This window comes from Leptodactylus fuscus, chromosome 1 (assembly GCF_031893055.1).
Source record: "Leptodactylus fuscus isolate aLepFus1 chromosome 1, aLepFus1.hap2, whole genome shotgun sequence".
Classification (NCBI taxonomy): Eukaryota; Metazoa; Chordata; class Amphibia; order Anura; family Leptodactylidae; genus Leptodactylus; species Leptodactylus fuscus.
In genome coordinates, this window is record NC_134265.1 from 91,085,122 (window position 1) to 91,153,509 (window position 68,388).

The following is a 68,388-nucleotide window of genomic DNA, read 5'->3' on the forward strand; positions in this document are numbered from 1 at the left end:
GTCTCCTGATCATAACTGCAGAGCTGATCTGGCTCTAGGACCATTCTAACAGTCTCTGGTCCCCAGAGGACCACATCACCCCCAGGTCAGAGGAGAGCCACGTTATGGCGGCTCCCAATGCTGTATATATATAGCGCTCATTGAGCACTTTGTACACAGCAATTTAGAAGACAGGGATGATAAGAAACCGTCCCTGCCTCTGTATAGGAGCTCCGGGTGTAGCAATGTATATGTAGGTCCTTCCAGAGTTAAGAGTGGACCGCCCGCATATATATAGTCTATGGGTGGTCCAGAATTGGATAAAGTGGGTTTTCCATGAAAATACACATATCTATATTTGTAGATAATTAAAAGTTAAACATTTTTGCAAATATAAATAATAAAAAATTTCTGCAGAGTTTCAAAGATTTACTGTAAAAAAAAGTTTCCAATGGATACGTCCATGAATGCAGGAGCTTTCAATGGTCTCAGAACTGTCAGAAACGCAACCACAATCATTTTTTTGTGCATGCATGCCCCTGCCTGACAGCCTGCCCACAGTAAGGAGATCATGACTGGGTTACTGACAAGTGCCCTTTCCTGTCTTCATGGACATATCCATTGTCAACAGATCAAGACAAAAAGATGGTTACCACTTAGGCTTTGGTCACACTTACAGTGTGCTCTCCTTCGTTTGGATCTGCCACAGGACCCGAATGATGGAGAGCTGCACCGCTAAAACATTGGTTTAAAATGGGGTCTGCCAGGTGTCCGCCATTATTATACTGAAACCAGCAGAGAGAATAGTCCTCTGTGCAGGACTTTTCTCTCTGCCGATTTGCAGCGATTTCTGCAGCGGTGTCTCCAACGAAGACTCAGGCGCAGATGTGACTTAGCCTTAACACTTATTATTTGTATCAGTGAACAGTGTGCTTTCCAAGAACTAAGAAACTGAGTATTAGCTCTTGAAGATCAAAACTTACATTAGGTACATTAGACGAAGTTCACATCTGCATTGTAGGCTCAGTCAGGAGATACCAATGCAGTTCCCTCATATTTAATGAAAATATTTGTGCAGCATGCAAAGCTATTTCTACCTTCAAAATGACAGACACCGGGAAGACCCTGAAAGATACCATTATTAGTCATTGGAGTCCAGCACTGCCAATATTTTCAGTTTTGCGCTCCTCTGATGGAACATAAGTGGAACAATGCAGATGTGAACGCATCTGGACATTTAGTTTCATTTATGCACTCCTTTGCCTGGTTCCTCTTGTTCTAGCAATACATTTATATGATGTAGACTTTTCATTAGTGTTGAAGTTGCACAATAGAGCACATTTATTAAACAAAAAATGCAAATAAAAAGGTGAAATTTTGTGGACATGGCATGGGTGGGAACTCAGTAGGACTGTGTGAGGTCTGAAATTACCATCATATTTATCATTAGTAATGCCAGTAAAGTCATGTAATTAATATTTGAAATCTAATCTAGCTTCTTGCTAAGACCATACTACTGTTCAGTCCCATTCAAATGGGTATAATGTCACTTGACTAGAAGATGAAGTGGAGCTTTTTCGGAAAAAAAATCAGCCTTACTTTTTAGTCCCCTTTTAGTTTCTATTAATAAAAAGTGTAAAGCGTAATTGTTTGTCTATGCCTTTCATTTCCTGCACAGTACACACAGCGCCCCTGACCTATGTGGCTTTAGCATTAAGGAATAGTAAATCAGGAGCTAGGCTTGTACACCAGTGTCACAAATTATGCTAGTATTCCTAGGTATTTTGTTAGTAAAATCCCCCATTTTGTTTAAGTCTCATTCACACAGATTAGAAAATCCTTCCCAGTGTTACACTTGGAACTTGACAGATACAAGAATGATATCATATCACTTATGGCTCTGCCTTTATATTACTCCACTAGCATTTAGTACATCTGCATTGTTGTTACTGCCCCTCTTTTGCCAGCTGGCCATTGCTTAGGAAATTAAAATTCCTATGTCAGGACTTGGAAAGTTAAAATATCTTTTCTTTCCTGGCCCTATGTACAGAGTGGTCAGGTAAGCCAAACATGCATTCTATTGCACTATACGGAAACATGTGACAGGGGTGTAGATATGTTCTTATACCGTTATTATTGTTATGGCACTTCACTCCTAAGTATCCATTGAGCTGTCCATAGCTGGGAATCTGTTCCTTTTGGAATAGAAATACTAATTTGGCAATTAAATCTGCATCATGCTAGTAGGCTTATTAACTCAGTCATGCATGATGTTAAGGAGGCTGCCCTCTAGAGGGCAGCATACAGAGGCATTGTTCTCCTAATTACATCCTGGAGAATAGATTTGCATATTTTTTTTCCAAAAGGAACAGATTCCCAGCTATGGACAGTGCTGTTTCGGTCTTTTGGACCTCCTCAGCATAGTGCAGGGATACTGATTTGGCAGGGGGCAGGGGATAATTATACACATTAGGGAGAGTGTGTGCCTACATAGGCGTACGGAGACTTACAAGTCATTCCTGTTCCCCAAGGGATTCTGGGTAAAAAATATGCAAATCTATTTTTATCACGCTACAAAAAAAATCATTGTAATATCTATATACTACAATTAAGATAAATATCTTCAAATGGTTGTAGTTCAGACCTTTCTGGAGCAATTTCATTGCAGAGAGGCTGTGAAAATGTTATTTCATGTTATTAAAGGGAATTTCAATAAGGGACTTACTAAATCCACTTCCTAAATTGTCCCCTCTATAAATTATCCTGAATGTGGCAAGCAGGCTCACCTTTCAGTCCACTATACTGAAGCCACCAGTCTGTGCTAGTCACTGCATTGGTTGCCCATTCACTTTAGAATATAAGTTAAACTAATGACCCTCATCTGGAATTAACTGGAAGCTCCTGGGCCCCAATGCCAAATCTTTAATGGGGCCCAAACCTACCTTGTGCCCTTTGGAATACTGGTAGATTTTATGTGTTTAGGTACTTTTGGGGTCCTCTCAGAATCCAGGGCCCAGTGGCAACTGCAACTGCTACTACTATATCTACACCCCTGTTCTCATCCACAAAGCTCTTAATAGCACTGCATTATTTTATATATCCTTCACATATCGATATACCACCCTACTTGTGCTATTCATTCTGCCAGCTCCCAAACAATTAAAGAGGACCTTTCACGTCCTTAGTAGAGATGAGCAAACAGTGAAATATTCGAGATTTGATATTCGTTTCGAGTAAAGCCTCAATATTCGACTACTCGATCGAATATCGAATCCCATTATAGTCTATGGGAAAAAATACTCGTTTCAGGGTAAACCACTATTCGACTAAAGGAGAGTCACCAAGTCCATGAATAGCAGGAGGAGAGTGTTTAGGAGGAGTGCTGTTCAGTTAAAGCGCACGGACCCCATTATAGTCTGTGGGGTGCGTGTGCTTTGACTGCACAGCGCTTGCAGTTGTGCTGATAAAAAGTCAGCTCCCTCGTAACAGCAAGCTGCCAGCTCTCCTGACTAGCAAGGACGAGCCTGCTGCAGAACCAGCGTTGATTTGCCTCAGGCTCATCCTTGCTAGTCAGAAGAGCAGGCAGCTTGCTGTTACGAGGGAGCTTACTTTTTCTGATAGGAATGAATTGATTGGCCAATGTACAGCATTCGGCCAATCAACGCTGGTTCTGCCGGAGGCTCATCTGTCAGGAGGAAGAATCTAAGATCGGACCACAATGGAGACTGCTGTGGTCCGATCTTAGACTCCGCCTCCTCACAGACGAGCCTCCAGCAGAACCAGCGTTGAATGGCCGAATGCTGTACACTGGCCAACCAACGCTGGGCAATGCATTCCTATGAGAAAAAGTAAGCTCCCTCGTAACAGCAAGCTGCCAGCTCTTCTGACTAGCAAGGACGAGCCTGCTGCAGAACCAGCATTGATTTAACCGTCCATTCTACATTTACAGTAATCCTGCACATTAACACGCTTTGTATCTGTACATACACAGATACCAGCTGATGACAAACACATATAGCTTTGTTTGTCTTATTTAAATGACTGGATCGTTGTATAATGCTTTGTAAAAAATTAGGCATGCATGGGAAAAAATGCTGCAAAGCAAGAATGTGTTCACAAATGGAGGTATTAATAGTTATTTTTGTCATTTTGTTATTTTACTTTGCAGCATTTTTTACACACCTGCCTAAAATGTTTGCACAATAGTGTACAAGCATTTTTACCTATAGTGTTCCCCTTCTTATCCATAGGTTGTAAGCTATCTGTAATACATGTAAGGCATGATTAATTTACCCGATAATGTCTACGATTTGTAAGGTGCTACAGAAAATGCCAGTGCTATATAAATAAGACATTATTATTATATTTTATATATAATTTCGTGGCCAACCTGTTGTATTGTATCCCATCATGTTATTAAGAAGTTATCAATACTGCAGACTCAAACAATGAGTTTATGCTACATGTATACATTCCATCCAAAACTCACCTAAATAGCTATAAATAACAGCTAAAATAAGCTAAAACTACTACAAAATTGTGCAAAAGTTAAAGTACTGTGCACTATTCTCAATCCTTTGTTTTTACAGAGTTGACAGCAGAACAAAAGCTAGTATATAAGCCATCAGAAACAATTAGTACTAATGAATGCAATGTTCTGTGAATGTGAAATCTGACCATAACATCTTGTGACAAATCTAATGAGCTGAAAAAACTGGGTCAACATTTGGGCAACTGTCACGCATATTGTTTCTTGTAGGGATATCTTTGGCAGTGGACAGTTTGTTGTACTGTATGTATAATGGTGAACCTCATTTGGGATATAATTTCAACAAAAGATACTTAGAACAGCACTGTTACTTTTTAATAGAAAGATGAAAGACTGACTGCAAATCCATCCCTTCAGTGGTGGCCAACCATGATCAGCAGCAGTAGATACTGTAGGATAGGCAAACAATGAAGAAGCAATTGTGGCAGTCACCATCTCCATCACTAGCCTTTAGTATAAGTATAAAACCGCAGGTAGATGTGGGATTACATTAGATGGTGGGTCATTCTTTCATTGTCTATAGATCATTTGGGATCAGTATATGTCGACCTATTTTTTAGGTTGCGGTTTGGTTGGTTATTATATGATTGGGTTCTCCCACAGCTGTTCCATTATTTATGGCAAACAAAGGATATAAGTTTGCAAAACATTTTTCCCCCTTCCTTTGATCCCCATTTTCTATTCTTTGGTTGAACTTGATGGTCACATTTACGAAACCCTACTATGTAACCAATAGCTGATAACTGATATACAAATGTTCGATATTGTCCATGTCATGAACTAGGTCAGAGAAGCCACTTGGTGCAGCCATGTAATACAGTTAACAATATAAATGCTATAACTATTGAATAGTACAGTAACCAAACCTTATATAATCCTCACCTTCTATGGACTATTCTAGAAGTGACTATGCAGATAAGTAAAAAAATGGCTCAAGTGGGGCAAAGATATTTTTAATGTGTCCATGTGCAAAAGTCATGAGTTGTGCCGAGCGGGGCTTTCCGTGTAATTGATCTTTCACTTTATAAATATAAACCTGGTTTAACGAGTTTTTACTGTTTTTAGTTGGAGTCACATGCATCACCTGTCTTACATCTCCGTCTTGTAAAAAAGCCATTCATGGATCAAACACTCACAGTATCAAGCTGTGTGTCTTTGAGTTAGAAAATGAGTATTGTACTGCCTTTGCTACTGGTCAGTGACATGAGTCACATTACAAAACAATATGGATCCCATGGGCAACAAGGCCAGTCTATCTGTTAGTCTGTTTTTGATGGGCTTTACATGTATAGAGGGAATTGTTGCAAAGGCATTTATCACCCCTGTAGAATAAAAGGGGGTAAACAGGTAAAAAGAACCTTTAGAAAACACAATGGGGATGAATGAGCAGCGCAGGTATAGTGCAGAAATCATAGGGTAGGATGGGAGGGAGATCCTGCTGAGGAAGGGGTATGAGCAACACTTAAAGGAGTTGTCTGGGATAAACTGATCTTTCTAATCTAAGCTACCCACCCCTCTTGCCCCCACCACCTACCTACTAAATTACTGAATGTACCAAAAAGCTATATTTACCTAGATCACCGGGTTGGTGTGACCGCCGCAGGCACATTTTCTGATTTTCTGTGATGTTCTGTTTCCTCGTTTACGGAAATGGAACATCACCAATACTAACTCATCCCCCTACCCCATCATACTTACCTGTATTCCTGTAAGGAGATTCTGGGCACGAGACATCACTTGTTCTGGGCTCACGCCTGCGCAATAGAGCTGGAAAGTCCAGAACAACAAGTAAAATCCTGTGACCAGTAGGTCTTGCCCCAAAGAAAGATAAATATGATGGAGGGTCGAGTTAGTTAGGAAGGGCTAGTAATGGGCGAGCTAGCTAGGGAAACAGGGAGGGGGTGTAAGAGAGGGAGGGGGCGAGAGTCAGCTCTGAGTGAAGCACAAGACCTCATGGTAGTTGTAGGAAAACAGAACAAAAAGCTACCCATGTAAACAAATGTATTTGGTTGCACTTATTAACTTATTAATAGCACTCAGGGCTCATTCACATGTGCACCCAGGTGTCCGTTCTGCAGGTTTCTGTTTCCTGCATAAAACAGAGGCAGGAGACGTAAACCTGCAGGAGTCTTTCTCACCCTTTCATTTGAATGGGTGGGGAAGCTGTCCAGCCGTGAGCGTCAGTGAGCGTTTTGCGCTCTCCGCCACGAAACCGGGTTTTTTAATCTGGACACAGAGTCAGACATGCAGTACTCTGTGTCCGGATTAACAAATCCGGTTTTGCGGCGGAGAGCATAAAACACTCACCGCCGGACCCGGTCTGTGCTTTCCGTCTTCTGGCATGCAGAAGACGGAAAGCACAGAACGGAGACCAGAACGCAGGTGTGAACCTAGCGTAACTGACCTTTAATCCTATTAGCTGATAGCTCAGTATGGCAGGCCTGGGATGTTGGACAGGGCATCCAAACCCTGACAAAGAGTGGGCTTTTGTCAGAGATGGTAGCGTTACTCTTTTCACAGAGAATTATTGTTTCAAATCGCCAAATGACATCAATCAACGAAATCATCTTTTTGAAAAGACACATTTCTTACATCTCCAGTAATAAAGATGTAGTGAATGGTGTATAAATATATAAAGTCACCACATTTTGGTATAAAGTCACAAATCCCTATATTGTAATTTTTTAGTGCAAACATTTTGGCATTTGAGGCTTAATTCATTGCAGTATACAGAGGACAAACTGCACCAGAACTAGTGTGGTGTGAGTGAGCACCATACAATTCATTAGGCCCTGAACAACAGAATTTAGATCAGTGTTAGATCTGTTATGTGACTGACCAATGGTGTCCATCAGATGTATTGACACCTAGCGAGTCGGTCAGGGTTTCATAATGGTGTCTGTCCTTTCAGTGGAAAAAAATGCACACATATTGCACTATTTTTTATGCCATTTATAATGGAATTTGCCATGGAGACTTCTAATGGATCCCCCTATACAGATAAGCTTTTTAAGAACTGTTTTTTAGTTGCAACAATTTCTTCCATTCCATATGTGAAAGCACCCATACAAATGCATGACTTTCAATTACATTGTGATCAATCACGTCATACATTATATAACATAATAAAAACAATTCACTTGATAGCATGAAACTGCGCAATGATGACATTGTAGTTCATCCAATGAATTGCCAAGCCTACAAATATGTAATAAATACTGCTGCGGTGTACTCGAAAGTTTTACAGCTACTAAGGAATTGTGCAATTTATTACACAGTGACTATGCTGTAGAAAGTCACCAGGCTTAGTCACATGTGAAACTTCTAAGGTATATAGTGTTGCTATAGGTAAGGCGCTGAGAATGGTCACACTGTCAGCATAGAAGGTTTATGGGCGAAAATAAGTAAACAGAGAAAATTCCAATGTTATGCAACTGCTAATTCTCAGAGCTTGATATAGCTTAGAAACCTTATACTGTACTGTACACCTTCCCTTGTAGCATGCATAGTTTTGTATTATCATGTAATATATCATTAATGAAATACATATAATAGTTAGACATTTTATAACATGCTGGTCTTTGATGTGAAAAAAATGTTTTATTGGTGATAATTCGCAAGAATTTTAATTTATTCAGTATGGCTCTACTGTTCCATACTATATATATATATATATATATATATATATATATATATATATATATATATATATATATATAGTACTGGACGGTGGAGCCACAAAGAGACAAGGACACCTTACATCATAAATCACCATGACATGCAAAGAATGGATGACTGGTCGGTACTTTCCAGCCTTGTATTTACATGTGTGCAGCAGGACTGTGCACACAGAGTTTTTTGACGCTGAATCCGCCTCCACCCAGAATCTGCCTCCCATTCCTTTCAACAATTTTAATGGAATACTGTGAGAGGAGTCATATAGTCCCAGATTTTAGCCACGCCATGGCCATGTCTTGAGAAAAACAAAAAGAGAAAGCACCGCGCTACACCTAGTGCATTATCACTTGGTAACAGAAGATTCTAATAACAAGTGTAGGGATAATCACCTTATTCAGCTGTGATATGTCACAGCCCAAATATAGCTAGAAAAATAACACAAGGTAATCTCAGCAGCAGATCCAGCCGTATAGAAACGTAACAGACCAGAAAAGTAGGACCAACTTCATATAAACTCTATTTGTCACAATATGAGTTAAGAAGTGAAAGATCCGCGCTTACCCTCAGGATAGTTGAATAATCGCCTTTATTTAAAAATCACAAACAGGGATCTTCATCACTTACCAGAGAAATGGAGTCCCCAATTGTTATTATTCAGATATCTGACAAACTCTTCAAACAGATCTTCTGACCCTTCCCATACAAACCCTTTGTATGGGAAGGGTCAGAAGATCTGTTTGAAGAGTTTGTCAGATATCTGAATAATAACAATTGGGGACTCCATTTCTCTGGTAAGTGATGAAGATCCCTGTTTGTGATTTTTAAATAAAGGCGATTATTCAACTATCCTGAGGGTAAGCGCGGATCTTTTACTTCTTAACTCATATTGTGGCAAATAGAGTTTATATGAAGTTGGTCCTACTTTTATGGCCATGTCTTGGTCATGTTACGACTGTACATATGAAGCACTGTATGGAGTCTGAGGAAAATTCCGGCCTGTACAATAAAGTGGGAAAGCCTCGCCCATGAATTGTACACCTCTGCACTGTGTGAACAGCCATCTTATCCATGCAGGGTATTTGTATTGACCTTATTAGTTATACAAAGTATATATAATATTCCACGTCTTTGGTTCTGAATTTTAGCATTACACAGAACAACCACCCTTTTATATGATATATCTCACTCCTTAGTCAGGCAGCCTCAGGTGAAATATGACTGTTTGGAAATGTGGGTTTTCCATTTTGTATTGTCATTATTTAGATAAAATACAACAGAAAAGTCCAAGACAAATAATTATATGTGAAACCATTTCCTTCTTCAGGTGCCAGATTTCTACAAAGCATACAGGACTCATATCAGTTTCTAATAGCAAATATTACTTCCTCATATGTAAACTTGTCTTGACAACTAATGCCCACAAGTTAAACATTTTTCTTAGCTTTCTTCCTCAGATTAGAGCTATGAACTCTGACTCCAGCTCAGCTGCATTGCCTAGCAGTCTGAGTAGTCAGCCTCTTCCATCATAAAAGGTTTAGGCTAAGGTGGCATTCACACAGAGTAACGCAGCACTGATTCTGACATGATAACTCACGTAAGAATCAGCGCTGATAAAAAGACTCCCATTGACTTCAATGGGTTTCGTTTTCCGCATTGGGCCTCAATGGGGGGCCTTTTTTAACCCATTGCTTTCAATGTGTTCCGCGCGGAAAACGAAACCCATTGAAGTCAATGGGAGTCTTTTTATCAGCGCTGATTCTTACGTCAGTTATCGTACCAGAATCAGCGCTGCGTTACTTTGTGTGACTTCTCCCTAAGGGCTAAGGCTAAGCTATGTTGCGAAAATGCAGCTTTATTTTGTTACAGTTTTTTTGAGCCAAAGCCAAGAATGGCTGCACAAGGATTGGGAAATATATAGAAAGCTCTTATAATTATCCCATTTGTTTAATCCACTCTTGGCTTTGGTTAAACAAAAAATAAAAAACGCCGCAAAATCTGCAACAAAAACAGTTGCTTTTCAGCAATGTAGGGCAAAAACGAATTGCTTTTTTCAGTGTTTTTTTATTTCATTTTTTACAGAGTTTTGGTCTGCAGACTTTCTGCTCTTATTATATCTATACGTAAAACGCCAGTGTTTCCGAAGGTATCATTGACATGCGAATGCCAAGTGGATGGGATTAGCCAGAATCCTATTCACTTTACAGGTAATGTAAAATACAGGGTTTTCACAACTTCGGGCTTGAAATCTGGCACTCCTATCGATGAGCTATTATTTACAACTGATACGCTGAGAATGGAGCAGATACAGTTCTGTTCTTTGTGTAGTGGAATAAGAGCTAAGCTGCAGTGACTTGCTTCAGCCACTAAACAGAGAAGGGAGCTGTCTGATACCTGCTCCATTCTCTGTGTAACAATTGATTATGGAAGAGCCAGGTTACTCCCATCGATCTGACCTAGCTGATGTCCACCTGATCCTGTCCACACTACGTTTTATAGAAAGTGGGGTTAGTGGTGGAAATATTATTGTAAAGGCACAAAATTTGAACAGAAATTGGTAGGTGCTAAAAAAGTTTTTTCATGAATATACCCCAATAAGCTAAGAAACATGGTCAAGGTGTTTGTAGGAAATGGTAAATGATATGTTTCTACACCATACTGCTTTTCGATGTGTGTGAAGGTATAAAAGGTGACTACAGTTTTTCAAACAATTATTGCCAAAACAGGAGCTCATCAGTTTAAATTCCTTAATATTATTAATCTATGAAGAAACAGAAGGACTTGAAGTGCAAACAGAAATATTCCTGGTCAAAAGATCAATTTTAACAAAATGTGTCAGATAATATCCATTTATAACATGATGTTTGTGGATATACCCTATAGGGGGTACAGTGTGTTTTAATAGGGGTCCAACCAGCGGGAGTCCTACATTTAGGATTTCCCGGCAGGATGTTTTTCACGTAAAGATACATGTTCTGAACAATGATGGTTCCAGGGTGCAGAGCCTAAGGATGGGCCATCTTTGCGTACTGCTGGGAAACCTCTTTCATGAGAGCACTGGATGGTGCCCTATTTTGTCTAGTGAAATGCTGCGCCTCACTTCACTGGGGTCTGTTGCATGTCGCTGGTGTCCAATGTGCTTCTTCGGATCCTGTCTGTATGACTGATTTGCATTTGCAATAGTAGTCATATGTGTATTCATGGTTTGAGCACCGCAGTCTTTTCAACTAAGTAATACTTTGCATAAAACCCTTTTACGATGGCATGCAGAAGCACTCCAGAGAAAGTATTCTACTAATACTTTTTAAGTGCGTCTACTTGAAAGTTTTATGTGTTCAAAGGTAAAACAGCCAAGTCATAGCTGAATGTAGGAGCAGAAAGGAACTCAGCACCACCATCCACTACACAACATCTGACCATATTAACAGGAGAGAAAAAATTTAGGGGAAAGTAAAGGGTCTATCCATCTAATGCTGGGTTCACATGTGCATTTGCTCACCATTCAGGGATTCCATCCCCCATTCCACTTGAAAACTGCAGAGAGAATTTTCTTTCTGTGTTTTTAAGGCGGAAACCGGACAGAAACCCAACAGACCCCATTATAGCCTATAGCGTCCACGGATTTCCACGAATAACTACTTTTTAAGTGGATTGAGTTTCCATTTCTGGTTGTTATGAGAAGCTCGGCTCCCTCCTGACTGTCCTTTTTTCCCTGGACTGGTTGAATATTTATCTATCAGGGGAAGTTCAGATGTAGTATTTTGGATTGGAACCTGAGGCAGAGGCTGCCTCAGGTTCCAGTCCAAAATATGGGTAGCCACGACTGAATGCTGGTACACTGCACCAGCATCCAGTCGCGCACTCCGGTCCGGATTAGGCTCAATGAATGGACCTAATCGGGAGGAGGGAGTGTCTTCAGGCAGATATCGCGAGGCGACTTGGCCTGAAGAATGAGAATCTTGCTTCTTTTTCCGGGAGTCGGAACAAACCGGCTCCCGGAAAAAACAACTAACCGGCTCCCATTGATTTCAATGGGAGCTGTCTTTTTGGTCAGGATTTTGAGGCGTATACGGCCTCAAAATCCTGACCAAAAAACTCCGTGTGAACTTACCCTCAGTCTGTATACTGGAGTGTTCCCCAGTGTGCGTATACTGGGTGGTTCCCTGTTGTGTTACATGAAACCACTTTTTTCTCTTCTTTATTAGCTATATTTTCATTAATCATTAAAATTAAATATATATATTTTCTTTTCAGTGGCTCAATCTTTATAAATATCCCCCAATGTCACTCTCAGTTTAATATATATCTCACACGCTGTTGAATAGGAGGCATCTCACAATCCCCCCACACCACGACTTTTTTTAGGTTTGTCTAAAAATCTTTGTTTTCAATCTTTTTTTCCCTTCCCTCATGACACAGATTGTAGCTAGGTGATGAAAAATTTGATAATTTGCAGATATAACGCTAGATTTGCACTTATGTTCACATGGCAGAAACCTTTCCCGCCGTGTGACTTCTCCGTGCGGCTAGCCACAACGGGATGCTGATGCAGAATATCAGCATCCCATTGCGCCATCCTGCTCCTTATTGATGAATGAAGGGGCCTAATCAGAAGGGAGTCTCGAGCCGCGGACGCCGCGTGAGGATAGGGCATGCTGCTTTTTTTTCCCGCTAGCTGAAAAAAATTGCTAGCGGGAAAAAAACGAGTGAACTCTCATTGGAACGAATAGGAGATGTTTTTGCAGGCGAATTTTGAGGTGAATTCCGCGTCATAATCCACCTAACATGTCTAGATGAAAAAAACGCATGTGCAGGTTTTTTTTTCTGCCGATGCCAAGTGGATATTGGGATGGAGTCTTGTATGGAGACTCTGACACAGATGTTGAAGTGTCTATCTATCTATCTATCTATCTATCTATCTATATATCTATCTATCTTTATAGCTCTACATACATAAACAAATATATATATATATGTGTGTGTGTGTGTGTGTATATATATATATATATATATATATATATATATATATATATATATATGTGTGTGTGTGTGTGTGTGTGTATACACCCCCACACCCCCACACATCTTTAGGACTACCTGGTATTGGTGAGCACTCATAGTTGAGGTGACTGGCACAATAATAGTACAGTATGTGTCAGCCCAAATCTCGTCAGTCATTCTTGTGTCCTTGTGCCTGAGTGAGCTGACGTCCTGACCACGCCCCCAGCAGTTACAGGCGCGCCTTCCCTGTGATCCCCGCACTGTGCTGTGCTGTCCTAGGATGGGCAGGCTGGTCCTCACTACTGGATATAGAACTGCTTTATTCCTCAAGTGACCCCCAGGGCGGATAAAGGACTTCATGGGTGCAGCAGTGGATTATAATTTTACGGGGAGCAATGTTACAGAAGCTGATGAACTTCTAGCGGTAAGCACTGCTTTATCTAGGATACATCCACTATGATGAGTCTCCTGCACTATATCACAATCACTGCTGTCAGGTCAAGGTGGTTTTACAGGTTCAGGCTTTGCACATTTATCTTTAACCCTTACTAGAATGCAAGTCTTTCTTACAGCAGATTTCATTATGGGACATGTTCAGTGTAATAATCCTAGTGTGTCAATAGACAAAAGTTACATATTCATCAGATCTACAAATAACCTCATGTCCATTCTCCACTACCTTAGTGATCAGACCAGGAAATTCTCTGCTTATGAAATCCTAGTTATTGTCACACAGTGCCAGCTTATTCCTGTACTGATACTGTAGCTCTCACTAGGGATACATGCATTGTCAGGATGGGTCAGGCAACTCCAAGTCAATCAGTTTACACAATATGTAATGTGCTATATAAATAAACAATAATAATAATAATGATGTGCGTACTGACTCCATTGCATAACTGACTCCATTGCAAAAATAAGACATCACTTGAGTTATTGAAAGAAACTTTGATCATTACAGAATCCTATGTTTATTAATGACCAATCCTGTCCAGTACAGTCTGAGATCTGGGTATTACAGTTAAAGTGATCTTGTCCTGTAATTTGTGAATTGATATAGCAAGTGTATTTGTTTTGGTAAAAAATAATAAAAGAAAATACAAACTGCTTCTGGTATAAAATTCAGCATAAGGCTAGCTTCACATCTGCATTTGGATAGGAGGGTCACTTTGGGACCTCCCCCCGAACAGAAACCTAATCTATACAAAAAAGCGGTTACCTAAGGAAACCCACAGTCCCCATAGACTATAATAGGTCTGTACGGTTTCTGCTCGGATTCCATGCTAAAAAAAATTCATGCAGAGAGGAGAATGGAATCCCCGAACACAGATGTGAACCGAGCCTGAAAAGAATAGTGTGTGTAGTTCTGAGAAAATGTATCCATGGATAATTTCATGGACAAATGTTTAAAAATCTTAAAAATAGAAAAAGTTGGAAAGATACACAGATAAATAGACATTAGATAGATGAATTATAAATAGATTATATAGGATATAGATAGATAAATAGATAGACATGAGGTAGATTAGATAGATATGAGATGCATATGTGATACATATGAAAATGATAGATATTAAATAAATTAGCTATAAGATAGATATTACATAAACAGTACTTAGATTTATTTGTGATCGATATCACACAGAATAGAGAGATAGATAGATAGATAGCTGATAGATTGATAGATAACTAGAAAGACTGATACATATGAATTACTTATGAGATAGATAATAAACATAAGCTAAATAGACACAATATCGATTGATATAATAGATACATTAGGAGATAGACATGGAATGGATAAATGTTAGATGACACAGATTTGAGATGGATGGTTAGCTAGAAAGATAAAAAGATTTGAGATATATATAAGAAAGAAAATAGGTAGGTAGATATGAGAGATGAATGTGACACAGATAGATATGAGATGGATGTATAGATATGAGATATATATGAAAAACAAAATAGATATGAAAAAGATTGATAGATATTGCAGATAAATAGATAAGATAAGATAAGATAAGATAATCCTTTAATAGTCCCACAATGGGGAAATTTCAGTGATACAGTAGTATATAACAAGAGAGAAACACATACAAGCTCATGGCAGATAGAGAAATCCTAGGAATCAGAGCAACTAAAAAGGAAAGAAACACAGACACACTGCAGGATCATTTAGTTCTCTGTGTGGAGTGTTGTTAATAATAATAATACAGCCCGACCGTGGTTGGAGGACATGAGGAGGGGTCACAGCATGTGGATATAACAAACAGAAAACATTTTTGCAGAGGTGGGGGGCATATGCAGCTATCATGATAACATGTGGCAGTTCCTTTGGTAGGTGGTGAGATCTCCTGCTCACAGCTGATAGTTTGGTATCTTGTATCAGCACTATTGTCCATTAACCACAAAAAATGCCCCAAATGTCCTTCATCACAAGCCCTCCTCCTCCTCCTTCCTCCTTACCACTGTGTTCTACTTCCCCAGAGAAGTCTGAAGCAATCCAGGTAGACAGGGTGCTGCTCTCTTGCCAAGCTTCCATAACTCCTGGGGGTAGGTGGGTGATGGTTCCCAGGCTGTAACAGAGTCCCACGTGTACACAGTAATAGAAAGAAATTCCAGTCAGCTGTAGCATCTTCACACACCAGCAATACACTCCAAAAAACATCTCCTTGAAGGAAGAAGTCCGCATTTCCATGTAGGTTTCTCCTCCTTGCCGCATGGTGAGCCATGCTGTCCTAGCTCTGGGGGGATGGTAACAGGCACATGTGGAAACCAGCTGAACCAGGTCTTGTCATTGTCCATGCTTTACAATAGAAACAAAATACTCCACAGGGTCTTCCATTCGATTTATAGTTGCTAATTCATAGTGCTAGATTGCTTAGTTACACGATTCTTGAAGATACAGAGGAAAAGAGTGAGAAAGGAAAGATAGAGATTGCTCCCAGCTTGGAGCCCTGTATCGAGGCAGCCACTAAGGGCGCCAGGAAGTAGGAAGATAGAAGATAGATAGATATCAGGCAGATATATGGATTGATTGTTTTAAGAAAAAAACATAATGAGATAGACAGATATTGGATAGACAAGTAGACCAGAAAGCTTCTCTGCTGTTTCATCAGGACATTCCTCTGTGTGTATTTAGACAATTCCACAATATATTACTCAGATTCCCGTACACTGGCCAAATACTTTTTCCTATTGTACTGTAGAGAATATATTCATATCACTCACTTTTCTCATGCAGTCACATCTATTTCACCTTAAATGATCCAGTAGTGTATTTTTACTTTATTTCACACCCAGTGCCCAGATTAAGGTTTTTTTTTTTTGTTTTTTTTTTATACTTAAATTCTACTTCTAAAACAACAGGCACATGTATCAAGACTATCAAGAGTATTGTAGGAAAGCCATATATTTTAATCAGCAAAAATAGCAGAAATGGTGCCAAAGTCATGAAAATAAAGCCAAACTGACTAATTTCTGACATACTTGAATTGTATTCAGTTAATGAATGCCAGCAGCTAGTTGATATGTGCTAGGCTGTGTTCACACCTACATCAGAGGCTCTGTTAGGACGCAGTGTTAGGCTGGGTTCAGAGCGGGTTTTTTTGGACCAGATTTTGACTTGGGAAGGCATTCCAACAGTCGCGGCATACCGCTCCAGATTAGGTCCAAATGAATGGGCCTAGTCGGGAGGGAGTGTCACGCTGGGGATTCTGCAGCAGAATCAGTCGGAGAATCCACGTGAAGAGAGGACAGATAGCTTCTTTTTTCCTGCAAACCCATTGAACCCATTGAGGTCAATGAGAGGGTTTTTTCTGAGCTGGATTTTGACACGGATTCAGCGTCTAAATTCACACCCTAAAACCCCGTGTGAACCCAGCCTTACAATAGCCACAATGAAAATCTGATGTACCCATTAGGCATAAATGCCATCACGGTGATTTATGGTCCCTGCAAAGTTCTAGTGAATTCCATCCACATATTGCACAAAATACCTGCAGCGGAAATGCTGTGATTTCCAAAAATGTTAGGAAATTGCAATATGTCAATTATACCTACGGAAATGTTGGTGGTTTCCGTATACGTATAGAGTTTTTCTCTGCGGACTTTCTGTGAAAAGTGATATGGGGAAAATCGTGATGCGTTTCCAAGGCATAAAAATAGTACTGATGTGAACAAAGTTTAACCAATTAGTAAACAAAAGCTGTATAGATAAGCACATGGATCATTATATTATAGCAGAACATTAAAATATGATATGATATGATATGAAACATACATTCAGTCTCCAACAATCTTGACAAAGAAGTTTCCATATATTTGGAACAGTTCTGGAAAAAAATTGTTATGCCCTGTAGATAGAAATCATTGTTTATAGACCTGCGCCCAACATGACTCATTGTTGTCTGGATGACATCTGTTGCTTCTGTTAACTTCTTTCTTACTGGATTAGAACAGGCAGCTGCTACAATAGAGTTTCAGTCTCTATAACAGGGGCCAGCAACCCTTTTTATATGCTTTACCAATTTTTTGTTGCCATACATGAAAGTCATAACCACAACCAATTACTTGTGCATCTCAATAAATTAGAATATCATCAAAAAGTTCTGGACTGTTGCTCAGTGGTCAAAGGTGTTTTTATTTGAAAGTAAATTTAGCATTTGATTTGGAAATCAATGTCCCAGAGTCTGGAGGAAGATTGGAGAGGCCGCTGTACACAATCTAAGCTGCTTGAGGTCTAGTGTGAAGTTCCCACAATCAGTGATGGTTTGGGGAGCCATGTCATCTGCTGGTGTAGGTCCACTGTGTTTTATCAAGACCAAAGTCAGCGAAGCCGTCTAGCAGGAAATTCTAGAGCACTTCATGCTTCCCTCTGCCCACAAGCTTATTGGAGATGGAATTTTCATTTTCCAACAGGACTTGGCACCTGTCCACACTGCCAAAAGTACCAAGACCTGGCTTATTAACCTCAGTATCACTGTGCTTGAGTGGCCAGGAAACTTGCCTGACCTTAACCCCATAGAGGATCTATGGGATATTGGCAAGAGGAAGATGGGAGACACCAGACCCAACAATGCAGACGAGCTGAAAGCTGTTATCATACAACCTGGCCTTGCATAATACCTCTGCTGTGCCACAGGCTGATCCCTTCCATGCCGCATTGCTGTAGCCATTCATGCAAAAGGAGCTCTGACCAAGTATTAAGGGCATTTACTGGACAGACATTTCATTTGACCAACCTTTCTGCGTTAAATAATTTTTTTATGGTTGATCTTATATAATATTCTAATTTTCTGAGATAATGACTTTTGGGTTTTCCTTGGCTGTAAGCTGTAATCCAACATTAACAGAAATAAACACTTGAAAAAGTTCACTCTGTTTGTAATGACTAATATAATAGATTGGTTTCACTTTTGCAATTGAATTACTTAAAATAAATAAATAACTTTTTTTTTTGATGATATATTGAAATTTATTGAGATGCAATAGTAACTGGTTCATTAAACTTCCATTTCAACAAAAGGTTTTTTTTTTGTAAAAGTGACCCTTCTATGGAGAATGAATGGTTATGTAGATAACCTGTTTTCCCTAAGTCCCAACAGCGGCATAATATAGGGTATTTTCTGCCCCTGTGTGCTGGTAGGACAGGCGGAATTTTTAATTAGCCAAGTTTTAATCACCTGGCTGGTCCCTATAAGAGGGCACCACACCCCTCCCCCTGCGTGTTAATACAAAGTAACCAACATAGGTCCTATACATAGCATCTAGTACATTGTTGTGATGTTTATACGTCCTTATATACACAACACCCCTCAGTTTTACATAAAAATGCATGTAACAATCAGTACATGTTTTGTATTGCTCTCCTCCAGTGATTTCTAGGGAGGGAGACTTGTGCCGCTGTTGGGACTTAGGGAAAACAGATTATCTACATAACCATTCATTCCCTTGCATCCCACCAGCGGCACAATATGGGGAGATAACAAGTAATTCTCCACTTAGGGTGGGTTTTGGCGCTCAACTCAGCTCAACACCGTCCAGCCAAATGCCGAGGCCTCAGCAGTATGGCTGGCTAGCCTATAGTGTTTCACAAATGTGGAGTCTGAGCTCCACGACTCTGCTGCACAAATCTGCTCCAGTGGCAAAGCGCATCTCTCTGACCAGGAGGTGGCTACTGCCCTCGTGGAGTGCGCTGTCAGCAAGGAAGGTGGAGGTAAACCTTGGGACGTAAATGATATTTTAATGACCTCCTTCACCCACCTAGATATGGTGGGTTTAGAAGTCGCCAGCCCTTTCAATTTCCCAAGTTTCCCAGGTTTTCTGCTCTCCTGAAAGAGCGATTGCGCTCTATGTATATCCTTAGACATCTGGATAGATCCAATGAGTGCAGCTTGACTTCCTCCGCTGTAGAGGGAGCTGGATGGAATACAGGAAGCGTGACCAACTGACTTCTGTTGGAAGCGGAGGGTATCTTGGGTGTAAAACCCAGGAGGAATCTCAATTGGACCCGGTCCTCAAAGAAACTGGTATAAGGCTCCTTACAGGAAAAAGCCTGCAACTCACCCACCCTCTTGGCCGATGTTACTGCCAAGAGGAATGCCACCTTAAAGGTGAGAAACTTTGGTTCAACAGCCTCCAGAGGGTCAAATGGCTTTTCGCATAGTGCCGTCAAGACCGTGCTGAGGTCCCTACTTGTGGACAGGCGCAGATACTGTGGGTCTCAATCTCCCTGCACCTTTTAGGAAGGTGCTTACTAGAGAGTTTTGAGAAAAACGCCTCCCCAGACAGGCGGACAGGGCAGCCACGTGCACCTTCAGGGTTGCGACAGCGAGCCCCCTGTCTAGGCCGTCCTGAAGGAAGTCCAGGATCACCCCCACTGGGGGATCCATGGAGTCCACTTCGTGCTCCCGGCACCAGTCATTAAATATGTTACCGATCCTCTGGTAACTTTTGTTTGTTGATACTGCGCGGGCACATGACATCGTCTTCAGGACGGCACTTGAAAGTCCTCTATTCCTTAATAGGGACTGGTCAACTTCCAGGCTGTCAAGTTGAATCTCCTTAGATCCTGGCAGATCAGCTCTCCTTGAGTTACCAGGTCTGGGAGGGGGGGAAGCCTCCAGTATATGTCTTGACTCATCCTCATGAGCTGGGCAAACCAAGTCCTTTTTGACCAGAACAGGATTATGGCGATACCCAAGACTTGGTCCTGTCTTATCTTCATCAATACCCTGGGTATGATGGGAACTGGAGGGAAGATGTAAATCAGCCTGAACCTCCATGGGATGGACAGGGCATCCACTGCCAAGGGATTGTCCTCCTGATACAGGGAACAGAAGGTTTCCACCTTGGCGTTGAGTCGGGTCGCCATAAGATCGACCTCTGGGACCCCATCTGGGACCCCATCTTTGGACGATCTGTTGGAACACTCCTGGATGAAGCGACCATTCTCTCGATACGGTGAAACCCGAATCAACTGATCCGCTACTATGTTTCGGGAGGCCTTGATGTGAACAGCGGATAGATGGGACAGGTTCTTCTCTGCCCATGTGAAGATTAAGTTCGTGGTTCTTTGAAGGGCCGGGGATCTGGTGCCGCCTTGCTTGTTTATATATATATATATATATATATATATAACCGTTGTCCTGTTGTCCGACCGGACCTTGATCGCCCTCCCTTTGAGGAGGGGGGCGAAATGACACAAGGCAAGGTATACTGCCTGAAGCTCCTTCAGGTTGGGTGACCCCTCTTCCGGATGCGCCCAAACGCCGTATATAGTCCTGTTGTGTAGGTGGGCTCCCCATCCCCCATAGGATGCATCTGTAGTCAGCAGGATCCATTTTGTTGGAACCGTGGACCTTCCGTCCTTCAGGTGTATCCACCATCTGAGGGAAAGACGGGTACTGGGAGAAAGGCAGATCTTCTCCTGCAGTCCCCGTGGAGACCTGTTCCAGGCGCTCAACACTTCCTTCTGGAGGGGACGCAAATGCCATAAAGACCCAAGGGACCGCCCTGGCCGAGGATGACATCAGGCCTAAAACCTTCATGGCGGTCTGGATGGTCACCCACCGAGTTCTGAGGAGGAATCGGGCTGCCGCCTCTATCTTTAGTTTCCTTGGGCTGGAAAGATAGATCTGCATGTTCTGGGAATCCAGAATGAACCCGAGAAATTTCTTTAGGGTGGCTGGCACTATCTCGGACTTCTCCCAGTTGATCACCCATCCTAACTTCTGCAGGAAGGATACGGCGATCTGAAAATGCTGAAGAAGCACTGAAGTAGACTGAGCTTTTATGAGCCAGTCATCCAAGTAAGGAACCACGAAAAGGCCTTCTAATCTCAGAGCAGCGGCAACGGGGGCGACTGTCTTGGTAAAGACGTATGGGGCTGATGATATACCGAAAGTGAGGGCGGTGAACTGAAAGTGCTCTCTGTGGCCAGATCTCCGGCTGGCAATTCTCAGATATCTTCTGTGTGGAAGGAAGATAGGCATGTATAGGTAAGGGTCCTTGGGATCCAGGGTTGCCATCATCTCGTCTTGTTACATGAAGGATGTCACGGAGTCTATAGTTTCCATCCGGAAGGGTTTTCTTTATAGGAACCGGTTGAGAAATCTCAAGTCTATTATCATCCTCCAGTCCCCGGATGGTTTGGGGACTAGGAAAACAGGGGAATAGACTCCGTTCCCTACTTCTTGAGGAGGGACCTTCTCCACCGCTTTTTGACCTGTCTTCCAGGACCGCTGCCTCTAGGATGCTCTGCTGGGCAGCAGGAAGGACCCTTGATGAAATAATTCCACACGGTGGCAAAGTGGGCCAGACGGCCACCCACGATGTTCGGCCACAAAGAGCGGCGTACTCTTAAAAGGTCGGCTTCCTTTTTGGCTCCTCCCTGGCGCGCCCCCAGCCTGAACCTCTGGACCGGAACCTGGACCGCCTTTGAGGTTGGGCTCTGGGAGAGGCCCCGCGACCCCTCACTGGAGGAGGACTTCTACTCCTGGAGGCTTGCGGCAGAGATCTGCCTTTATCCTCAGCTAGACCCTCCATAAGGTCATCCAACCCGCCCCCGAAAACCTTACCAGGTTGGAAGGGTAAGCCGCAGAGTGCCTGTTTGGACGACAAATCCGCTCTCCAAGGGCACAGCCACAATGGTCTTGCGGCCGTAGTCTGAGCCATTGTTTTGGCAGATAACCGTAACTGCTGTCTTGAGGATTCCCCCAGGAAGTCAGCTGCCAGATGAACAGGAGCCATCGACGCCAGGATCTCATCTCTACCGATGCCAGCATCTATGTCATGTTCCAGCTGCGCCAGACGAGGACAGAGTAAATCCGAACCTCAGTGGAGGATATTGCTACCGCCGACTGCGCAGATGCGGTGGAGTACGCCTTTTAAAGGTGGAATCTATTCTCCTGTCCAGGAGATCTTGCAGATTGGACCCATCCCCAGGGGAACTATGGTCCGGCGGGATAACTTCACCACCGCGAGGTCCACCTTAGGAGGAGGACCCCCGCGGTCAAGCTGGGCCGAGTCCACAGGGTACAGATCTTTGAACACTCTGGAGGCAACATGAGCCTTTTCCGGGACTTCAACTCTTGCTCCATAACACCAGATAGGGCTGCGTCTACATGGAAGGCCCTCTGCCCCCCAGAGGTAGACGCGGAGGCTACCCCCATACCATCCTGGTCCCTTGACCGGATGGCCTTCAGCAATGTTGACGTTTTGTCCCATTGAAAAATGGGTTTGCTGGCAATACTCGACTGCACCTCAGAGGGGCAGGAGTCATCCTCGACCTGCAGTCTTTCCAGGGAGGGAAGGGAAGCAGAGCGCCACTCAGTGCACTGCTTCTTAGAGAGCTGGGTAATGGAGGTACGAATGTCCTTTAACGACTCATCCTAAAAGAAAGGAGGAGGAGCTTACCAGAAGTGAGGAAACCACTTTTCCACTGTATTCTGTGCCGTACTCACCATATACTCCTTTACCCACACCACTATGTCTCTAGGGGAGTGTTCCTCAGTAGGGGGGGCCTCTGCCAGGGAGGACCATACCACCTACACCCCTGTACACGCTTACCAACAGGTAAAGGGATGTCACAGTCCCGACAGGAAAAATGTGTCCTCTTAGCGGAGGATTTCCTTCTCTTCTGGGACCCAGGGGGGTGGTGGAGGAAGACATGGTGGAAAAAGGGTAGCAACTGCTACACTCACCTAAGCCAAATTACTGGGTAAGAGGAGTACAACCATAAGATAATAAGAGATTTTTCACCAGGCGTAGGTGATAATGCCCCAACTGCCCACCGGCGGCACAATACACGACGTTGCAAGTTGTACTCTGCTGGACCGTAGTCAAAGACTAGGAGCCCCACTAGGGGATCTAGGAATGCAGGGATACAAAGCACTGCACTACCTTTTAATGTGCCGCCTTTTTTTTTTTTTTTTTTTAAACCTCATACAGCCATCCAAAAGAGGGGGGGGGAGGGGAGAGGGGAGAGGAGGCCCCTGCCTCCCTATATTCTCCCAAAACCCCTTTGCCAAGGGGACCATAATTTGATTCAAATGGTCGCCGCCGCGACCGGAAGTGCGGTCGCACCGGAAGTGTGCGGCCAGGAAATCTGTCCTCCCAACACAGAGGACCCTGACTAGGGTTCCGCCTCGCAGCCGTCCACACGCCGAAGCCAGATACCCGCTGGGGAAGCGCCGGACCGCGCGCTCCCCGGCCGAAGATGCCGGCATGCTGCAGGAGGTAAATGAAGGGAGGGGGGAGGACGGGAGGGAGGGTAGAAAGCTTTGCTAATCCCCTCTGCTTCCTGTAAGACCATGGAAGCAGGAGGAGACAAGAACAGGACCCAGGACTAGGTAGACTTACCTTAGCCCTGAGCCCTATAGGAGGACACCAAGTCCTCCCCACCTGTCCACACACAGGACAGAAAAAAACACGCAGGGGGAGGGGTGTGGTGCCCTCTTATAGGGACCAGCCAGGTGATTAAAACTTGGCTAATTAAAAATTCCGCCTGTCCTACCAGCACACAGGGGCAGAAAATACCCCATATTGTGCCGCTGGTGGGATGCAAGGGAATACGGCTTTTGCTTGAACACAGGACTTAGGTTGGTCTAGGGTAAGCCTGCTTATGCTAGGGTCCATTCACACAGAGTAAAGTGGCGCTGTTTATGGCACCAAATTCTCTGTGCTGAAAAAAAAGCCTCCCAAGGAAATTCAGCGCGTAGAAAAGAAAAGCTAGCGGCATTGAAATCAGTGGGAGGCTTTTTTTTTTCAGTGTGGAGAATTCAGTGCCATAAACAGCGGCAGTTTACTCCGTGTGAACAAACCCTAAGGGACAGAGATAGTTCCTCACACAAACCTTTCTAACCTTGTTAAAATGAATAAACGTCCACGTTCACTTTCAATTTTCCACTTTCTTCAAGATACAAAAAGAAATTGCACAGGCTATGGCTAGGCTAGCTCACAACCCAGACATTAGGGCATAATCATACCTCCCAACTTATGAAGAGCAGAAAGAGGGACAAAATGTGCAAATCTAACCGGACGCTGATGAGTTGAAACCGGAAAATACCGACCGGGACCGTGGGACAGGACACCGAATTCGTGAAAGTCCCGCGGAATTCGGGACGGTTGGGAGGTATGCATAATTCCTCATGCTTTCCAGTCTAGTGCCACCAGTAGTGTCACAGCAGTGTTTTAAGCATTAGCGAGAGCCCTGTCCTGGGTAAACATGCCTGAAGTTCTGGAGGTTGTTGACTCCTGCACTGTAACATGATTTAATTAATGTACAACAGGGCTGGCCTAGAAATTTTCCACTGGCACCTGACTTTATAGACTGTGTCCTGTTGCCAAGTTCTCATTTCCTTAAAGGGAGTCTGTCAACAATAAATTCATTATAAACCTAATATGCCTTGTAGAGAGGATTATACAGTTTCCACATGTGCCTCTGTTGTCAGGTTTGAAGTTCCATTTTCATGTAAATTGTAGTTTTACTTATATGCAGTTGAAGGGAAAGTGTTAGCCTAGGGGTTGGTTCACACTAGCATATGTATTCTGTACAGGGAGAGTCCGCATGGAGACCCCCCGAACAGAATACAATCGCAATTGCAAGCGCTGTGCTGTCAAAGCACATGGATCCATAGATTCTAATGGGGTCCATGTGCTTGCCACGCACGAATCATTCGTGCGGGCAGTGCGCGGCAAGCACAGCGACCCCATTATAGTCTATGGGTTCCGTGTGCTTCAACTGCACAGCGCTTGCAATTGCGATTGTATTCTGTCCGGGGGGTCTCCATGCGGGCTCCAGCCGAACAGAATACATACGCTAGTGTGGACCAGGGGTAAGGATTAGAACCTTAGACAAAATCCTAGACAAGCTAAGGAATATCCCTAAATCTCTTTCCCCTTATTGACTTATGAATAATAGCGATTTACATGAAAATAGCTGCCCAAAGCTGCGGGCAGTACATGGAGCTCTGTGCGTTCTAGCGTTGGTGCCCGGACCTGCAGTAATGCTTCCTTTTACTTAAAGTGTACCTCTAGTAATAAACAACTTTTCATGACTGAATAGTACAGATGAAAATAAAAAACTTTGTAATATATCTTATTAAGGAGATCTGTTTTTTTCTCTCCACTTATTAAGCTGTTCCCCTGCTCCTTATTTTTCAATGACTGCTTGTTTACATTATATCCATCACCATATTCATCTTCACACATAGACCTTTATGGGAGTGGGTGAGGAAGTGAGATTCTCCTTCCTACTTATTTATTGTTTTATTGACTCATTTTGTGCTTTCACAGCCCCAGCTTAGCAGTGTTAGAAAGCAAGGAATAGTATAACAACAACAATTACACTAGGTTTCCATGTTCGGGTTTGGGTTTTCGTTTGTGAGTTCCGCTTGAGGACAGAGATGGATTTTTTTTTTTACATTGATGTCTATGTAAACGTATGACTATCAGTTTGCATCTGTTTTTTTTTTTGCATCTGTTAAACAGATGTAAAAGATGTGAACTGAATGGAGCCTTCATATAAAGTACAGCAAATACATTTGACTGATATGTAAAGTCTGACTAATAGACTAAGTCCCATTGCTTTAACAGACTGTTCAAAATGTTTACTTTTATTAACAAGGTATAAAATGTATAAAGATAAGCCAACAGTAACTGGAAGATGTCCAAAAAACAATGATTGAGTACTATGAACAGCTGAGATACCTTATCTGAACCCTACACCACATCCCCACAGGACAACACAGCATACAGTATATCGCATTTACTCCAAGTCTACTGCAAACTAAACAGCAGCTCGTGTAGCTTACAGGGCTCTGCACTTTTTTTGTGCACTGTTCTTCTTTATGCTACCATTATGTTGATGTGCAATGCAATATTACACTAGTAGCAGATGCTGTATTTTACAATCAGATCAGACATGTATATTTTTATTACTGAATCACAGCTGTTACTAATGTAATATTTTCCCTTTCTGCAGGTATACAGCCATGTGAAATGGATACAGGTGGTTACCGCTATGCTAAGGTATAACAAAAATGATGTGCTGTCCAAAAACATAAATCTGACAATATTATCTCCTGGGCTAGTGCCATTGGTCAAAAAATATCAATCGTTCTCTTCTGGCATGGGTTTCTAATGAGAAAATAATATTGATGTCATAATTTATAAAAAAAAAAATAAAAATAAATAAATAGTGAATTAGTGAAAAATAAAAGGCGTGCTTAAAATATTGCCTGAGATTGTGCCTAGATATACATCTAGCATATGCTGTACCCAATGCCATGATCTTATTTGATAACTTGGAGTTGTGGACATAGTTTCTTCCTTGGCAAAGTTTTATGTATTTCACATTTGTAATGAAAGTTACTCCTGTAACCTTGTAAAATTGTGAAAACTTTATTTGGAAAAAGGAAATCTCGATTTATATAGGAAAACGTATTTCAGACGCCCACCAAAAATTGCATTTGTTTGGTGCTTTTTGTTTCAACAGTGAATATATACAATTGGTTCTAATAGCTGCAAAATAAGATGAAATAATGGAATTTGACCTAAATGTTATGGAAAAAGTAAAATTTAAATAGTAAAAGTAGAATAATACACTTTGCGATATACTTACCTTGGAAATTTTTCTGCGTTCCTGCGTCATAGTCACTTGCCAGTACATATCAGGGTCAGATTCTGAATGTTGGGTGGATGGCTCATCATGTCAAAAAATTGATATTGCTCAGCTGTCAGTGCTTGAAGATATATAACTTTGAATGCCATCATTGTATGCAAAGTCTATCTAGTCTGACACCGCAGGTGTGTTATTGGGCACAATATCATGAAGAAACTTTCACAATGGCTCCAGTCCAGGCTCTAAAGTGTTGTATTGGTAAATATAGATTTGCTTTTAGATTGACAACAAATGTCCTACTGTATAGTATATTATATTATATTATATTATATTATATTATATATAGTATAATAAATTCTGGTGCAGAGACGTGATTAAATAGCTGCAGATATATATATATATATATATATATATATATATATATATATATATATATCCTTGCCAACCCTTTTCCAAGATATAACATTCATAGCCTAGCTGATCATATAGCACAGGAGCTTTCTACTGTGGTTGCTGATACAACATTTGCCCCTCAGGGCCAATAAAATGAATAGGCCTAAGGGTACACACATACAACAGTGCAGTACACTCAGATGTGAAAAAGTATTTTTTTTATCACAGCCGAGTGTACACCTGAGGTTAAATTGTTTTCACGTAACCCTCAAGAAATGAATGTGTTGTATCTGTGTAATCTGCCCCAGAAAAGTCATGTTCTATGTTGTCTTAGATCATTTACACGAACCAATAAAACAACATAAAGACATGAGACGTAACTGCTTGGGGCCTCTGCAATGCCAAGTCCTGCCTTGGTTCTAATATAGCTTCCATACACCGGAGGCAGGGCAGGTCTCACTTTGTGACAGCTTTTTACTTGATATGTGGTGGAGCAGAAAGTCTTCAATAGGTATTCTCCTGATGTCCTTACTGTTTTTATACATATAGATTGTCAGTGATAAGGCATTGTCTGTCTATGGCTTCTAATACTGTAGATTGTGGATATGGGTAAGGCTATATTCACATCTGTATTGGGAGCACCATTAGGAGCCTCTGTTGAAAATGAGTAAAATATTGCTACATGAGAAACCTGATGGACCCTACTGTATAAGTCAATGTGATCCATTGGATGGTGCTAGTGTCTATCAGGGGACAGATCTATCATAAACGGAAGCACAATGCAATTGTGAATAACGCCTAAGAAGAAATAAAGGGCAGATGTTATTTGCAAACTAATTGTTACTGCTTTTGATATGCATGCATGGCTTATTGAAATAAATCACGGTATAATTTTATGTTTTCTCTCTAGTATTGTAGGCTCTGGCTCTATCATTGGATATGCTGTATTTCAGAATGCTGTTAAATCACCAGAGGTAAGGTTCTTGTAAACTGAAGTGAAATATTTAGTATTTTCTTACAATGACCTTATATAGGTTTCTTTACTTATTTCTTTACCTATATGTCAATGTTATATATAGCCTAGGATATATCTGGACTTTATGAATGGCAGAGGATTGACCACTAGGACTTGACTCCTACTGATTTTGAAAACCAAGGAACTGGGTTCTCTCACTTCAGTTCACTTCCTTGCACAGTGGTGCACCCATGTGCAGGGAAAAAGAGTAAAGGAATGGCCTCAGTAGCAGGACAAGCATAGCGGCATGTATAGATCACCAGTGTGAATGGCAAATAAATACAAAGTGCTCCATCACTATTTGGATGGGGAACAGGTAGCAGTATACTATCACTTCTAGTGGTGCCAATATCTTGTTAAAACAAAAATATACATATATAAAAGCATCAACACTGGGTACAAGTAAAAAATTATATTAGCAAATGCACATAATGCTCCCTGATGAAATTTCTTAATTTAATGGGAGAAAAGATTTGTTCTCCTTTAGACAGGGTCCATTCACTAGAGGAATTTGTAAGCTGTCCTTGTGCCTATGGGACTACTATTGGATTGAGGCAGGTAGTCACTCTACGAACTAGCCTTCTGTAGAGTTAATGTCTGTTGCATATTAATATTGAGTTCAAGAAACACAAATCATGTAATTTTTTTTATTCTCAGGTTCGGCCGCTGTTTTATCTCAGTGTTACTGACCTGCTGCTGGCATTTTGTTGGCTCCTTGGGGCAGTCCTGTACAAGCCAGATATCCAGGGTTCGCAATGCTTCAACCTCCAGGCAGTGGGCCAGGTAAGCAAATCATTTTCTGTAAGGCATTGTCTGTTTTGCACCTATTTTTGAACTGTGGCCGTGGTTGGAAATGTGAAGCCCCTGCTATGTTTATTTCAGTGGGGCTGCCAGAGATAGCTGAAGTACAGAATACCCCTTTAAGACTAAGGCCGGGGCCCCATGGGCTGGAAACGCTGTGAAAAATTGTAGTGTTTTACAGTACTTGCAAAGTGGATGGGATTTGTACAAATCCCATGCCCACTATGCGGAAAAAATAGTAGCACGGACACGCTGCGATTTCGAAAACCATTGCGGTTTTTAAAATTGCAGCATGTCAATTATATCTACAGAAACACAGGCGGCTTTCCCATAGATATAATTTGTAACAGAAAGTCTGTGAACTTCCTGTTCAAAGCGCTGTAGGAATAACCGCAATGCCTTCACGCCGCGGTTGTTCCCGCAGCGCTTTACACAGCGTTTCCGGCCCATGGGGCCTTAGCCTAAGGCGCCATGTTGTGAGGATTCAGCTTTTTTTTGTTGCAGATTTTGCTGTATTTTATTTTAGTCTAAGCCAAGAATGGGAAATATATTGGAATTCCTTATATTTCTACCTTCTGCTCAATCCACCCCTGGCTTTGGCTCAATAAACTACAGCAAAATCTGCAACAAAAAAAGCTGCGTTTTTGCAACGCAAAGCCTCACCCTAAAAAGGGAGTTTTCTAGGTATTCTAGTATAGCATACAATAGATTAGGCATTTACAACAAACCATATATACCAGCAGGTATCACATCTGTCAGAAAAAAAACCAATGTATCTGAAATTAGAAATTAGTTTCTTTTACATTTACGGAACAACTAAAACTATGGTTTGAGAAAACTGAGCTGTTTAGAAAAAATAATGGTTAGTTACGCTTTCATGTTGTATTACAAATGTCAGTGAGTGCACAATATTTCTGTTCTGGTGTCTTCATGTAGTATAATGCATTTTTTTACTGTAAGACTTCTTATGGGAAAAGTATACAGAAAAACAATCATGTACATTGGCAGCTGATAGCAGTCAGTAAATATTGATATTCACACCTAGAGGTTTTATCAGGAATAGTAGGGGAATATTCATAGTATCTGAATGTGGCTGAGAATGTTGATAATAATTAGAACAAAACATAACAAAAAAACATAATTACTCCACGGGAGGCTGCTGATGTTTTGCATCTTTCCTGTATATATTTGGGGCTTTCATCACCCATCTTCATGTCTTTTATAAATGTATTACATTTGTGACACATTTTGAATAATTTATGGGTGTCTATGACGTGGAGGTGGAGAATGGGTACGAGTAAAGTATTCCCTGGTGGAGAATATATTTATCTTGAGCCTGGAAGCCAATCTCAAAGACTTTGAAATGACATCTGACTACAGAAAAAGTAACCCAAAATGTTACTGAAAAATGAAAACGAAAAACTGTATTAAAAATGCAGCAAACATTGTAAATTACCATATGCAGAATTCCAGATTGTCCTTCAGATCATAAAATGGAAAAAATAGTAGCATAATTATAAAATCTTTTTTTATTCCTATTAGCTTCCATAGTCAGTTCTCCATACTGTTCTCCGTACTCCACACAGGCTGTAAGGAGTACAGTTCTAGGTATTTTTTTTTTTTCTTCCCCTTCACTCCCTCTTTCCCCTTGTGACAGTAGAAGGACTCCTCTGACATGACATCTTCTGCCCTCCCACCTCTGGATGGCCAAAAACAAAGCATGCTGCGGCGCAGGAGATGTGTTCGGTTGTGATTTATTCCGTTGGTTTCTTCCTGCACTGTCTGAACACTGCCCTATTCTTTCACCTTAGTAATTGATTTTCCACCACACCTATTTTCTTCACCTTCAGTTTTCTCTGCTCCTCTAATGGTTAATCTGGCCTTGCCCTGTGATTGACAGCCGCCTTCCTGTCAACTCCAAGGGCGGGTTCTTCCTCCCTATTTAGCCTTGGCTCTTATTCACACCAGTGCTTGCTATTGCCGTGTGCATACTTGCTCCTTACTATCCCTATTTTTTTCTTGCATTCTTATTCTTGACCTTTGGCTTTCCTCACTGACTGTTCTTTGGACTCCGATTTGGCACTGCATCGCTCGACTGTTACTGACCCTTGGCTAGCTGACCTCTCTTTGTTGTTGTCCGTCTTGTCCCCGTTTTGTGTTTCACATATACAGGAAGGGAACGTCTTCGTGGTTGCCGCCTATCACGTAGGATAGGGCCTGGCAATAGGAAGGGACAGTTGGGGGTTTCAGCTTAGGGCTCACTGTCTCTTGTGTCCCATCCCAGGGTTCCCTAACAACTGTTTAACAGCAGATAATGGAAAGATTTGGACCTGTTCTGTGCCATTCCTGGGTTTGACTTACAAACACTGCTGCAAAATACTGATATGTGAATATGGCCTAATGTGTTAGTGCCTACTTGCTCAGAGAATCTCACCATGGAAAACTGGACTGTCAGATTAATTAATGAAATTTGTTAAAACCAAGCCTTTGATACTCCGTCTTTGATATCATTGTATATCTAACAGCTGATGTTTGATAGTTTACAGGCTTAAGTGGGGATATCTACACGCCTCGAGTATAAGCCGACCCGAATATAAGCCGAGGCCCCTAATTTTACCACAAAAAACTGGGAAAACTTATTGACTCGAGTATAAGCCCAAGGGGAAAATGCAGCAGCTACTGGAAAATTTCAAAAACTAAAATAGATACCAAAACAAATTACATTAACTGAGTGGGTTACTGATATGTGAGAGACATGGAGGTAATAATTATTACATTAAACATTATTAAGGCACTTTATTATTTCCTCCATGTGTCTCACATATTAGTAACCCTTATATGGGGCACACAGGGGTTAATGTGAGGGACATGATGGGGTTAACTGCTATTAATGTGAGGCACATGGAGTTACTAAATTACTAGATTAATAACTAGAATAACTAAATTAATAACCCCAAATGCCTGACATTAATAGGCATAGTAACTCTAGCAGGTACCTGTGTGTTTTACTTTCACTTTACTGTATGAGCTCTCCTGGATGCAGACACAGGAGCAGGGACCTGCCACCTACCGGGCTTTCATCTCTCTCCCCCTTCACTTAATTTATGCAGTTCCTTGCAGTCCTGTGCTGCGTGACTCGAGTATAAGCCGATGGGGCTTTTTCAGCATAAAAACTGTGCTGAAAAAGACGGCTTATACTCGAGTATATACTGTGGTTCATATTCACAGAATCGTGCCATGCAGTCGGTCGAGAAAAATTACTTTTTTCATAGCTGAATGTATACCCAAAGGTAATGTGTTTTCACTGATCTGTTTTTGGTGTAAAAAAAAATAATTAAAAAATGGGGTCATGTGCCAAAATTTCAACCACTACTGTAACACTAAAAAGTTTATGACAGGATGGGTTGATATTTCCATTAATACTATAAACAGTCCCCCGGTTGTATTTTGGCATATCCAGTTATAAACAATATGTGAACAGCATGAATGAGGAAATTAAACTATTGGCAGAAAAAGCATCATTAGAAGCCAAGATCAGTGCGACATAAGAGAGATATAATAATAATAAAAAGACATAAAATAAGCACGATAATGCCATGTTCTTGTTTAGTTGCTTGGTAAGACTAGTTATCTGGCTAATCGTTGCAGGTTGGGACATTACTTGGGTACTCTTGAGTGCTAGTAAAAATTAAAGTGTTTTTTTTAAAAAGCTCAATATGCCCCTCCCTGTTGTCGTGGCTTCAGGAGGTATTGTACATCCGCAGTATGGAAAAATTGCTTGCGGAATTGAATCAAGATGACAGTGTACACCAACAAATGTGTCTCCTATAGAATCACTTCCATTACTCTGCTGAGTTTCTGTCTGCCTTCCCCTCTACTTCTTCATAACCTTCCCTTTTTATTTTTATTGTTCTGACATATATCTGTCTTTGTTTTCTACTATTGGATTTACTGTTTGACTTTGCTGTGGCAGCGTCCTTGTTATTGCACTTCCCCCCCCCCCAACCTCTTCCTTGCTACCCACCTGATGTATCATATTCTCCCCACTCTTTCCACTTGCTCCCTAACCGTCATTCTCACCTTCTTTTGTGTATCTCCCTTGTTATTGTGTTGTTACTTTGTTACTTGTTTTCTGTTTTCCAAAAAAAGAACCTTCAATAGAAAAGTTTAATGATAAAAAAAAGCTCAATATGGGGCCTTAAAAAAGTGATATTTCTCACCAACCCCTGGCATTCCATTTTCCATACTGCCTGGATCCTGATGGTCTTTCCTTTAGGATGTCTCTTGAATTACATATGCCTTGAGAAACCTCTGTAACCAATCACTGGTTGTAGTTGTGACCTGATTTCCTGTGTTGTCCAGACATCCAGAAGTAAGACCAGCAGGGCCCCAGGCAGCATGAGTATTATATTTTAATCCCCAAATTTAGTTCTCTGAAATATATTTTAATTTCCCTAGAAAACACATTTGAAATGACATCTGTGGTGGAAATTTTTGGCATTATAATGCAGGATTAGACAATGTTCAGCCATATCATAGGCTCTATTAGGAGCTATAGTCACAGGCAAATTAATGGACACCTGATGTACCGAATTACAGTCCATGGGATTCCTTGGGATTTGCTGTTGGTCATTAGACAGGTAAATTTTTATTGCTCTTTCCAATTTTCTGTTTCTGTGAGGGAGCAGAAGAACAGAAAGATGAATACAGAGATGAAGTTACCCTAATAGAAACCAATAAAGTGCATATAGTATAGCGATGTCATGTAATATACATTGCCTTAAACGGAGTCTGTCTGCAGTTTTGAGCAGGCAGATCTACTGACAGTCCTAGGTTGTTGCAGGGAACAGGAGCTAAAACATACCTTTGACTATGAGTTTAATAAAAAGAAAAACACAACTGGAAAGAAAAAATCAACATTTATTCCCCAGGGGTGGGCCCCTATACCGAAATGCACCGTCACTGTGCATTGAGCTGCTACATAGCCTCTCGCTTCTGGTTAATACCTCCTCAGTAGATAGATGAAAAATACCCACCGAACATTCCCACATCATTATTGTATGAACAACTAAAGACAAAAAATAGCACTAAACATCACAGTCATCAAATGTAAGATAATCATATACACATGGCACATCCTGGCTCCAGCTCTTTATGTTAGCGAAAAATCATAATTCCATCATTGTGCAATTTCAGATGTGTGTGAGTCATTTCTCAAAGCCACACCAGCCAATGTTTTATGGATGCTTTGTTTGGTTTCTATAAAGTTTCAGTGTTCTGTCCTTATATTCCTTTTAGTAAGTAGATGGTTGCAATCACTTTTCTACTATAGTTGCATCTATACTGTAGATTCTTTTGTTTTGCAAAAATCAAAGGGATTGCCTATAAGTGACATGTCTCCCCTATAGATGTCTGTTCACTGGCAGTCTGACCCCTGAGACCCCCAGCACGAGGGCTTGGAAGTTACCCCGAGTGCTCCATGTGAATGTTCAGGCTTGGTCAATTCTACAGTCACTTCCTTGGGACTACTGGGATGGCTATCTCCATCAGTCCTATAGAAGAACTTGCAGGCCCCTGTTCTGTCACTTTGAGTAGGGGTTAATTATCTATAGTGGGGGAACCGCTTTATAAAAAGGATTACCTTTTATCAAACTCAATGTGAAGTGCAGATTATACGGAAGGGATTGCTATATTTACACAGTCTTTTTATTTTGTACTTATCAGTCTGTCTATATCTCGCTATACATGAAAGAACGCCATGCAAACAGAAGGCTTGGCTCTTTGAACAGGAAATATTGTTTGAAAAAAACCTTTAACTTACATGGATTTATATTTTCGAGCATTGCTAGAATATAAAATAAAGTTGCAAGATAAGGATCAGGAAATCGCATACAATGGAATAAAAGAAAACGTACTTCTAACTTAAAAGACTGCATTTACCTTTCCAACTACATTTTTGCCTCAGTTTAAAACAAGTCTGCCAGTAAAAAAATCAGTATCAAACTAATGACAGTACCTTGTAGGGCAGATTCTATACTTTCCAAAGATGCCTTTCTTATTATATACTGCAGATCCATTTTCAGGAAAATCAGCATTTAATTATTATGCAAATTAGTCAAAAAGGGTTTTAAGGGTGTTTCTTCTATTAGGGCTTCATTCTCCACTCTAGCTAACCACCCCTAACTGCAGACAAAGTGTGACAAAGTGGAAGATATCACTCAAGTAATGGAGGCAGAGTGGGGCAGCAGTTAGGGGCAGTTATCTAGAATGAAGAAGAGGGAACGTCCCTAAAATCCTGATTTTCATGAAAATGGAGGTGCAATACAGAATAAGAAAGGTATCTTTGGAAAATGTAGGACCCACCCTTCAAGGTACTGTCATTAATTCGATACTGATTCTTCCTGCTGATAGACTCCCTTTAAATATAGCTGAGCCCTCTTTGAACTGCAGGATTGTGCAAATGTAGAGCTGGAAAAGGAATGAATGTCATATTTCAGTTAAGCATATTGAGTGGTTTGTACATTTTGTCAAGTGCCTCAGGAATGAAATAGATGATTTTTTTTTTTAAGAAAGTGGAAAATTACATATCCTGCTGCTGTTATAGGAACATCCTTTCTTAGATTATGCTCATAAAGCCCCTTATCATGTGCATAGGTTTTTGCAAGCGTTAGTTGATCAGGGCACTCATGGAAATGATTAGGTACCTTATGACCAGCTGTAATTATTTTATGTGTAGCTCATTATAATTTTGTGCATTTGTTGTAGTAGGCAGATTCTTCTAACATTTATTGTTCTGCTTTACAGATTTTCTATCTTGCAACATTTTTATACACAATGAACTATGTATGGCAGACCTTCAGTCATTTCAGAAGAAGAATAAGCAATAACCTAATTCAGGTTAGTAAGCGTGTATATTAAAGCTGTACATGTTTATATGTTGTATTGGAGATTTATGTGATAGGTTGTTTTATTATTAGAATCTGAAGATCTGAAGATACTGGCACTCCCAACCCAATTATTATTATTTAATGGCTTCCTATTAGCTGGGGCAGTAAAAGAATATGACATAGTATAACCTTTTTTGTCTCTTTCTGCCTCATTAACCATATTTAGTATTAAACATTTAGGTGGAGAACCTTTTGAACCTTTTAAACCTACATGTGATCTTCTGACTGATGTAGGATGTAATCAGGGGTGTAGCTATAGGGGGTGCAGATGCAGCTATTGCCCCTGGAGCCTAAGGGGGCTCAAAGGTCTCTAAAATATAAGAAGATATCAGTATTATGGATAGCACATGGTGAATGGGGGCCCCATTGCAGATTCTAAAGTGGGGCCCAGAAGCTTGAAGTTAAGCTTATGGATGTAATGCAGTCACTGAAGGAGTAATAAAATTAAAACATAGCTTTTAATAGTGATGTATAAAAAAGATTCTAAAATCATCCACCAATACACTAACTAATGGTGCTCAGGGATAGAAAGATTAGAGGTATGCCCATACATTATAGGACACACTTTAAGATACATGCCTCCACTAGCCCTGAGTCACCACTAACTACCCCAAAATGAAAGCAGGGGTTAAGTTTGCATGGTCAGTGGCTAAAGTGTTCACCCTGACCTATTTACAAATACGGCTGGGCTATTCCTAGCATCCTAGCCAGAAAAATGTTTAGCAGTAAAATTGATATCCTGCTCTCAGCATATTCCCCTCAACGCGTTTCATTAGCCCTATTACGGGTCAAATCATCAGGAGGGAGTGAAGTACTCGATAGTACTAATCGTAGTGCGGTAAGAACCGCAGTTCCCCCGTCCCGTATGGTAGGACGGAGTACTGGAGTATGCCCAAATATGTATGCATACTCCAGTACTCCGTCCTACCATACGGGACGGGGGAACTGCGGTTCTTACCGCACTACGATTAGTACTATCGAGTACTTCACTCCCTCCTGATGATTTGACCCGTAATAGGGCTAATGAAACGCGTTGAGGGGAATATGCTGAGAGCAGGATATCAATTTTACTGCTAAACATTTTTCTGGCTAGGATGCTAGGAATAGCCCAGCCGTATTTGTAAATAGGTCAGGGTGAACACTTTAGCCACTGACCATGCAAACTTAACCCCTGCTTTCATTTTGGGGTAGTTAGTGGTGACTCAGGGCTAGTGGAGGCATGTATCTTAAAGTGTGTCCTATAATGTATGGGCATACCTCTAATCTTTCTATCCCTGAGCACCATTAGTTAGTGTATTGGTGGATGATTTTAGAATCTTTTTTATACATCACTATTAAAAGCTATGTTTTAATTTTATTACTCCTTCAGTGACTGCATATTTATTGAGTAATTACCCCTCAGTGACATATATTATGGATGTAATGGTACACCCAAGGGATGTTAGGGACATAAGAGCTGTTCCTGTGCCATGAGCAGCTAGTGCTGACTGCGAAAACTAAGACTGTAGGTAACTGCAATTCTGGGTGTTTGATCTCCTAGATGCTGTTTTCTACAGCAACTACTGCATCTAAAGAGCTAGGCTGGTCTTCATCTGTTAGCATATCAGCTCCCTGAAATGCAATAACAGGGTGCCAATGGTTTAGCAAAGAGTTTGTTTGGTATAGGCATGGCTGGCAAGAATGACTTGGAATACCAGCTATTAGTATACTATAATATTAGTGAATCAGAGCTCCTGTATAGTGGGGAAGGCTAAAAAGTGTAAAATTAGAATTAAAATTAATTATTTAAAATAAATTCCTCTCCCATTGTCAGCAGTACAATCTGCATTGATCACAGTGCACAAAGGTTAGTCAAGTTCAGAGTTTCCTTTGGTTGTGATCCTGAATATTATGTTGGAGGGCAGCTATCAATTACAGTGGTTCTCCAGCAAGTGATTGCATGGGCACTTCTGTGCCCCACGTGATCCCCATAACATACATGAACGTGTAGTTGTGGGGAAGGGACCCTCCATGTGACGTACATGTACATGATGATACAGAAAAGGGAAAAGGAGTTATACATAAATATAAGTAAATGAACTTTCGACTCATAACTCATTGTGTATTTGTTTGTCTGCCCTTTTGATCTGACACATGCCTTGCAAGTATTTGCCCGTGTTAAGTGTTGACGTGTACATGCTCCATGTTAGCTTTATGTGAAATTACAGGCACAGGTCAGGTTGTGTTTTAGAATAATTCTCGCCTTTGTTCACAGAAAATATAACCAAAACTTACTGAAAACAAACAGACCTAGGTTTATCATGTAGTCATTTCCTTATTTATAGAAGTGTGGAGGTCAAGTTCAGGAATATATGGTATGTTCTGTGCAAGTCAGCTTTATAACATATTGTTACTCCTCCTTTTAGATCTCAGACAGAGAAGTATGCATTGGAAGAATAGCAACAGTTCTATGCAGGTAAAAAAAATATTGCTCTACTATTATTGATGATGATTTGATCATTATCATAATCTATATCCGTATATACTAATAATTAATGAATTATGTAAATTATATCAAGGCAAATGTATTGCTCTAAGATATCTTATAGAACTATCCTGTTTATATCCATTGGTTGGCTGTGCATTTTATATTTGCTGTGATTGGTATTGCAACTCTGTCCCATTCATTTGCATGGGACTGAGCTGCAGCATGGCATCACTATGTCATTGGCTTCAGAAGAGATAAGTGGCACTGACCGAAGTGCTGATGTCTTATTAAACAGCTGATCATTGGAAGTGGATTCCACATGCTGTAAGTGAATGTGCCTCCATGTTGCTTTCTAACTGGAAGAAAACGGGCAAACTGTGCCACGAGCATTACCTGATTATCTCTACACTAAGCCCAGGCACATTGCAGAACCCCCATCATATCAATCTAATATTAATGACCTATCGTATCAGTATCCTATCAGTCTCGGAAAAACACCTTTAACTTTGAACAGATCATAAGTGTTTATTATTAACCCGGTGACATAAAGTCCTAAGTACTGTAAATGAGTCTACATGCCAAATATGACAAATCTTACTTTAGCTTTGTTTTATAACTTCCTTTTGAGTCTTGCTAGTTTTGACCCACATTTCACTATAAGATCCTACAAGAAGAAACTCTTTCTCTCCTGTTTAAAAATGTTGCCCAGTTTAGAAAACTTCTTTTCTTTAAGGGTGAACAAACCAGATTAGACCCAACCCCAAAACTTTTGAGATTCGTCACTGGCGAAACATTATTATACTGTGGTGTCTCCTCAGAACACAGAGTATAACAAGTGGAGGGGGCCACACGGTGGCTCAGTGGCTAGCACTGCAGCCTTGCAGCGCTGGAGGCCTGGTGTTCAAATCCCGCCATGGGCAAAAAACCATCTGCAAGGAGTTTGTATGTTCTTCCCATGTTTGCATGGATTTCCATCCCATATTCCAAAAAAAGACATACTGATAGGGAAAAATGTACATTGTGAGCTCTATGTGGGGCTCACAATCTACATAAAAAAAAAAAAAAGAGTATAACAAGTGGTGGCTCAGGAGAGGTGAGTAAAAGTAACCAACAGTTATATTCACCTTGCCTCATGTCTCCAGGGCATCCTGAGGCCGCTAGGCATCCTCTTAAAGGGGTTCTATCACTAGAATACCGTTTTTAAACTAAATACAAGTAAGAATAGCCTTAAGAAAAGCTATTCTTCTCTTACCTTTATTGTTTTGATCCGTGCTACTGTTCCTTAGAAATATCTTCCTTCTTCCTTATGTAAATGAGTTTTCTCGCAGCACTGGAGGCCTTCCCCAGTACTCAGACAGCACTGGGGTCGTCCAGTGATGGCCTCTGTCTTCTTCTCCGCCTCCCACCTCTTCTCTTGTGCTACTCTTCTCTTCTTCAAAAAAGAATATGTATCGCGAGAGAAGAGGTGGGAGGCGGAGAAGAAAACAGAGGCTGTCACTATAGAGTTTTCAAGCAGCACTGGGGGCGCCTCCATTGCTGTTTGAATGCAGGGGAACGCCCCCAGAGTTGCAAGAAAACTAATTTGCATAAGGAAGAAAGAAGATATTTCTAAGGAACGGCAGCGCGGATCAGAATAATAAAGGTAAGAGAAGAATAGCCTTTCTTAAAGCTATTCTTACGTGTATTTAGTTTAATAAGGGTATTTTAGTGATAGAATCCCTTTAAGACCTCTGCCTAATGTCACATGACCCAGGGACACCATTCATGCCGGTGATTGGCACTCAGTGGTCATTTGGAGTGCATCGAAATCATAAGGCTTTGACCCAGTGTTATGAAGTCACATGTGCCCTCTGAGACCCAATCACAGGCCACAATAGTTAGTGTGATGTCAGCTAGAGGCTCCAAGTCGACGCCAAGAGACCACTGGATGCTGCGGAGACCCTGGATTATAATAATACCATTTGTTTGTGGTGAACAAATTCGCCTCAAAATGAACTGAAGATCCGAATCTCACGAGTATTCATCAAACAAATCTTGTGAGGTCTGCTCATCTGAAATTGTCTTCTACCCCTTAAGGGAAATTTATGTTAATAGAGGAGGCTCTACTATTGGCCTGGATGGAGAGCAGTTACAAAGAGCATCTCTTGCTCTTAAGGGCCTCTTCTGTCCTGCTTTACATGACTACTTTGTTAGTGTCTATTCACATGACAGGGTTTCATAGCCATGTGCTAGTCAGTTTTTTTTAATGGCTATTTTTTCTTTTATGGTTTATGTAACCGATCCATTACATAATAGAACGTGCTATTCCTCAATAGACCCCTCAATACAGTCAAGTGTATGAAGGATCAGTGAAATCTAATTAACCTCGAAAAATGTACTTTTTAATGGCCAACACATAGTCTTGTCATGTGATTGAGCTCTAATACATATTTTTTCTGTGCTAGAGGTTAAGGCAAAATTAAATACTTACTGCTTACTAACATATAGGATTTGTGGTCAGCCAGTCATGCCAAAGTCAGAGGGTTTGATTTACATTAATCTAAAGTGTATGACCAGTTTAAGTTGGAGCGACTTAAAGGGGTTGTCCACAGTATAAATGTTTGATCGCTGAGGGCCTGATTGCCAGATCCTCCATTGATCAGGAGGGCAGGGGTCAGAAAGTTCCCCTAAGCTCTCTTTGTGAATGGAGCACTTGTTCACTTATATGACTGGCACATCACAGTCCTGGCAGCCACACAAAAGTGCACTGTGCTCCATTCACAAGGAGGCCTTAGAGCAGGGATCTCAAACTCGTGGCCTGCGGGCCAACTGTGGCCCTCGGGACGATAGTTTGCGGCCCCCAGCAGCCACCCAGGAGTCAGGCGGCCGCCATAGCTGCCGGGTGTCTACTGTCACAGTAGACACCCAGCGCTAATGCTTCCGGTCGGTGCCCACACCGATCGGAGGCATTAACCCCTCAGGCACCTAGGCCATTTTGTCGGTGATCGCCGGCACCTGGAGCATGCTCTAGGGCCGACATCACGTTGGCATGACAGCCGGGAGCCTTGTAAAGGTTCCCTGGCCGGTCTTCAGTGATTTTCTTTCTTTTCTGCAAAAGAAATGACAATTTTTTGCGATGTATTGCAATGCATTAGCATTGTAATGCATTGCATTAGTGATCAAAACCCCTGGGGTTCAAGACCCATAGGGGGCCTAATAAATGCAAAAAGAAATTTAAAGAAGTTAAAAATATAAATAAATATATAAATATAATATTTAAAAAATTAAAAAGTTTTAAAAATTCAAATCACTCCCCTTTCCCTAGAACACATATAAAAGTAGTTGAATACTGTGAAAGACATACAGGTTAGGTATCACCGTGTCCGAAAAAGCCCGCTCTACAAATCTATAAAAATATTTTTCCTGTACGGTAAACACCGTAGTGGGAAAAAAAAAGTCAAAAGTGCCAAACTGCCATTTTTTCACTGTTTTTCCTCTGATAAAAATTTGAATCAAAAATTATCAAAGCAATAGCAATTCCCCAAAATGGTATAACTGAAAAAGTACAACCCAACCCGCAAAAAAAAGACTCTCTATGCATCCCTGTACACGGAAGTATAAAAAAGTTACGGCTGTCAGAATATGGCGTCTTTTAGAAAAAAATTTTTTGGGAAAACCTGATGTGGCCGAGCCTCAGCCAGACTCTACCTCCAGCGGCCCCCGGGTAAATTGAGTTTGAGAGCCCTGCCTTAGAGGGACTTTCGTGATGAGTGTCCATAGCGCCACAACCTCTTTAATCTCATCTTCCGATAACAATCTTCTCAACTTTTAGATTATTGGTTACTTAAGCAAAAAAAAAAAAAGACATTTTGTAATACTACCATCAGACGTGTTTAATAAAGCATTAGTGGTGCATTGTCCAAACCTTGTCTAAGAAATTTGTTAACAAATGGAGGTAAAGAAATTATAACCCAAAATTGCATTCTATGTAAGAAAGTCAATTTGGATTCTAATGCTATTATTGTCTTTTAGTGTGGTTCCGGTTTTATTCATCTCACCTGTGTTATCTTACGGAAATATTGAAAAATGCTACAGGAACAATAGCTACAGGTAAAAACATGGTATTGACAGTAATATAACAGAGCGTCATTGTCTTGGCACTAAAAAATTTGTAATATTAGAGTGAGACAATCTACGCAAAATCTATAAACCTGTCAGTATGCATTTGGTTAATTCTTATTGTCATGAATACTACAGATTTAATATCATGCTGCTTCTAGAGCTGACCATCCTTACATATAGCTTAAACACTTATTATTCTGTATATTGGGTGCTCTAGAAATCTGCTGTAAATGCAGCCAACCGAAATGTTATTTCACTTTTACATTATGGGGAGCCAGGGATTTGGAGTAATAGAACAGGGCTCTGACCTATGGAAAGATATGAAATTAACCAACATATTTTGACCTATTATATTTATACTTTAAAATAGCTCTGGTGTGTGTATAGGAGCTAAGCTGCATTGACTCAGTTCAGCCTGTATATAGAGAACAGAGCTGTTTGCTTCCTGTCCCATACTATGTATCAGGTGCTAGGAACTAATCGGGGGTGTGCAGGGTGACAGACTTCCTCACAAATTTGATATTAGTGACACATCTTTAGTATACAGTCATGGCCAAAAGTTTTGAGAATGATACAAATATTAATTTTTACAAAGTCTACTGCTTCAGTTGTTCTAATGGCAATTTGCATACACTCCAGAATGTTATAAAGAGTGATCAGCTTAACAGCAATTACAGCAAAGTCAATATTTGCCTAGAAAATGAACTTTATCCCCCAAAACACATTTCAACATCATTGCAGCCCTGCCTTAAAAGGACCAGCTAACATCGTTTCAGTGATTGCTCCATTAAAACAGGTGTGGGTGTTGATGAGGACAGGGCTGGAGATCAATCTGTCATGATTAAGTAAGAATGACACCACTGGACACTTTAAAAGGAGGCTGGTGCTTGGCATCATTGTTTCTCTTCTGTTAACCACGGTTATCTCTAAAGAAACACGTGCAGTCATCATTGCACTGCACAAAAATGGCCTAACAGGGAAGAGTATCGCAGCTAGAAAGATTGCATCTCAGTCAACAATCTATCGCATCATCAAGAACTTCAAGGAGAGAGGTTCCATTGTTGGCAAAAAGGCTCCAGGGCGCTCAAGAAAGACCAGTAAGCGCCAGGACAGTCTCTTAAAAGTGTTTCAGCTGCAGGATCGGGCTACCAGCAGTGCAGAGCTTGCTGAGGAATGGCAGCAGGCAGGTGTGAGTGCATCTGCACGCACTGTGAGGCGGAGACTCTTGGAGCAAGGCCTGGTCTCAAGGAGGGCAGCAAAGAAGCCACTTCTCTCCAGAAAAAACATCAGGGACAGACTGATATTCTGCAAAAGGTACAGGGAGTGGACTGCTGAGGACTGGGGTAAAGTCATTTTCTCTGATGAATCCCCTTTTCGATTGTTTGGGACATCTGGAAAACAGCCTATTCGGAGAAGACGAGGTGAGCGCTACCACCAGTCTTGTCTCATGCCAACTGTAAAGCATCCTGAAACCATTCATGTGTGGGGTTGCTTCTCAGCCAAGGGAATCGGCTCTCTCACAGTCTTGCCTAAAAACCCAGCCATGAATAAAGAATGGTACCAGAATGTCCTCCAAGATCAACTTCTCCCAACCGTCCAAGAGCAGTTTGGCGTTCAACAATGCCTTTTCCAGCATGATGGAGCACCTTGCCATAAAGCAAAGGTGATAACTAAATGGCTCAGGGAACAAAACATAGAGATTTTGGGTCCATGGCCTGGAAACTCCCCAGATCTTAATCCCATTGAGAACTTGTGGTCAATCAAGAGACGGGTGGACAAACAAAAACCTACAAATTCTGACAAAATGCAAGCATTGATTGTGTAAGAATGGACTGCTATCAGTCAGGATTTGGTCCAGAAGTTGATTGAGAGCATGCCAGGGAGAATTACAGAGGTAGAGGTCCTGAAGAAGAAGGGTCAACACTGCAAATATTAACTTGCTGCATTAACTCATTCTAACTGCCAATATAAGCTTTTGTTACTCATAATATGATTGCAATTATATTTCTGTATGTGATAAAAACATCTGACAAACACACATAAAAACCAGAGGGCAGCAGATCATGTGAAAATAGAAGATTTGTGTCATTCTCAAAACTTTTGGCCATGACTGTAGATAAATCATTTTTTAAGCCTGGAAAACTCCTTTAATACTATCACCACTCTGAACCACAGACAGTATTCACCTCTACCCTACTCAAGAACTCCATTGAAATTAGATATTTAACTAAACCACAAATATTACTATTAATTCACCACCTTAGATCACCATAGAAAGTAGATATTAACCCCTAAATATTAATAGATCACTACCCTCTTAGCCACCCAATGATATCTGTGTGCCATCTGTGTCCTCCATGGACTTAGCCATTTTATCTAGTGAACCCAGGCTGCATAAAGATCAGGAAAAGGATCTTTCCAGCATTTTGCCCCAGGCTCCCAGCCCCTATACATGCTTGTGATAAAACATGGGCCTGTATGAGTTCATAGAAAATAGTAGGTCAGTGTGCTAGTTATTAAAATTCTAGGACACTGACAAAGCACCCATTCATGTGCGTAGAACCTAAGGGTAGTGGTCCGAGTATTGCCTTATGTGAACCCAGCTAAAAAAATGTATATATATATCCTATATAATGAATATCAGTGCACATATAAACAGTGACAACAGCTGGTCTTTACATAAACAGAACACTATGTGCATTACTGAGGTTTCTCTTTGCTTCTTACAGCTGTTTGGTGCTGAATATTGGATCCCAGATTGCGATAGACCCTGTCTCTTCTAGTGTTGGTGGCTGCACAGTCTTACACATATACAGCACCATTGTCTTCATGGTAACATTTTGCCTTTCAACAATAGGTATTTTGGTAAGTACTTAAAACATAGCATTGAATTCCTATTGCCTCTTCTGAAACCAATGGCCAACTTGTATGAAGAATTTTCATGTGTTTTATGGTTATCAGCACGTATGGTTGTCATAAGATGATGCGGAATAATCCCATGTCAGTACAATATATGGACTGATAGGAACGGCTTTATCAGAGCCTGCAATTACTTGTGTGGGCATCCACATTTTCAGACTGTGACTGTTTATTCATGTAAACTTATATATTTTACTACTTATTTGTGGGGAGATTTCAAGCAACATAAGTTATTTTCTCCTTAATGGGCTATGCCATAAATGTATCAGAGACGTAGATCTATCTTCTGAGACGTGCACCTGTCTTGAGAATGAAAGCCCCCATTACCATTTAGGCAATTTCTGGCATTCAAGCTGTGACTGAATTCAGATGTGGCCAGGATTATACGTTCAGTTGAGCTCATTGTACATCTCCATTTCCTAAATCCCATAGAAGTGAATAGGAGCTACAGAAACAATGAAGCACAGCGAGCAATGGTTTTTTCATAACTTGGATCTTGTGCCTTAAATGTCTATGATGGGAATACCTTTTTAACTTCTGTTACCTATTTCTAGATTACATTGGGTTACTCCTATCGATTATTCAGAAGGATTCAAAACGAGTCAAGATTACTACAAGACCATTGGGCGGCCATCATAGGCACCAGACATAGCTTACTTCTGTTCCCTTCTATCTTTCTTTTCTGCAGCTTCCCAGGTGAGTCTAAAATATACAAGTTCCATCTTTCACCATGGTTGTCCTTCCTTTTCTAGGGTGAAATATCATGTTCTATTTTACTTAGTAGTTGTAGAAATGTTGTGTATTATTAGTAATATCATGTTCTTTCATATTTGCTCATTACAGTAGTTAATAATAGACATATGAGAAACGTTATTGTCATATTTATTAATCTGTCCTTTTTTTATCACAGTTATTATACTGACTCTTGCTTATGCAAATGGTATAACCAAAGGCTCCCAAGTATTATGTTATATCCAGGTAAGTTAATAAAAATACCTAGAACGTAAAAGGGTATCTCAGGTTCTGCAAATAAAGCCATTTCATTGTATATTGAATATTTTTCCAATAGACTTTACGCCCCAATTCCTTAGCTTTAAAGATTTCTTGACATGCACAGTAACTACATTTTTTTTGTTTTAATTTTTGTAAGCAGTAAGAAAAATCACATACATATGGCATTGCCATGAATGTAATGGCCCGAATAATAAAGTTAACTTATTCCATAAGTTAACTAAATTATTGTCTTCCACCCACCCCTCCCGAAAAAAAAATAAGTTAACAAAATGCATGTGTCGCAGTGATACTAATAAAATTACATCTAGTCTTGCAAAAAGCAGGTCCCAAATGGGTACATTGACCAAAAAAAAAAAAAAAATAGAAGTGTATGGTTAGTAGAATGCAGCAAACTCAAAAAGTATAATATATAATATATTAATTGGTGAATAGCACAACATTTATACCTCAACAAAGGCAGAAATGACCAATCTTGTACCCATGTGACTTTAAGACAGTGTAATTGAAACTACCATGGTTCTAATTATCTGAATTTAGATCAACAAAATGTTCCTAAACTTGTGTTGTTTGGAAAAAAAAAAATCCTAGCAGAATAAAATAAATCTAATTAAGAATAATCTCCCCAATTGAATTACCTTCCATTAGTTTACTTCCACTGGTCTTAAGAAGCAGCAAGGTTAAATACACAAGCCGCTGTGACTATGCAGATTTTACCCTGATGTTTTCTGGTCCCTTGATCATTTTCTGGTGGTTTTCCAAAAACTGCATATTGCTAAACATTCAACTAAGCAAAATGACATGTTGGCAGCCTGTGATACTGACATTATTCATTGAAATGTTCTTTTATGAGAATCAAGACTCAAGCCTCATGCTTAGCATATTGTGTGGTTAAGAACTAAGAGGAAAAAAAACCCTCTAAAATTAGTTTTAATGACTTCCAGTCCTGCTGGTCCAAACCATTTCATCTGGAGATCTGTAACTTGGTTCCAACACTGAGTTTTTATTATGCATGTTCATTATTATGTTGACTCTTTTGCATGACCTTAACATGTTCTACAATACAGGATGCTTGTGATATTTATGTTTGAATGGGCAAATATATAAGGTGCTTAAAAATGAAACATTTATGGCCATTTCGTGCAAAATATTGGCACAAGAAATCTATGAGTATGGGCAAATATGGTTTGTTGAAAGAAACAATAAAGCTTCTTTCAACAAACCATGAGGCAATCGTCTGTGATCTGCCTCATAGTGCATATAAACTGCAACCCCAGAGATTGTGTGAACATAGCCAAATACTTAGAACTTAGTGACTAGACATTTGGCTTTTTCTATTCTTCCCTCATTCTCACAATAGACCAGATGTTCATTTATTTTCAGTATTGGTGTAATTAAAATAAACAATAAAAATTTCTTTCTTTCTTTATTTCTTTATTTATTTCAGGCATTTACTGCGGTTTCTCAAGGATTCCTCAACAGCTTGGCATATGGATGGACACAGCAAATGATTCGTTGTGTGAAACAAAATAGCCTTCGCGATGTGGATACCCAGACTCCTCTTCTACGCTCTCAGAAAAATCTTTATGCCAGCATGCAGACATCTACCACTTACATAGGACCACGCTCTGTTTCTGCATTTTGATGATGACCACCAAAAACTTTGGATACTATAGAACAAATTGGAAGGAATCGTAGTGGAACTCTGGAGTATGGGTGTATTTAATAGGATCAAGACTGAAAATTCCTCAGTAAGCTCAAGGATTACTTTCTCTTCAAAATCAGATCTGTTCTTGAGATTTTGGCTGAGATTTGCCAGAAAGTGCTTACATATCTGATAAGATGAATCCTGCCCAACCATGCCAATTTAGGAAATCGTCTGTGATCTGCATGAGGGTGCATCATCTATACATCATATATGTATCAAAAATGGGCAGTTGGAAATGCACAGTCTATTCTGCAATACCGTGCAATGAGAGATCAGTAACAGGTGTCAGTTTTAGTGACACTGGAGATATTTATTGATACCAATACTTGGCAATGATTGATGGATCCAAGGAAGATAATTTTCTCTTTGATATTGTTCTATGTGTCTAGTATATGTGAAAACCTTTCAAAAAACATAAGATAATTCCGTTAAAACAGGAACTCCTGCGAGAAGCATATGGAAATAATTTATTTAAAGAGGACCTTTCACCACTTTGCAACCTGTGCAGCTTTCTGCCCCATGTTATAGATGCAGCTGCATAGACTGTAGTGCACTTTGAATTACCTCCCTAGCCCCCCTCGTTTTGGAGCTGTGAGCCCCGTAAATTTTGGCGCCCTGTATGGTAATTAAGGCTTTAGTGTCAGAAGGGCGTTTCTGACGATAAAAAGAAAAGCTATGTCAGTCTGACACTGTCCAATTAGCAGTGGACAGTGTCGGAGCTGCTTCTCCTGCCTAATCTCGTGAGTTCTCGTGAGATCAGGCAAATGTCTCTTCACAGGGCTGCACAGAAGACCCGGAGAAGCGATCCAGGCTGAGCACTGAAGTGGCTTATCTTCCATGAGGACAAAAAGCAATGAAATTTAACATGCTTGACCCTTAAGATGACATCTTGATTGTTTGTTGATTCTACAGAATTTAGTGGTTTTAGCCAACTCTTCTCTAATATGTATGAGTCTATATAGCTGCCAGTGTTAGCAGTACCGTATTTTGCGGACTATAAGGCGCACCGGACTATAAGGCGCATTACCCATGAGTGCCTTATAGTCCTGCCTAGGTCCATATATAAGGCGCACCGGACTACAAGGCGCAGCGCTGTCCGGTGCGCCTTATATGATTGAAAGAGGCGGCCGGCAGACTTTGCCGGCGGCCGCTTAACCCCCCGCGTGCCAGCCGCTTCTATTCATTTCAATGGCACGCTTCCATTGAAATGAATGGAAGCGCTCGGCACACGAGGAGTTAAAGGGATTCTACCTTTAAAAGAACTTCCTTCTTGATCACGTCGGAATAGCCTTAAAAGACTATTCGTCTCTTACCTTTTTACCATAGCCAGCGCCGCCTTCTTCCGCAGCTCCGTCTCTGTCTTCTTTGGGCCTCATGGATGACGCATGCGCAGTCGGCTCTAACAGGCTCTCGCAGCCAGAGCCGACTGCTCATGCGTCATCCATGAGGCCCAAAGAAGACGACACGGAAGGCGCGAACACAGCTCAGGGAGAAGGCGGCGCTGGCTATGGGAAAGGTAAGAGATGAATAGCCTTTTTAAGGCTATTCCGACGTGGTTAGGGGGAAGAAGTTCTTTTAATGGTAGAATCTAGAGTTGAGCGAGTACTGTTCGGATCGGCTGATCCGAACAGTACTCGCTCATCTCTAGTAGAATCCCTTTAAGCAGCGGCCGCCGGCAAAGTCTGCATGCCGCTTCCATACATTACAATGAGAGCGCGCTATTCAAATAGTTAGAGATGAACGAATACTATTTGAATAGCGCGCTCCCATTGCAATGTATGGAAGCGGCATGGAGACTTTGCCGGCGGCCGCCGCTTAACTCCTCGCGTGCCGCCGCTTCAAGCCTTATATAAGGCGCACCGGACTATAAGGCGCACTTTCGATTTCTGAGGAAATCGAAGTATTTTATGTGCGCCTTATAGTCCGGAAAATACGGTATTTAAAATTTTTGTTGACCTGCCCTCAAGGCCTTTAGGTCCCAGCAGCTCATAATGTTCCCGGATGTCATGTGACCACAAGGTCGGAGAGGGCATCATGGCTGCTCTAATAGATATGTAGCACTTAAAGACTAATTTAGGACTATTTCTCAACTGACTTCATTCACTGTCTATTTAAAAATCAGACATGTATATGTACCCACTGACTTCTATTGTTCTAAAAACAGATGTGTGACAGACATTAAAAAAATTGCCTCTGACATGTCCATTTTTCACAGTAATGTGCATGAGGTCTAAATGTGTAAACTCCAGAAACATCAGAGTTGTCCATTCATAGATTATGTCATGTAGATGTCAGCCAGTGAAAACCTGCCTGCTTTCTGCTCCATCACTACGCCACTGTACACATTATGATCTAGGCTGCAGTGTGGCTTTTTAAAAAGTAAACTGTGACTGCAGTCATTTTGTAGAGTTATGAGAATGCACTAACCGATATCACTCATACCCATACTAGGGTGAGACCGCTGATATTCAGCTGTTTTCAGAGCTGAAGGCAGTAATAGTACATTTTATTTGCGTTAAAAAAAAATTTATATGTGTTTTGTAAAGAAATATTAAATATTTTCCTTGACACTGTCTCCAGTTTGGTTTTTAGCTTCAGTATCACTACAGTAGATCTATATACCTGCACAGTCATTGTTGTTTTGTGAGCTGGTGAACCAGTCATATTAGTCTTTAACCAGGGAGATATAACTAATGTGAGAGAGTGAAGGGTGTGGTCTGGGAAGACAAGTATATTTCAGCCAGGCAGCTAAAGGGTGTTTGGTAAAAACTCACACCAGGGAGGTCAGCTGACTAATCAGGCCCTAATAACAGTCTGTGTGTGAAGACTAGCAGGGTAGCACCACACTGACAGAGTTCAACTATCCAGACCGGACCTCCAAAGCAGGTACTGTGCCACCCGTTGTTATTGCCAAGGTGGGAGACTGACCTGTATAGTCAGGGAAAAGTTTCCTTACCTTTAAGTTAGTTTATCAGCCGAGAAGGTATTTGTTTTGTTTATCCTGTGGCTTTGCAAAAGCAGTGTATAAGATAATCCTTTAATAGTCCCACAGTGGGAAATTTCAGTATGTTACAGCAGTATAGTAATACAGATACAGGATAATACACAGTAATATATTACAGACGTAGACACAGATATACTGAGAAGATAAAATATACTAGGAGTCCATAGCAGCTAAGGAACAGAAGAGAAAGAAGGAAGACTTCATAGTCATAATCATTACGTGTTACATGTGAATAAAGCCTAAACCTGTGTGCAACCCAGTGTCTGTGTCCCTGTTTCCTGCACTGCTACAAGCATCTACCTGAGCGATTCCCCACACTATGTATAGGAATAATGATGTATAGTTGAGTTGCAGACTGACAGTTGGGACATGTGACCTGAAGAAAAGGCAGCAGCAGCCATTTTGAGGCAGATGGTTGTAACTGATGCAGACTGAGGGAACTGTCGCTATCCACGTGGAGCATCTTTCTTCTGAGACCACTCAACTATTGTGGAAAGCAGCTACACTTGTCTGTACTGGATCCTGTTGAGAGAGGAGAGATTTTCTGAGACAGCTTAGGAACCGTGTCAAACCAGTTGTAAAGAGAAGTGACTGCCATCTTGGGTACAGAACTTTTGACAAGAGAAGCCCCCTCATTCAATAACTGTGACCGGCTACCCATCTAAATAAGACCCGGGTTGGCACGCCAAACTTTCTGGGACTGATATCAGGCCTGTAGTCAGTATAGTTAGGGCTGTTTGTGGCAGGCCGCAATATAACGTTTTTAGGAACATCACAGTTCCCTGTCGTCCTCAACAGCGGCACAATGTGGGGTATTTCTGCCCCTGTGTGCTGGTAGGACAGGCGGATATTTAATTAGCCAATCAAATGCGTGGCAGGCCCTATAAGAGGGCACAAGAACCTCCCCTCTGCGTGTTTTTTTCTGTCCTGTGTGGACAGAGGACAGGTGGGAGGACTTGTGTCCTCTTAGAGAAGCTCAGCAGGATCACTCACCTCCTGAGCGGTTGTTTTCTTCTTGTCACCTTCTGTGCCCTGCGGGGAGAAGGTGCTTGTTAGCCATGTGTGGCTACCCCCCTCTATCCCCCCTGCCCCCCCTCTCCTCCGCTTCCCCTGCTCCTTGTGACTTACCTGACATTTTGGTGAGAGTCCGGGGACTCCGCATGCCGCCTCTGGTGGCCGCGCGGACTGCCGGCGGGTGGAACCACACTGTTGTGTATCCTGTTCCCCGCCGGCCGCTGTAAGCGCGCACTTCTGGTTTCGCCGGAAGTATCATAGCGCCATGGCAACGGCCTGGCGCTGGCGGCCGCTCACTCAGGGAAGATTCAGGCCTTATTAAAGGCCGGAAAAGACGGGGAGATGTGGAGGTAAGTGCCCGTGTTAAGGGCCTCTTGGTGGGGGGGAATGTATATCTTTGCAGACCCCTGATTACAGGAGTAGTTGTCTGGGCAGGTTGCCTCACCTGCTTTGATTGTGGCTCCGCCCACTTCCAGACGGCCAGAATTAAGAGGCTGGCTGGCTTGGTGTCAGAGACCTTCCTGCAGTATCTGCTGAAGGCGTGCGATTGTGGTGTTCATTGATCTTGAACTCTTTTCCAGTTTGCAAACTTTATTGGGATCCGTCACCTCGCTGTCCGGTCTACAGGACCTGGTAAGATTTACCCTTTTTTTAAAAGCTGGTACGATGTCATGGTGACAGTGTTGCATGGTCTATTATCTCTCTCTGTAGGATATGTCATCCTCTACTACCCCTCCTGGGGATGGTAGGAGGAAAACCTCTTCCAAGAGGAAACATCTTTCCTGCTTCGATTGCGACACACCGCTCCCTGATGGTAGGTAGCGGCTTGAAAGGTTGTGCCCTGCGGGGTACTACTGGTCCTATAACTTGCCTATTTTCAGGCTATGAGTGGGCCCGTTGTCGCGGGTGCAGAGGTCCTCCACCTGTGGAGCCCTCTCCCAGAGATATGATGGCATGGGTCAAGGAGATGGTGAGTTTGGGCATCGCTTGGGTAAATAGTTTTTCCCTTGCTTGTACTCTCCTTTTTGTTTTGCAGGATGATTCCCTCAAAGGGATCCATTGCACCTTGTCTCAGCTCACCAGGAGACCATGCTCTGAGCACCGTTCCTCGTCTCCCCCCCCCCCCCTTGTAACACCTGCGGGTGGCAGAGGATGATTCCTCCGAGGACGACTCAGTTATTCCAGCAGAACTGCGTTCCATTATGAACAAACGGGCAGGCTGCTGAAGTCCATCCGGTCTACAGTGGGCCGAGATGTTGACGGGGAAGCCTCCACGTCTGCCTCTGGGGGACATATTGCCTTCCATGCGGACGCCACGCTGACCGACCTTATGGCGCAGCAGTGGAAACAGCCAGAGAAAGGACATTCGCTTTCCAGGATCTTCAAGAGTTTGTTTCCTGTTAACACTACCCAGTGGGATTCCTGGGGGCCTCCCCCGAAGGTGGATTTGGCCGTAGCAAAGCTGTCCCGCAGAACCCTGGTGCCCTTGGAAGATGGTTCAAATCTTCAGGACCCTCTGGATCGTAGGGCGGACTCCGTTCTGAAGAAGGTCTACTCAGCTTCCTCCGCGCAAGCCTCTGTGGCCATAGCCTCCTCTATGGTTGGTGACTTTTTGCGCAACCGCTTAGCCGCCTTGGAGCGGGATATAGACTTGGGCGTAGACAGAGATGAGATTCTGGCCTCTATGAAAAGAGTTCATAGGGCTGCAGATTATTTGGCGGAATCCTCCTGCCATCAATTAAAAATCTCCGCCAAATCTATGGCGTTGTCTACTGCGGCCCGTAGACCCCTTTGGCTAAAGCCTTGGCGGGCAGATTTTGCGTCTAAAGCAGCACTCTGTGCTCTCCCCTTTGAGCCGGGAAGGGTGTCTGGCCAAAGCTTAGACGCCATTATGGAGGGATTAGCTGAAGGTAGGGGAAGGTCCCTACCTCAAGCATCCAGGGGCAGACGTGCTCCCTCTAGAGGCAGAGGTTCTTCCTCTAATTATAGACGCCCTTCCCAACAACGGCGTTTTAGATATCGCCCTAGGGGAGCTGGTCGTGGCGCTTCCAAGGAGGACACCAAGAGGAAGCCTGAGTTTTGACGTGGGGCAGCTTCCTGTGGCCCCCCTTCCTGTGGGAGGACGTCTTTCCTCCTTTTCCAGAGCATGGTTCACCCATATCCAAGACCCATGGGTGTTGAAGATCATACAACACGGGTATCACATCGACTTTCATCTTCCACCTCCAGATCGGTTCGTTTCCACCCAAACTCTTCCACCTTCTCAGCAGGCCAGTCTAGAAGCCTTGGTTGCCGAATATGTTACCAAGGGCGCCCTGGAGAAGGTACCAGCCTCAGACCTCGGTCTGGGAGTCTACTCCCCCGTCTTTCTGGTCCCCAAGTTGAGCGGCGGTTCCGTGGCTCAGTGGTTAGAGCTGCGGCCTTGCGACCACGGGGTGGAGAGTTCAAATCCCCTCAGGGCGTGTGCACCGGGGGCTGGAGGATGATAATAGATCTGAGGTACCTCAATCGGTTTATCAGGAAGAGGTCATTTCGAATGGAAACCGTGGATTCCGTGGCTGTGTTTCTTCAGCCAGGAGAGGTGATGGTTACCCTCGATTTGAAGGACGCCTATCTACATGTCCCCATTGCTCATTTCCACAGGAAGTTCCTCAGGATTGCTGTCGCTATGGCCGGCCACAGGGAGCACTATCAATTCACAGCTCTGCCATTCGGCATCACATCCGCCCCACTGGTATTCACCAAGGTGATTTCTCCGGTCGCCGCGGCCCTCAGACTTCAGGGTCTTTTCATCGTCCCTTATCTAGACGACTGGCTACTGAAAGCTCAGTCTCCTGCTGCTCTCCTCCAGCAGCTCAACCTTGCCATCAACTTCCTACAGGAGTTAGGATTATCAATTGGGAGAAGTCCGAAATCGTTCCATCCACCTGAAGAAAATTCCTCGGATTTATAGTGGATTCAGAAGCGATGCAGATCTTCCTCTCCAGTCCAAGGAAGGAAAGAATCCAAGCCAGTGCACGATTCCTATTGCGCACTCGGCAGGTAACCATCCGGACCGCCATGAGAGTCCTGGGCCTGATGTCATCCTCGGCCAGGGCGGTGCCTTGGGCTTTATGGCATTTGCGTCCCCTGCAGATGGAAGTGTTGAGAACCTGGAACAGGTCTCCATGGGGATTGCACAAGAAGATCTGCCTTTCTCCCGCTACCCGTCTTTCCCTCAGATGGTGGATACACCTGAAAGACGGAAGGTCCACGGTCCCGACAGTGTGGACCCTGTTGACAACAGATGCATCCCAGTGGGGATGGGGAGCCCATTGTCAAGACAAAACTGTACAAGGACGATGGAGATGTCCGGAGCTGGGGTCATCCAATCTCAAGGAACTCAGAGCAGTGTACCTGGCCCTAGTACACTTTGCCCCAGAATTGAAAGGCAAGTCTGTCAAAAACCGGTCAGACAATATGACGGTGGTAGTCTATATAAACAAACAAGGGGGCACCAGGTCACCAACCTTGCTGAGAGAGACGAATCTCATATATGCCTAGGCGGAGAAGAATCTGGTCCAGTTATCCGCTGTTCACATAAAGGGCTCCCTGAACATAGTAGCGGATCAGCTGAGTCAGGGTATTACCGTATCAGGAGAATGGTCTCTCAATCCAGACGTATTTCAACAGATCGTCCAGAGATGGGGTCTCCCGGAGGTCGATCTTATGGCTACCCGACTCAACGCCAAGGTGGGGACCTTCTGCTCTCTGTACCAGGAGGACAATCCCTTGGCGGTGGATGCCCTGTCCATCCCATGGAGGTTCAGGCTGTTTTACATATTCCCTCCAATTCCAATCATACCGAAGGTATTGATAAAAATAAGACAGGACCAAGCCTCGGGAATAGCCATAATCCCGTTCTGGCCAAAAAGGGCTTGGTTTGCTCAGCTCATACAAATGAGTCAGGGCATATATTGGAGGCTTCCCCCACTCCCAGACCTGGTAACCCAAGGAGAGCTGAGATGCCAGGATCTGAGGAGACTCAACCTGACAGCCTGGAGGTTGACCAGTCCCTATTGAGAAATAGAGGACTGTCACAAGCCGTCTTGAAGACCCTATCCAGCGCCAGAGCAGATTCGACTAACAGGAACTACCGTCGAATAGGTAACATCTTTAATGCCTGGTGTCTGCAGCATCAAGTGGACTCCACCGATCCCCCTACGGAGGCGATCCTGGACTTCCTTCAAGACGGACTAGACAGAGGTCTTGCTGCGGCCACACTCAAGGTACACGTAGCGGCCCTGTCCGCCTATCTGGGGAGGCGTTTGTCTCAGGATCCTTTAGTGAGCACCTTTATTAAAGGGGCAACTAGGCTGAGACCGGTGGTAAACACCCCTGTCCACCAATGGGACCTTATTCCGGTCCTGAACGCCCTATGTGGCCAGCCATTTGAACCTCTGGAAGAGGTCTCCCTCAAGTCGCTAACCGGCAAAATGGCGCTGCTATTGGCAGTCACACCTGCCAAACGCGTTAGTGAACTACAAGCTTTGTCCGCTGAGGAGCCATATACCACCTTTTTCTCTGACCATGTACAGCTTAGGTTCCTCCCTGGGTTTCGTCCCAAGGTGCCATCTGCTGTAAACAGGAACCAACTGATTTCCCTTCCAGTATTTTTTCCGTTCCCTTCTTCTGCTGAAGAAGAAAGATGGCACAAGCTGGATGTGGTTAGATGCCTGCAGATCTACTTGCAGCGCACTCGCCCCTTTAGGTGGACTGAAAACCTGTTGGTCAGCTACACGGGGAAAAACAAGGGCGCCAAAGCTACAATATCCCGGTGGGTTACCGAGACTATTAGAGTCGCCTATACCGCCCAAGGGCTGTCAGCTCCATCTTTCCTTCATGCCCATTCAACCAGGGCAGTGTCCACTTCACGGGCAGAAAGAAGTGCTTTGTCTGTGGACCAAATATATTCCACTGCCTTTGCCCAGACCAGTTTAAGTTCGGTCATGGGTTTGTCCCACCCATCTTGGGGACCTGCTTGCTATATCCCCACATTGTGCCGCTGTTGAGGACGACAGGGAACGAGTGATTATGAAGATAATCTTGTTTCCCTTAGTCCTAACAGCGGCACAAGATTTCCCACCCTGGGAATCATATCTTATGTATAAAACTGTATATAAATGTAATGGAGGTACTTTTGTATTTACACGCAGAGGGGAGGTTCTTGTGCCCTCTTATAGGGCCTGCCACGCATTTGATTGGCTAATTAAATATCCGCCTGTCCTACCAGCACACAGGGGCAGAAATACCCCACATTGTGCCGCTGTTAGGACTAAGGGAAACAAGATTATCTTCATAATCACTCGTTGTGGGACATTGGAATAAATCCTCCACCCGTGATACCTGCTCAGCAATAAACTCGTCCGTTTGTCCTTTAACGCTGTTATTTGTGGATATTGTGAATAGTTTATAAGATTGTAAGCTGCTGTGCTACACCATGAGCATGCCCGTGACACTCACCCCACATACGCTATGTGATCAAAAGTATCTACAGTCATGGCCAAAAGTTTTGAGAATGACACAAATATTATATTTTCACATGATCTGCTGCCCTCTGGTTTTTATGTGTGTTTGTCAGATGTTTTTATCACATACAGAAATATAATTGCAATCATATTATGAGTAACAAAAGCTTATATTGACAGAATGAGTTAATGCAGCAAGTCAATATTTGCAGTGTTGACCCTTCTTCTTCAGGACCTCTGCAATTCTTCCTGGCATGCTCTCAATCAACTTCTGGACCAAATCCTGACTGATAGCAGTCCATTCTTGCACAATCAATGCTTGCATTTTATCAGAATTTGTAGGTTTTTGTTTGTCCACCCGTCTCTTGTTGATTGCCAAACTGCTCTTGGACGGTTGGGAGAAGTTGATCTTGGAGGACATTCTGGTACCATTCCTTATTCATGGCTGTGTTTTTAGGCAAGACTGTGAGAGAGCCGATTCCCTTGGCTGAGAAGCAACCCCACACATGAATGGTTTCAGGATGCTTTACAGTTGGCATGAGACAAGACTGGTGGTAGTGCTCACCTCGTCTTCTCCGAATAAGCTGTTTTCCAGATGTCCCAAACAATCGAAAAGGGGATTCATCAGAGAAAATGACTTTACCCCAGTCCTCAGCAGTCCACTCCCTGTACCTTTTGCAGAATATCAGTCTGTCCCTGATGTTTTTTTTCTGGAGAGAAGTGGCTTCTTTGCTGACCTCCTTGAGACCAGGCCTTGCTCCAAGAGTCTCCGCCTCACAGTGCATGCAGATGCACTCACACCTGCCTGCTGCCATTCCTCAGAAAGCTCTGCTCTGCTGGTAGCCCTATCCCGCAGCTGAAACACTTTTAAGAGATGGTCCTGGCGCTTGCTGGTCTTTCTTGGGTGCCCTGGAGCCTTTTTGCCAACAATGGAACCTCTCTCCTTGAAGTTCTTGATGATGCAATAGATTGTTGACTGAGGTGCAATCTTTCTAGCTGCGATACTCTTCCCTGTTAGGCCATTTTTGTGCAGTGCAATGATGACTGCACGTGTTTCTTTAGAGATAACCATGGTTAACAGAAGAGAAACAATGATGCCAAGCACCAGCCTCGTTTTAAAGTGTCCAGTGGTGTCATTCTTACTTAATCATGACATATTGCTCTCCAGCCCTGTCCTCATCAACATCCACACCTGTGTTAATGGAGCAATCACTGAAACGATGTTAGCTGGTACTTTTAAGGCAGGGCTGCAATGATGTTGAAATGTGTTTTGGGGGATAAAGTTCATTTTCTAGGCAAATATTGACTTTGCAAGTAATTGCTGTTAAGCTGATCACTCTTTATAACATTCTGGAGTATATGCAAATTGCCATTAGAAAAACTGAAGCAGTAGACTTTGTAAAAATTAATATTTGTATTATTCTCAAAACTTTTGGCCATGACTGTAGACACCTGGCTGAAAATGACTTACAAGTTGGTGGCGCCCTCCATCGGTAATGCTGGAATTCAATATGGTGTTGGCCCACCCTTAGCCTTGATGACAGCTTCCACTCTCGCAGGCATACGTTCTGTCAGGTGCTGGAAGGTTTCTTGGGGAATGGCAGCCCATTCTTCACGGAGTGCTGCACTGAGGAGAGATATTGATGTAGGTCGGTGAGGCCTGGCACGAAGTCAGCGTTCCAAAACATCCCAAAGGTGTTCTATAGGATTCAAGTCAGGACTCTGTGCAGGCCAGTCCATTACAGAGATGTTATTGTCATGTAACCACTTCGCCACAGGCTATGCAGTATGAACAGGTGCTCGATTGTGTTGAATTGCCATCCCCGAATTGCTCTTCAACAGTGGGAAGCAAGAAGGTGTTTAAAACATCAATGTAGGCCGGTGCTGTGATAGTGCCACGCAAAACAACAGGGGGTGCAAGCTCCCTCCATGAAAAACACGACCACACCATAACACCACCGCCTCTGAATTTTATTGTTGGCACAACACACGCTGGCAGATGATGTTCACTGGGCATTCATCATACCCACTCCCTGCCATCGGATCACCACTTTGTGTACTGTGATTCGTCACTCCACACAACGTTTTTCCACTGTTCAATCGTCCAATGTTTACGCTCCTTACACCAAGCGAGGCGTTGTTTGGCATTGACCTGCGTGATGTGTGGCACCCAATCACCTGACCACATTCGAAGTCCGTGAGTTCCGCGGAGTGCCCCATTCTGCTCTCTCACGATGTCTAATGTCTACTGAGGTCGCTGATATGAAGTACCTGGCAGTAGGTGGCAGCACAATGCACCTAATGTGAAAAACATATGTTTATGGGGGTGTCTGGATACTTTTGCTCACATAGTGTAATTGTTCCTTTGTTCAAGGGATTACCGTATTTTTCGGACTATAAGACGCACTTTTTTCCCCAAAAATTTTTGGGGAAAAGAAGGGTGCGTCTTATAGTCCGAATGTGGCGCCTGGCATCCGCTGTACTAGAGAGGCGGATGCCAGCAAGGGATAGACGCCGGGGCCTGAGACATCGCTGCGCTCCTCTGCCCTGCATGAAGCCAGCAGCGGGAGGAGTGATGCTATTCCACTCCTCCGTCCCCCCGCCGCTGGCTTCATGCAGGGCAGAGGAGTGTAGTGATGTCTCAGGCCCCGACACCTGTGCCAGCGTCTATCCCTCCCCGGCATCCGCCTCTCTAGTACAGTGGATGCCGGGTCTGTAGTCTGGATTGGCGGCGCCTTCTCCCCCGGGGCCGGTCCCCACCGGCCCCGTACCTGTGAAGTTGCAGGCCGACTCTGCGCACGATATCGCAGGAGCCGACCTGTTCGGGTGACAGCCGGGAGCCTAATGAGGCTCCCAGGCCTGTCACGGCTATATTAGTATTGCGGCTGGGTCTATGACCAGCCGTAATACTAATATACAGAATGTCCCATAGACGGCAATACAGTTGTATTGCCGTCTATGGGACTTGCAATCAAGTGACCGCAGGTTCAAGCCCCCGGGGGGGAATAAAATAGTAAAAAAAAAAAAAAAAAAAAAAGCTTTAAAAATATATAATAAAAATATGAAATAAATAAAAGTTCTAAATCACCTCCTGTCCCTAGAATATATAAAAGTAGAAAATCATATATCATAAACCACTGGGTTTTTTTCAATACAAGGTGATCTAAGCAATAGATATTCCCCAAAATGGTATATCTAAAAAGTACTTCTGGCCCCGCAAAAAAAAACACTCTATGCATCCCCGTACAGCTGCAGGGTCACCTGTCAATGTGGCCTTGCAGCTGTTGCAAAACTACAACTCCCATATATTAAATATTTAACCATTTTTTGCTTCAAAATTTTTTTACCCTATTTTCCTCCTCTAAAACCTAGGTGCGTATTATAGTCCAGTGCGTCTTATAGTCCGAAAAATACGGTAATAGGTATATGGCGGTCGGTCTATCCAAGCAGGCTGCTAGGTAAAGTTACTTTGAATATTTATAACACATATTTTTGGGCAACACGCTGTATAGCACAAGGGCCTTGGCTCAGGCATGTCAAACATGTGGCCCTTTACAGGCATATCTGCGGCCCACACAAAAGTCTCAAACTTTGTCTCTAAACTTTAGAGACAAAGTTTGAGACTTTTGTGCGGGCCGCAGATGTACAAGGAAAGTGAGCAGCCCCGCTCCGCCTCCTCCTCCTTCCGCTCCACCCCCTCCTCCCCACACGCCGGGTGACGTGGCCACGTAATTAGGCCCGCTGCGCAGGCTGAAGAGCAGAAGCAGGTAAGCTTCTGCAGAAGAAATTGTGATTTTTCAAGTATCTATGGATAGGGGATAAATACTAGATTTATGATGATTGGGGGGGGGGGGTTGGAGTGCTGGGGAAGGGTTGGGGTGCTGGGGGAGGGGGGCTTTTTGATGTCTGTCTGGCCCTTCCTTGGGCTTGAGGACTGTTTTTTTTCCCACCCACCTTGTAATTCTTTCACTTGGGCGTTAATTGGAGCATTACAGTCTGTAGTGCTCCTTTTAACCCCCAAGTGCAAGAATTGCAAGTGGGTGGGAAAAAACAGCCCTCAGGCCCAAGGACGGGCCAGACATCCAAAAGCCCCCCTCCCCCAGCCCCCCCCCCCCCTCCAGCACTCCAGCTTTAACTGAGGTGCCATTTTACCGGCAATCGCAGGCACCCGGAGCAAGATTCGGGGCCTGCGTGCATTTTTATGGCAGCCGGGAGCCTTGTGAGGCTCCAGCCTGTCATTCTATACTTTCTATTGTAGACTACTCTATGTAGCCTGCAATAGAAATGCTGGATTTTTGCGATGCATGGTATTAGTGATCAGTCCCCTAGGCCCTAGCCATTAGCTGCTGTGTGCGGCCCTCGCAACAACCTCTTGTTACTCATGTGGCCCTCGGGGTACCCTGAGTTTGACATGCCTGATGTAGGGGTTTATCAGGTGTAGAAACTTATCTCTGTGGCCATAAAACTAAATTCCGAGATCATCATCTTTTTATGACAATGCAAATCACCCTCAGGAGAAATGGGGACAGGGCCTGATTTTCTTACAGACAAGTAAGAGACAAGAGTTACAGCTGTCTGTAGGCAAGTCTGTCAGATCAGCACTGCTCATTACCATGTCTACAAAGAAATGATTATCTTTGAATTGCTTCATTGATTTGTGTTCCTACACTTATACTGGTTATGGAGCCATTGTGGACCTGGTGGACTCCTTTTAAAAGGCTTGAAGCTAGAGGTGAGCTATCAGGCAAAGTTGAGGACACACAGGACACTTTTATAACAAGGACTATGTGATTGGTACACATACTGGTCCTTTAAGAAGCAGGTAAGCCATGCACCCATCCTGGAAACACTACTAGCACTAGGATCAGGTAGTTGCTGATTCTGTGCTACAGGAAGAGGCGAAATGCAGCTGCTGGACTTACACAATCGTCGATATTTAAATTGATGGTTTTAATTTATAAGGTACCTGGACTGACATGAGTTCTTGACCTGTTATATGCAAAAACCAGAGGATGGCAGTTGTAAGGTAAAGGATATCCAGCACGAAACACTTGAAGATTCTTATTTGCATTGTCACACTGATAGAGTCTTGTGCTTGGTAGTTGGAAAGCCTCAGTAGTGGTACTTCAATCAAAGGAATAGGCGCATAGTGAAGTATAATATATTATGACATTAGTCTACTTTATGCCACACCTTGCCCAGTAAATAGCAATGAGGCAAACACGGTTCAGGAGGAATTTTAAGCTCTGAATCACAAGTTTCCACAGCACAATACATACACTGACTGACTGCAGTTGCTACATTTCTTTTGGTATTACAATAAGCAAGCACTTTATAATCATCCTCCGCAACTAAGTGACTTCTGAATTGTCCCATCCTGCATGCCACGGACACTGCCCCAAATTGTACAGCGTTTATGACGTCGCTAAGGCTTAACCGAAGTGTTGGTTTTATGTGTCATTTCCAAGAACAGATGAAGCAACAGAGCCTGCGTCACAGAAGCACTTCAAGACTGCATTTCCCAGAATGGAAAAAGTAAAAGCAAGCTCTATGCAGACATTGAACAAGCAGAGAATGCCAAGAGCATTGGGACTACAGCTCTAGACTGATAAGGCGACTCAGCCTGAAGAATGAGCACCTCAGCTCCCAGAAAAAACTCCTGAGCGGCTCCCATTGATTTCAATGGGAGTCGTCTTTTTGGTCAGGATTTTGAGGCAGATACGGCCTCAAAATCCTGACTAAAAAAACTAGTGTGAATTTACCTTAATAATGCCTGGTCAATATACCTGAAGCCCTAAACCCAACATCAATTCACTGACTAGGTCATATAAATCTAAGAGTTAGATGCTAAACAAATATGAATTATATTTATAGTTTAGTATAGAAAAGTACTATGTCACTGTAAAAATCAATCTTTTAAAAAATAAATAATTTTAAGAGCAAATAAAAAATGAAAATGTTAAAGGGATTCTATCATTAAAATAAATAAACTAAAAACACATAGGAATAGCTTTTAGAAAGGCTATTCATATCTTACCTTTATTTTGCAGGTCTGCGCCACCATTTTTAAATTTTTCCTTCTTTTATTCATTATGCAAATTGTGCTCAGGGCACAGGATTCTCAACGATTCCAGCACCGCCTCATTCTTGTGCTCCTGATGCGTCTCCTCCTCTTCTTACACGAGACCAACGCAAAATGGCCGGAGGAACAGCAGATTATGCATGTTCCAACGCCATTTTGAGGTGGTCTTTTGTAAGGTATTTTGCATCTCATTTGTGTGAATCTATCCTTAGGTTTCCAAAGCACTGTAAAGTTGAAGAATTTCCATTCAGAAAATCTGCATATTTTTCCAGTAGCAGAAAAATTGATGAGCTAAGAAGTATCAAACACATTATACTGTAAAAGGTATGTTTGTAGAGATTGATTTACAGTCCAGGCTAAGCCTAAGCCCTCATGGGACGGCCCACAGCTATAAAGTGCTGTCACCGGGCCCCCTAATGTCCCCGACCCTGTGGCAGCTGCCTTCACTGCTTCTGCGGTACTGACACCACTGCACAGAACACTGCACCTGCGTTCTGTGCTTGGGCAGGCAAGTGCCGGGGCCCCCCAGAGGCTCTGTGGGCCCTGGCACTTGCCTGACTATGCCGTGTGCTGACGCCGGCCCTGATTGTGACATCACTGTGTTGATTATGTTACATCACTGTGTGCATTATCTCACATCACTGTTTGCATTCCCCCTGTACTGTGACATCACTGTGTGCATTATCCCTGTATTGTGACATCACTGTGGGCATTATCGCTGTACTGTGACATCACTGTGTGTATTACTCTGTACTGTGACATCGTTATGTGCATTATCCCTGTACTGTGACATCACTGTGTGCATTACTCCTGTACTGTGACATCACTGTGTGTATTACTCTGTACTGTGACATTGTTATGTGCATTATCCCTGTACTGTGACATCACTGTGTGCATTACCCCTGTACTGTGGCATCACTGTGTGCATTATCTCTGTACTGTGACATTACTGTGCATTACTCTGTACTGTGACATCACTATGTGCATTACCCCTGTACTGTGACATCACTGTGTGCACTATCCCTGTACTGTGACATCACTGTGTGCATTATCCTTGTACCGTCACATCACTGTGTGCATTACCCCTGTAAAGTGACATCACTGTGTTCATTATCGCTGTACTGTGACATAACAGTGTGCATTTTCCCTGCACTGATAGCAGTGTTTTATCCTTGTTCTGTGATATCACTGTTTGCATTATTCAGGTAGTGTTTCTTCCCTGTGTGCATTATCCCTGTACTTTGATAACACTGTATGCATTAACCCTCTACTGTGAAATCACTGTGTGCATTGCTCCTCTATTTTGTCATAACTGTGTGCATTATCCCTGTCCTGTGACATCACTGTGTGCATTATCCCTCTATTCTGACATCACTGTGCGCATTATTTCCGTACCGTGATATCACTGTGTGCATTACTCCTGTCCTGTGACATCACTTTGTGTATTGTCCTTTAACTGTGACATCACTGTGTGCATTATCTCTGCACTATGACATAACTATGTGCAATATCCCTGTACTGTGACATCACTGTGTGCATTATCTCTGCACTATGACATAACTATGTGCAATATCCCTGTACTGTGACATCACTGTGTGAATTACCCTTGTTCTGTGACATCAAAGTATGCATTATTGCTGTACAGTTACATCACTGTGTGCATTATCCCCTATACTGTGACATCACTGTGTGCATTATTCCTGTACTGTGACATCACTGTAAACATTAACCCTATACAGTGACATCAATGTGCATTTTCCCTGTATTGTGATATCACTGTGTGTACAATCCGTCTACTGTGACATCACTGTGTGCATTACAACTGTACTTTGACATCACTGTGTGAAATATCCCTGTACTGTGACATCAGTGTGTGCATTATCTTACATCACTATATGTGCATTACCCCTGTACTGTCACATAACTGTGTGCATTGTCCCTACACTGATATCACTGTGTTCGTTATCCAGGTACTGTGACATCACTGTATGCATTATCCCTGTTCTGTGAAATAACAGTGTGTATTATCCCTGCACTGTGATATCACTATGTGTTTTATCCCTGTTCTGTGATATCACTGTTTGCATTATTTATGTAGTGTTATTTCCCTGTGTGCATTATCCCTGTACTGTGACATCGCTGTGAGCAGTATTTTACATCACTGTGTGCATTGTCCCTTTACTGTGACAACACTGTGTACATTGTCCCTTTACTGTGACATCATTGTGTGCATTGTCCCTTTACTGACATCACTGTGTACATTATCTCTGTACTAGGAAATCACTGTGTGCATTATCCCTGTACTATGACATCACTGTGTGCATTACCCTTGTTCTGTGACATCACAGTATGCATTATTGCTGTACTGTGACATCACTGTGTGCATAGCCTCTGTATTGTGACATCACTGTGTCTATTATCACCGTATTGTGACATCACTGTGTGCATTAACCCTGTACTGTGACATCATTGTGTGCATAACCCCTGTACTATGACATCACCGTGTGCATTACCCTTTTACTGTAACATCACTGTGTTCATTATCCTCTGTACTATGACCTCACTGTCCGTACAATGCCGGTATTGTGACATTACTCCGAGGATTATTTTACATCACTGTGTGCATTTTTCCTGTTCTGTGACATCACTGTGTGCAGTACCCCTGTACTGTGACATTACTGTGTGCATTACCCTTGTTCTGTGACATCACAGTATGCATTATTGCTGTACTGTGACATTTGTGACATTACTGTGTGCAATATCTTACATCAATTTGTGCATTACCCCTGTAATGTGACATCACTGTATGAAATATCCCCGTACTGATGAAAAACTCTCCTCAATCTCCAAATCCCACCTCACCTCCTGCGCGCTTGACCAGATCCAGTCACATCTCATCCCCAAGCTCACTGAAGTCATTACTCTGGCCCTAACCCATCTCTTCAACCCATCCCTAGCCAATGGATCCTTCCCCTCCGCCTTCAAACACGCCACTGTCACACCTATACTTAAGAAACCGTCCCTCGACCCGTCCTCTCCAGCCAACTATCGTCCCATCTCACTGCTCCCGTACGCATCAAAACTACTTGAGCAGCATGTCCACTCCGAACTCTCCTCCTATCTCTCGTCCAACCTGCTCTTTGACAGACTACAGTCAGGCTTCAGACCCCGTCACTCCACTGAAACTGCCTTAACAAAACTCACTAATGACCTGCTAACCGTCAAAGCCAAGCGCCATTACTCTGTCCTCCTCCTCCTTGACCTCACCTCTGCCTTTGACACAGTTGACCACTCCTTCCTGTTAGAAATCCTCTTATCCCTTGGCATCTCAGACCTGGCCCTTTCCTGGATCTCCTCATACCTCACCGACCGCACATTCAGCGTCTCCTACTCGCACACCACCTCCTCACCTCGCCCTCTCTCTGTAGGTGTCCCCCAAGGCTCCGTCCTAGGACCCCTCCTGTTCCAGTACCACTGTTATGCCGACGACACCAAAATCTACATCTCTGGACCAGACATTACCTCCCTGCTGGCCAGAGTTCCAGATTGTTTAGCGACCGTAGTCTCCTTCCTCTCCTCCCGCTTTCTCAAACTCAACATGGAGAAAACAGAGTTCATCATTTTCACCCCATCCCATATGGCCCCTCCACCCGACCACACTATCCCCTCACTGCCATCTGTACAGTCTTCCCCTCTCCTTCTGTCTCCACCCCCCTTCCCCCATAGACTGTAAGCCCTCGCAGGCAGGGCCCTCTACCCCACTGTGCCAGCCGATCACTGTTAGTATTATATCTACCTGTATATTTTGTGTATTGTATGTAAACCCCCAAATGTAAAGCACCATGGAATTAATGGTGCTATAAAAACAATAGTAATAAAAGTACTGTGACATCACTGTGTGCATTATCTCACATCACTGTATGCATTACCCCTGTACTGTGACATCACTGTGTGCATAACCCCTGTATTGTGACATTACTGTGTGCATTATCCGTGTACTGTGATATCACTGTAAATTATCCCTGTACTGTGATATCACTGTAAATTATCCCTGTACTGTGATATCACTGTGTGCATTAACCTTTTACTG

The 68,388-nt window shown here is 42.6% G+C and overlaps 1 protein-coding gene across 1 annotated transcript; it reads left to right on the forward strand.

Annotated features, from left to right (window-relative positions):
* Nucleotides 1-13,454: 13,454 nt before the first annotated feature.
* Nucleotides 13,455-49,256, forward strand: TMEM116 (transmembrane protein 116). The gene is made up of 11 exons (XM_075273764.1): nucleotides 13,455-13,628; nucleotides 26,691-26,737; nucleotides 28,633-28,696; nucleotides 29,395-29,520; nucleotides 36,343-36,435; nucleotides 38,891-38,940; nucleotides 42,964-43,041; nucleotides 45,783-45,918; nucleotides 46,527-46,668; nucleotides 46,883-46,950; nucleotides 48,431-49,256. Exons 1-11 carry the CDS (start codon nucleotides 13,563-13,565, stop codon nucleotides 48,626-48,628), a joined length of 1,068 nt encoding a protein of 355 aa, XP_075129865.1. The 5' UTR covers nucleotides 13,455-13,562; the 3' UTR covers nucleotides 48,629-49,256.
* The last annotated feature ends 19,132 nt before the right edge of the window (nucleotides 49,257-68,388 follow it).

Bases quoted from the DNA above. Each gene is read 5' to 3' on its own strand.
- TMEM116 (XM_075273764.1), top strand. From the start codon at position 13,563: ATGGGTGCAGCAGTGGATTATAATTTTACGGGGAGCAATGTTACAGAA. The intron at 29,521-36,342 runs GTAAGCAAATCA...TCTGCTTTACAG, and splicing joins ACCTCCAGGCAGTGGGCCAG to ATTTTCTATCTTGCAACATT. The intron at 45,919-46,526 runs GTAAGTACTTAA...ACCTATTTCTAG, and splicing joins TTTCAACAATAGGTATTTTG to ATTACATTGGGTTACTCCTA.